Source organism: Chrysemys picta, chromosome 14 (genome assembly GCF_011386835.1).
Source record: "Chrysemys picta bellii isolate R12L10 chromosome 14, ASM1138683v2, whole genome shotgun sequence".
Taxonomy (NCBI): domain Eukaryota; kingdom Metazoa; phylum Chordata; order Testudines; family Emydidae; genus Chrysemys; species Chrysemys picta.
The window spans coordinates 32,069,194-32,130,141 of record NC_088804.1 but is presented as its reverse complement, the minus strand read 5'-3'; the positions used below and the strand labels follow the sequence as shown (position 1 = coordinate 32,130,141).

The 60,948-nt window shown below is 42.3% G+C and overlaps 2 protein-coding genes across 6 annotated transcripts; one reads left to right on the top strand and one right to left on the bottom strand.

Annotated features, from left to right (window-relative positions):
- Window positions 1-7,537: 7,537 nt before the first annotated feature.
- NUDT7 (nudix hydrolase 7) lies at window positions 7,538-15,430 on the bottom strand. 5 transcript variants are annotated; one of them, XM_005300571.4, is made up of 4 exons: window positions 15,310-15,430; window positions 11,690-11,843; window positions 10,199-10,357; window positions 7,538-8,073 (listed from the first exon to the last, which is right to left on the bottom strand). In XM_005300571.4, the coding sequence occupies exons 1-4, from the start codon at window positions 15,345-15,347 to the stop codon at window positions 7,690-7,692; spliced, it is 735 nt and encodes a 244-aa protein (XP_005300628.1). In that variant the 5' UTR covers window positions 15,348-15,430; the 3' UTR covers window positions 7,538-7,689. The 5 variants fall into 5 exon arrangements, with proteins under 5 accessions (XP_005300628.1, XP_023962932.1, XP_065423335.1 ...); XM_024107164.3 differs by having other exon boundaries at window positions 11,690-11,840; window positions 15,310-15,400; XM_065567263.1 differs by having other exon boundaries at window positions 15,282-15,380.
- Window positions 15,431-57,480: 42,050 nt separating this feature from the next.
- LOC135975632 (uncharacterized) lies at window positions 57,481-59,241 on the top strand. The gene is made up of 2 exons (XM_065567261.1): window positions 57,481-58,021; window positions 58,617-59,241. The coding sequence occupies exons 1-2, from the start codon at window positions 57,481-57,483 to the stop codon at window positions 59,117-59,119; spliced, it is 1,044 nt and encodes a 347-aa protein (XP_065423333.1). The 3' UTR covers window positions 59,120-59,241.
- Window positions 59,242-60,948: the final 1,707 nt, after the last annotated feature.

Sequence of the window (60,948 nt, the reverse complement as noted above, 5' to 3'; positions counted from 1 at the left end):
ACACAAATCAGACATCAAGAACTGAAGTGCTCTCCTACTAGTTTTTGAATGTTACAATCTTCCCGGACACTCAATAACAGACTTAAAAGTGGCAATTCTTCATCAAAAAACTTCAAAAACAGACTTCCAACAAGAAACTGCAGAACTGGAAGCAATTTGCAAACTGGACACCATCAAATTAGGCCTGAATAAAGACTGGAAGTGGATGGGTCACTACAAAAAATAATTTTCCCTCTGCTGACACACACACCTTCTTGTCAACTGTTGGAAATGGGCAACGTCCATCTTGATTGCATTGGCCTCGTTAGCACCAACAGTAATCAACTGTTGAGAATAGGTCACTTCCACCTTAATTGAATTGGCTTTGTTAGCACTGACCCCTCCCACATGGTAAGGCAACTCCCATCTTTTAATATATATATACTGCTTACTGTATTTTTCACTCCATGCATCTGATGAAGTGGGTTTTAGCCCACAAAAGCTTATGCCCAAATAAATTTGTTAGTCTCTAAGGTGCCACAAGGACTCCTTGTTGTTTTTGCTGATACAGACTAACACGGCTACCACTCTGAAACCTGTCACCCAAATATGTGCAGCATTGGGTTCTTAGTGACGTACCTTTAAAAATACCGTCTCGATCTCGTGCAAATGTACAGCATCTCTCTGACTTTGCTGACCTTGCTAGAAAATATTAAGATTTGCTTGTATTCATCAGATGCCAATGGCAACCTATACACTGTAGCAGTTTAGTGAAGCAGTTGTCATGACAACTCAATTAACTAAATAAACATAGCTGTGTGCAGTAGCAGACCCAGTCCTGTGCATCATTTCCACCTCAGCCCAAGAGCTCTGAATAGCTGTGCACAGGAATCTGCACATTTTGCTTTGGGCAGCAGGGATACTGATGTATCATATAATGTTGCCCACTGTGAGCAAACTTGAGTCTGTTTCCCCTGACATCATTAACGGGACCATAGCCAGAGTTCATCTTTGGAGGCACTGAAACCCAGCTCAGGTTATTTTCATCTTCCCGATTGCTTCCCCAAATCTGTCCTATTAACTTCAATGGGAGTTTTGCCTTAGCAAAGAGGAGTGGGCAAACTATCAGCGTCCTCTTCCTGCTGCTAGTTCAGAGTTTGTAGGACAAGACTTCGCACTAGTGGGTAGTCAGTGGGAAATGCAAGCACGGCCTATTGCTTCACACCAAAGAAAGGAATATCAGCATTATTTTAACACCGTTTGCATTACTACAGTTAAGATGGCATCTTCTTTTCCATTATAACTGTTTTTAGTTCAAGGGACTCTAATATGCCTGTAAAAATTATCTGAGGCTGAAATCTGACATGTACTACAAGGACTCATCCTAGGAAAATGTTTTCCTCCAATAGTTGTATATGTGTACAAATACTGGCCCTGCTCCTCTTTCCACTGAAGTCAATGGCCAAACTTCAGTGAGAGCAGGACCAGGATCAGATACACACAAGGCCAAGATTTTTTTTAAAAAACAAGAGTTTAGACTCTTGAACTCAACTTTGGCACCTAAATAAGTGGCCTGATTTTCAGAAAGTCCCAACAGTTCTTGTGGACTTTAAATAACTGCTCACCAGGATGAATAAGGCATTCACAATGTGATCTTAAATAATGCTAATGCTGTGGTGCCTGATAACAAAGCCTGTAAGCAAGGTCAAAGGCCCTCAATCTTGTAGTTGGATTCTGCAGATCCTGGTACCCACGCAGAACCCAGGAACCATCAGAAGGGATCCAATTGCTTAACAGACTCAATGCCTTTTTGTTTGAAGGATTTGACTCTTGATTCTTCTTTAATCATTGTCTGAGCTTTTTTTAAACATACAAATTATGGATTTATAGGTCCCTTTAAGGAAAGAAGGACATTGTGGTTAAAACACTGAACTGCGAGTCAGAAAATCTGGGCTTAATTTATGGTTCTGCCAGGGGCTTCCTGCATTGCCTTGGGCAAGCCATTCAACCTCTCTCTCTCTCAATTTCCCATCTGAGAAATGAGGATAATACTTCACTTCTCCCACATTTTGTCTTCTTTTCCATTTAGATTGTAAGCTCTTTTCAGCCAAGATTGTCTCTATGTGTTTGTACAGTGCCAAGTACAATGGGATCCAATCTCAGCATGGGCCTCTGGGTGCTAGCTTAATAAATAATAGTAAATTACACTGGCAAATTAAGTATCTTCTATTGTTGTTTGAAGTGTTGGTGTAGCCGTATTAGTCCCAGGATATCAGACAAACAAGGTGGGTGCAAATTAATGCACTTACCAGTTTGCCCTCACAAATCTAACACCTGTGCACCCCTAGGGGCATGGGTGTTGTACAACTAACTGCCTTGTGCCATATGAAATTTGGTGTTTGTGCAGATCTTGCACGCTCAAATGTAAAAGCCAGTTTGAGGCTGGCTGAAAATTTGGCCTGGACTATTCAGGAGAGTCTTCTGAGAATACATAACACAGCAACCTAAAGTACTGAGTATGTGGCTGTGTCTATTACTTTGGGGATTATGCACCTTTGGAGAGTGGAGTTGAATTGATGTTTAGGTCACAGCTGGAAAAAAGTCTTAGTTGACAGGAGGCTTCACAAAGTGAATGCAATATTTCTCCATAAACATCAAAACACTGAGGAGAAAGGATGGACAAAAAAGAAAAAAAAGGAAGGCAAATTACTAAGCAGAAAGCTGTTATGGATATTCCAGTGGGAGGGTTAAGTGCCACATAAAGAAGTGAGACAACATCCACTCTATCACTTGTCATGAATGGCCTTTTATTGAATTCAGAATATCCATTTTCATGTTTTCCAAACTTCAGCTACTGTACATTTATCTGTCGAAGAAAATTACTGTTTTAGACTTAACAATAGCAAACAGATCCAAAATGAGTTGGGCACACAAAAGGACAGAAATGAAAGGTCAAACAAACTCCTTATACATTGGGATGATACTAGCTCATCTATAGACGGCACTGGACTGCACCATCAAAAGAGACTTAGGCTTGGTCTACACTCACCCCCCAAATCGAACTAAGGTACGCAACTTCAGCTACGTGAATAACGTAGCTGAAGTTCGAAGTACCTTAGTTCGATCTTACCTTGGTCCACACGCGGCAGGCAGGCTCCCCCGTCGACTCCGCGGTCCTCCTCTCGTCTAGCTGGAGTACCGCAGTCGACGGCAAGCACTTCCGGGTTTGACTTATCGCGTCCAGACAAGACGCGATAAGTCGAACCCAGAACTTCGATTGCCAGCCGCCGAACTAGCGGCTGGGTGTAGACATACCCTTAGAATACTTTAGATCCAGGGGGTCTCTTCCTATTAGTTTTGCTATTAACTTCTTGGAAGCAGGAACTTCCTCTTTGTGAAATTTATGCCAGTGCAGAAGGTCCATGTTCTGCTGAATGCCTTGTTTAAATTTTAACATAGGGTCTAAGTGGGCCTCCCTTGGTGCACAGGACCTTGGGCAGAACAGCTGCACTGAGATGATTTTCACTCCTGTTAGATCTGGAAGCACATCTATTTTGTGGTTTATGAGATAGGGAAATACTTTAAGATGCTACAGAGTACCTATCTAGGTCCTGACTCAGGAAAGCACGTACAGATGTGCTTCAGTACCAATGGCTTCAATGGGACTTAAGCTGTACTTAATTTTAAGCACATGCTTATATGCTTTTGTTTTGAATAGGAATGCTTTCTTGAATATGGATCCCAGTGCTTCACCATGTAAGGCTAACACAGAGAGTAAGAGTGGCATACCTCCAGTTAGGTGTATGTAGCTTTCTTTTTATTATTAAAAGAAAATATTTTTAATGTTCAATATTTTTTCCTGCTTTAAAAAGCACGCAAATGAAGTTAAATGTTAGAAGAAGAATACTCAAAAAATATTTTTCAAGAGGGAAGATAGGATAACTCAGGGGATTGGACAATGGGATAAGGTTACTGGTTCAAATCCAGCCCAGGTCACAGTTCTCCTAAAGTAGTTGGCATTTATTTGATGATTCTCCCAGAGAGGCATGGAAATACCTTAGACCTTGGAACAAAGAAGGTTTCATGCTTTGAATGAAACTGGAACTTGTTGTGCCTCTTTTTTGATGGGCAAAAGAAAATAGGGAAAGAACCCTCAACAGCAGTGGCGCTGTGCTGATTTACATCAGCTGTAGATCTGACTGACAGTGCTCCATCGTGACTAAAACATCTCTGTATACCAGCCTGATCGCCAAATGCAACACAGCATCAGGAATCACAAGGAAGCTCAATAAGAAAATGTGAGCCAGCTGTTTATCCTGCTTAACAAAGAGAAGAACTTTAATGTTTAATAGGCAAATAAAATATTTAGGGTTTACAAAAATTTGGGTGCAGGCTGAGTAGCTGCCAAGTACAAAATAGAATGCCTAAAACTACATTTGTACCTTTCTAACCCATGTGCAGAACTCTCCAGAATTCTTAAGTTTATAAGATTTTGGGACCAGAGAGAGTGTCGTCATATGTATTTGTACAGCATATAGCTTAACAGGTCTCTGATCCCGAATGGGGCCTGTAATATAACTATTACTATAAACTATATAACTATAAAATAATAATAGGGAGATCAATGACTGAGCTCCTGAGAAACAACATTGTTCTCTCTCTCACTGCTCGTTTCTCTCTCTTCGTCAGTTCCAGGTTTGCTTTTAATCTTCCACATGACAGTCATGGTAATTTCTGGTAAAATAATATCTGTTTTCACTTAAGGCTTTCATTTTTGAGTAATCATTTGAGATATGTAACATGCAACCTCAAGGCTGCTTGGTAGCAGACAGTTTTCTTTTTCTGTGCTTCAAAATTTAGAAGGTGTCCAAACATTGCATGTGTTTTGATACCACTCCAATCATTAATTTTCATTTACATGATGGATTTCTGACTCAAAGCTAAATTAAACATATTTCAAGTCATCACCAAACAGACTGCCCTCCTACTTTAATCACACCAGAATGATTTATTCTTATCAAATTCAATAGAGAAGTCTCCATGGAGAGGGTACTTCCTATTGAACTATGATTTATATACTACAGCACTGTAAGAGTAATGTGCAACCTTGTTTAACTCCTTGGAAACTGTGGATAGATGGATATAGAAAGACAGGCCAGTCCCCCAATGGTTGTAAACAGACACGGCTCCATTGAGTTAAACGAAGCTACACTGGTTTGCAACACCTGAGAACCTGACTCAGATGTAAATCTATTTAAAAGGAACTGGTTATGTTTAGTTTGGACATGAGGAGATTAAGGAGGGAGTATGATAACTGTCTTCTGATACTTGAAAGGTTGCCACAAAAAAGATGGAGAAAGTTTCTCTCTCTTGCCACAGAGGGCCGGACAAGAAGCAATGGGTTCAAACTACAGCATAGCAGATTTAGTTTAAATCTCAGGGGAAAACTTCCTAACTGTAAGAACAGTAAGACAATGGAACAAGACTGCCTCGGGAGGTTGTGGAAGCTCCTTCGCTGGAGGTTTTCAAAAGGAGGCTAGATTAGCCATCTGTCATAGATGATTTAGACACAACAAATCTTGCATCTTGGAAGGGGTTTAGCCTAGATGGCCCTTGTGGTCCCTTCTAACTCTATGATTTTGTGTGTTATTGTGGCATTATATACACTTCTATGGGAAGGGTAAATAGGAGAACATGGGGTGACTAGACAAATTCACTCAGCTTGCAACATCTCCAAAGAAACCATCCCCAGAAAGGTATGCATATGCTAGTTCAAACCAGTTTCTCCAGGGACCAAGAGACAAATGTTTTTTGCAAAAATAGCCTGGTTTTCAAATAGCTCATGGGCTTCTTCCTGATCCAGTAAATAGACAGGGCCCATGGTCTAGACGAACACAATCCTTAGGGTAGAATTAGAAGGACTGAACCTGCCAGAAGCCATGTTAGGGCTAGGGTTAATTCTGGTAAACTTATTAGCATGCATGTGGTTATTTTATTGTTTCTAATATGTTTTCTCTTTAATGCTTTTTACCCTAAAAATAAAGTAGGCTTGCCTAGGAAGTGCTGAGTGGTAATTTATAACTGTAGACCAGGGTCGGCAACATTCGGCATGCGGCTCGCCAGGGTAAGCACCCTAGCGGGCCGGACTAGTTTATTTACCTGCTGACGCGGCAGGTTCGGCCGATCGTGGCCCCCACTCGCCGCGGTTTGCCGTCCCGGGCCAATGGGGGCGGCCAGCACATTCCTCAGCCTGCACCGCTTCCCGCCGCCCCCATTAGCCCGGGACGGCGAACCGCGGTGACTGGGGGCCGCGGTTGGCCGAACCTGCCGCGTCAGCAGGTAAATAAACTGGCCTGGCCCGCTAGGGTGCTTACCCTGGCTAGCCGCGTGACGAACGTTGCCAACCCCTGCTGTAGACAGTCACTGTGTTATCATCACTGGGGAGAAAGCAAGCAGACGTCCTTGGGCAACTTGTCTGGGCTGGGAAACAGAGTGAAGGCAGGGAACCAGCCAGTCTGGAAATACTCCTGTCAGAAGGTAGAGACCTCCTATCAGAAAGGCAATGGCTGGGGAGCTGGAAGCTGAGAATGGATGCCCTTGCTGAACCACTGAGGGGAAACACAGGTGTAGTTGCCCTGAGCTGTGACAGCAGTGACCTCGGGTCTTACTCAATTCTTGTTCAGTAGGGCATGACTAAACACTCTTGTACAGGAGAGAGGCCAGCTGTCCACAGCACATGTTCACCCAGTATATTAGAAGACGTTGTTCAGAAGAAATCTAGCACTATGCTAGTGAACAGAGGGGCTCGATCCTAAATGCCCTCAACTCCCACTGCACGTTGGAGGAAACTGGCTGGCTCTGAAGACTGATAAATTCACTTCTAAATTGCAAGTTCAAATCCAACCTAAATTAATAGTGCCTTTAAAAGCTTTAGCCATCTGACAACTATTTACTGAAATGAACTGGTGGTCTCAGTCCAGTTGCTAGTGGACAGGCTATAACATCACAAAAACCAGCAATACTATATCTGGCACTACCTGGAACCTTTATCAGTTATTTCAGTAGAGATAAAAAATGACTGAACCCTAGAGGGCGATCCCTCCAGAAGAGAACATTGTAGAGAATATTTCAGTGTCACTGCTAGGTTTTGAGGAATGTCATTCTGAGCACAAGCTCCAATATCCACAAACTAAAACAAAAAACAAGTTGTTAAAGCACTGCCACCTTATTACAATAGTGTCCAGGGACCCCAATCACTATTAGAGGCCCATCATGCTAGGTCCTGTACAAAACATAGTAAGATACATGCTCTGCCCTGAACTGTTTATATTCTAAATCAAAGAAACAAAGGTTAGGAAGAATTTTATCCACATTTTACAGAGAGGAACTGAAGCACAGAGGGTAAGTAACTTATCCGAGATCACAGAGGAAATCCATGACAGAGCCTGAAACTGAACCTCAGTCTTCTGAGTCCCAGTCCAATGCCTTAACCACAAAGACCATGAAAAATACTGTATAATGAACCTTTAAATACATGTAAAATAAATACAGAAATTAGTCTATTTAGGGCTGATTAATCTATCAGCACTTTATTTTTTGTAATCCAATAAAGGCATTAAAACGGGACAATTTCTGATTCAGAAAATCAAATAGTAAAGTTTGAAAAATAATTTAAACCAACTGTTTACACTTATGTGCCAGTCCCACAGCTCATAGTTTGCTGCTTCTTCCCTCGTATAGCGACATATACTGCTCCATGAAATTCTTCTCAGAGGATGAAATTAAGTTGTCAAGATCATACTGAATGTCAAATGTAGGTTTCTTTTCAAAAATTACAAGAGCAAGAAATACCGCAAAGTGCGCAGTGAGTCCCCATATCCTAAGTGATGTTTTACGCTCAGGGTCATCATATACAAAACTGTGCAGCCAACTTGCAACACCATCTGTTCTTTTATAAGGCAAGGTCATGTACTTTAATGGATCGATAAAGTACTCCAGCGGCACCAAAAACACATCACTCACTTCATCTGGATTAGGTCTGGCCTGGAATGTGTCCTCTATAAATCCTACAACTGGTGTTACCAACGACCCTACCTGAAAGGAAGAAAAAACATCAACTTGTTTGAAATACTTAAAAAGAAAGTCCTGTATTTTTCAAATGTTTTAGAAATAATCTATCTACAGTATTACAAAATCAACACTATTGATAACCTATGAAACAATCATACTTGTGAAGCACTTTCAGGCCCTAATTCAGCAATTACCTACCTAAGCATGTATGTACTTTTTAGCATTGATATCAATGGAACTACTTAGGTGTTTCAACTTATGCAGGTGCTTATGCATCTTGCTCATTTGGGACACACATCAGTGTTTACATTCTATGCATGCTGCTACCTATACAGGGCAACAATCACACACGAGTGAGTTGGATATTCCATACAGTAGAGGTCACTGATAAACTGTAAGGCATTCACAAAGAGCTTATTCATACAGATTATAAATATGAAAACCCGACACATTCTGTTACAATGAAAGCCAACCATCATCACCTGTAGAGTCAGCAAGAAAATGTCACTGTTCCAAAAACAAGGGTCACAATTCGCTCTCAGTTACTCTAATGTAAATGTGGATAGAGCATTTAAATATCAAGGTAACAGAGCAGAATAAGACAGATAAGGGTGTTTGTAGACCAAGATCCATCAGGTAACTAAATATATTTTTATTCAGTTGATTACATTACACACCCTTAAGAATTCTCAAAATGAAATTGACTGTGAGACACTACAAAAGTAGATAGTGCTGTAACAGAGAGCATTAAAAGTTAACATTTTTGGTATACTCAAATGTATATTTCAAATTATTATAATGCATAATGATATACTGAATGATGCACTTAGCAGAACAATATTTAAGAAAACTGTCATAACAGCTAGATTTGTCCTTTCTATGAATTTTGGTGCTTTAAAGCTACCTTTACCTGAATACTTTAAGTTTCAAAATATTAGATAATGCATGTTTCCACTGTACTCCTAGGAGATATTACTTCAGGGGTGGGCAAACTTTTTGGGCCGAGGGCCACATCTGGGTGGGGAAATTGTATGCAGGGCCGGGGGTTGGGAGGGAGTGCGGAGTGCAGGAAGGGGCTCAGGGCAAGGGATTGGGGCAGAGGAGGGGTGCGGGGTGTATGAGGGGGCTCAGGGAAGGGGACTGGGGTGGAGGAGGGGTGCAGAGTGCAGGAGGGGGCTCAGGACAGGGGTGCAGGAGGGGTGCAGACTGCGGGAGGGGGCTCAGGGCAGGGGGTTGGGGTACGAGGTGTACGAGGGGGCTCAGGGCAGGGAACTGGGGTGCAGGTGGGGTTCGGGCTCTAGCCCTGAGCCGCTTACCTAAAGCAGCTCTGGGGTGGCAGCGGCACACACCGGTACCAGGGCAGGCTCCCTGCATGCTTGCCCTGTCCCCGGCCTCATGCCGCTCCAGGAAGCGCTGCAGACCCTGGGGGAAGGGGTGCGGAGGGCTCCGCGTGTGCTGTCCTTGCCGCGCCTCCAGGTACCTCCCCCGAAGCTCCCATTGGCCGCGGTTCCTCGTTCCCGGCCAATGGGAGCTGCCGGGACGGTACCTAGAGGCAAGGACAACACACAGAGCCCTCTGCCCCCCTGCCCGGGGGCCACAGGGACATGGTGCTGGCCGCTTCTGAGAGCGGCGCGGGGCCCACGGCGCCACGGGGGGGGCAATCCCGCAGGCCGGATCCAAAGCCCTTAGGGGTCAGATCTGGCCCGCGGGCCGTAGTTTGCCCACCCCTGTACTAGTTTTATCCTACCAGATAAGAAAATGAAAGTAACAGTAAGGAGATTAATATATAAATACACAAACAAAAATTAGAGCATTAATACAAGAGAATTGTTATCTATAAATAAAAATATGAAAAAACTTGCTTGGAAAATGTAGCACTTTATATCTTTTCTCCAATATGTGAAAACAGTTCCCATGAGAGATATAGCTAGAGCCTAGAAGCTTGAAAACTTAACACTGATTTACACCTCAAAAAACATCTCCAGAACAGAGGAAGTATACTGGCTGCATTCCTGTTACAAAGTAAAAGGTCACTCATTGCTTCAGGTTTGAAATGTCAGTGATAAGCTTATAGAAGTGAAATGCAATTTTCAGCTTGTTTCCTAAAAATATTCAGATTTGGTTGATTTTTTTTTTTGGTACACCTTACTTTATCAATTCCAGGTACAAGCCTACAGATGACTTCCACCTGCTCTGGACAGAGTCCCACTTCTTCCTTGGCTTCCCGGAGAGCAGTGGCTATTTCATCTCTATCTGTTGGCTCACTTTTACCTCCTGGAAAGCACACTTCCCCTGGTGATCTTCTCAACTGAAAAATAAAGGAGTATTATTAAGTATCATGAGTTTGCTGATTTCATCTTAAATCCTTGTGTCCACAAAATTACTCCAAATTATTGTAGATTCTTCTAATCAACAAGGCTGAGAACTGGAACAAGAGCTCTACAAGTGAGAAGGGAAATGCATAGTCAGAGCTGTATGAGGAAGCTCTCTCAACATCTGAACATGGAGTCTATATCTACCCAGTCTAGGTCCCTCATTTTCAGCATCACACAAAAGAAGAGGCATTTTTATAGTAACGAGTTACTTTTATCATCACATGCTTTATATTGTATACTTTCCTTTAAAATTTATATGCACATTTGAAAGGCCTTTTGCCATTTCTCGCTCATGTAAGCGATTGAACAAGCTCTTTGGAACTATCTCTGTCACTAAAATGGTTACTTTTGCATGGTCAAACAAAAGAATTAAATATGCAAGGTACAGAATTCATTATAAAAACCAAAATCAACAGTCGAAAAACATCTCTGAATAAGTAATATCTCTATATTTATTTGAAGTTTCACTTTAATAATAGAGAATTCTATGAACCAATCATAGCCTTTGTTAAAAAGCTCATTTACCATCAGTGTGTCCACTCAGTTATTGTAAGCGCAATTATTACAGTGTCTCAAGATTTTTAAGTAGGAACATTATTATTGCATCTTTCAAGAGATGCTGCATCTCTCAGAAGTAGAAAAAGCACCCAGGTAAATTACTCATCAAAGAGTACAGACAGTAGACCTAAGTACAATATGTAACAATAATAGTTTTAGAAAGATACCACTGGCACAAAATGGAGAGGAAGGTAGATTTGTTCTCTCACATCTAGAAGTGAAGAAAGAGACTGGAAAAGTAATGTTAGATACAAACTTAGGAATCAAATTGGTAAAAACTTTATTGCACAGGTCAATTTTTTTTAAATTAAATTCTGTAGGAAACTGATCAATAATCCCCTTTATTCTGACCTGGAAACTTGTATCAGACTTTACAGAAATATCCACATTATTGTTGTGTATCTGGAAAGTAAATATCAGTGATCAATGTTTACATGATCAATACCTGTTTACATGTGCAAATAAAGGTGTGTGTATGGACATTTTGGTTGCATACATGTGTGAAGACTAGACTCCAAAACCATGCAGTAACAATTAAGATTTGTACATAGAGACTAATACTTGGATAAGAATATAGGTAAATGTGACTATCAGCTGAGTGCTTTCCTTCCTTCTCTTTTTCTTTTCACACAGCTCAATCTTGCAACACATTTTCTCATTTTACTTTTGATGTTATGCAGTTGGCTTTGACCTTATGGTTCACATACCTTCATTGATCTGACAGTAAATAGCACATACAGCTTTCCATCTTTAACCATTAGAGGCATAAGAACAGATGCTTTGGCTAGTGGCAAATGGGAGAATTTGTTTCCAACATCATATTTTCTTAAACTGATCTTGGCCTTATCTTTTATACTTCTGCTAAAAAAACAAAAACAAAAATGCTCCATAACTAAACAGAATGGTTATCCGATTACTTAAGAATACAGGAAATATTATAATTTAGGATTTACAAATACCAGAGCTCTCAAAAATATTATGTCCTGTTTTTCAAAATTATCAGGTAAACATAACTATATATTGTGCCCGTACAAGCTTGAAATTATTTTGAATCTAACCTACTGATCATCATCTCATTCCCAAAGCAACGTGGACTGAATTTTTCTGATTCATATAAAAGCAATCAGTTCTTATTAATTGAATTTACACATTATACCAGATATATAATATTATAAACAAGCTACATACACAGAGCAACATTAGCAAATATAACACTGGCATAGTGTGTTTTTAGATTATGGCATTTAAAAAAAACCTCCTAAATATTAATTAAAAAGTGGATACAGTGAGAATAAACTTCCCATCCCCCACTGAAAATTCTAAATTGCATATGATTGTGCACTTACAGAATTAAATCTTTTTGGACTCAAGATAAGACTCCACCCAGCTAATTGTGTTTATGGGAACAATATTGCTCAACATATTCGACACAAAAAGAACAGGAGTACTTGTGGCACCTTAGAGACTAACAAATTTATTAGAGCATAAGCTTTCGTGGGCTACAACCCACTTCTTGCATCCGAAGAAGTGGGTTGTAGCCCACGAAAGCTTATGCTCTAATAAATTTGTTAGTCTCTAAGTGCCACAAGTACTCCTGTTCTTTTTGAGGATACAGACGAACACGGCTGCTACTCTGAAACCTGTCAATATTCGACTCAGTTAATGAAATAGTAGTTACCAAAGAAAAATCTTAAAGGTGCATGACTGGAAGAGGAGTCTGTTCTGCCACACTGACAGCCCCATTTAGAAGGTAGAATAGTTCTGTGAATAGGCTATTTGATTGGGACTCAGGGGATCTGGGTTCATTTCCCAGCTCTGCCATAACTATCCTATGACATCTTCATCTAGTCACTTAATCTCTCTGCCTCAGGTTCCCATCTGTAAAATACTTCATTTAGGGGGCAGCATGGTTCAGTGGAAAGGATACTAGACTTGGAGCCAGGAGAATTGGATTCCATTCCTGGTTCTGTCATTGATGTTGGACAAGTACTTCACATCTCTTTTTCAGTTTTGCCATATGCAAAATGGGAATAATGCCACCTCATGAGGGTTAGGTATATTAGGGAATAGGCCTGATCCTGACTGCCACTGAAATAAATGCCAAAACCAGGATTGGGCACACTGTACTGCACTTAATGCCTACAATCTCAAGGCAACTTGACAGTCATGGAGAATGCACCTTGAATTAAGAAGAATAATTTATGATGCTTATGTTTTGTTAATTGTCAGCTAGGGAGATGTCTTATAAAGCACAGTACAAAAGAAAGCAAGCCCCAATCCTGAAAACTCCCACAAGAAACTTTACACACCTGAGAAGTCAATGGGATTACTTGCAAGCACAAAGTTACTCACAAACACAATCTTGCCTCTCAGTCAATATGTAATATCAAAGGACTGCAGAGCAGTCTATTCCAAAGAACTTACTACTCTTGTACAAAAATACAATACTATTAGTATACTATGAAGTATTTTAAATAATTTAAACTAGACTGCTCAAACTAGTCAAATACATTTTGAGTAACAAGGTTTTACTTTAGACCCTCCTCCCTTGTATTAAGAAAGGATGACACTTAAAGCTGATTGCCCCAAAAAACGTTACTTAGAATTTTAAAAAAATTCTATTTACATGCGTCACATAAATTCTGTGAATATTTTGACCTGCTACAATACAGGCATTTACTATATTTATCTTTATGGAAAAAGTTGGTGACACCGTACACTTTTTATATTAGCCTGAAGAGAGATAGTCCCTACACCAAGGCGCATACAATAGACCAGGGGTAATCAATAGGCAGACTGTGGGTCAAATCCAGACCGGCAGACATTTTTGAATGGACACACAAATCTTTTTATTTACTTATCATTATAGGTTTTTTATTATTATTTTCTTCTCTGGAGTCTGGACCTTAACTATAACTTGATAAAGAAATTTGGACCTTGACAAAAAACAACTGACTACGCCTGGTCCATGGACAGTCCAGTGGCTAAGACGCTAGGAATTGGGAAAACTGGCTTCAAGTCCTTGCTCTGCCACAGACTTTTTATGTGGTCTTAGATAAGATTTAGACAACAAATCCTACATCTTGGCAGGGGGTTAAGACCAGATGACCTCTGCAGTCCTTCTAACCCTATAATTCTAAGTCACTTAGGGTATGCCTACACTGAGGGGAGAACTGTGATTTCCAGCTGGCATAGATGTACATAAGCCAGCTTGCTAAAAATAGCAATGTCGCCATGACAGCGCAGGTGGTGCCCAAGTACGTACCTAAGTCTTGGACAGGTTTGTACTGAGGTGGCTAGTCCACTGATATTTTTAGCATTTTAGCCTGCTCAAAGCTAGTGCATGTATACCTACCTGAGCTGGAAATTGCACTTCTACTTGCAACACAGATGCACCCTTAGGCCAGGGTATGTCTATGCTGCAATCAGCTGACTCTGGCTCTCAGTGATCAGGCTAAGGGGCTGTTTAATTGCAGTTTAAACTTCCAGGCTCAGGCTGGAGCCCAAGCCTAAGGACCCTGCGAGTCCCAGGTGCCTGAGTCAGCTGGCACGGGCCAGCTGTGGGTTTGTCTTTGCAATGTAGACATACCCATAGTCTTTCTGTACCTCTGATCGCCATCTGTAAAATGGGGATAACACTTCCCGACCTCACAGGGGTGAGGATAAATACATTAAACGACTGACAGGGGGAGGGGAGCATACAAGGAGATCTACCATCACAAAGGAACATGCTTCAAGTGCCCTAATTCGGCAGGGACAGGTGCTACAAGTGCCATAGAGAAGGGGCATGCAGGGATAACCCTGTATGCTTGTGCACTCAGAAACTGGGATCAGAGTCACTAACTCAGTTGTGCGGTTCACGTCTTGAGTTATTGGAGTTGAAGGATGTGTGTGAGTGATAAAAATCTACGTAGGTCAGCAGAAAACGAGGCACCCCATAAACGGCCGCACCCCGACTTGCGCTGGAACGAGCGAGAGTGTGATGTCCGAGCCAGCCGCGATTTCGCAAGCCCGCGAAGTGCCTCTGGGAGTTAGGCACCTGAGTCCCTTTAAAATCCTGCCCCCAAGGCCTGACCTACGCTACACTTAGGCTGACCCCAGTACATCGCGGTGTCACCCCCGGGGGCAGACGGCGCTGCGCGGGCGGGAGGTCGCTGAACTACATCGCGAGACAAGCCCTCCGCCGCCAGGCTCCGCGCTGCGACAGGCACTCCGGCGCCCCAGGGCCAGGCAGCGGGGGCGGAGAGCTCCTGCGCGGGGGATGGGGAACATCCTCATCGCTCCGGGCCGGTGCGGTACCTGGCGCCCTAACGGCGGGGCCTGTTACCTTCCCCGCTCATCCTCAGCGTCTCCCAAAGCCGCCATCTTTCCTACACAGCCCCCAGGGCCGGGGGGAGGGAAAACAGCGGGGGGAGGGGAGGAGGGGCAATTCCCCACCTTTGCCGCGCAATTCGTCCGCCTTCATTGGTTGGCAGCTGCATTTCCCCAATCAGCGAGCAGAGCTGCCAAGCGCTAGCTTCTTATTGGCTAGTGTCGCGGGGCGGGTGGGACGAGTCCATGAGCGGGAGGGGGAGGTAAATCCGTTCAATCCCAGGCTACGCCTCCCTGCGGGAAGAGCTTGGAATGGGCCTGGGTTCGGGGTCAGCCCCTTGCCCCACGGGAGGCTCGCTCGACCCTCTAGTGGCCTGGGCGAGGCTCTGCGGTTCCTGACCTGATCAGAGCCTGGGGTTGTGCCACACCGAACTCCCTAGCGAGCTTCCTCCCTCACTTTTAACCACCCCCCCCCCACCGGCTAGTGCCAGAAACTCCAGTGCAGTAGCCCCATGTGTGTGGAGTGGGGTTGCTTTAGGGTGACCAGATGTCCCTATTTTATAGGGACAGTCCCAATTTTTTTTTCTTATATAGGCACCTCTTACCCCCCACCCCGTCCAGATCTTTTCACACTTGCTGTCTGGTCACCCTAGGTTGGTTACAGGTTTTTACACTATTTTTGTGATCATCGAGTCTGGCTGCCTTTGCATGGTATTTCACCCAGTCACTCCTGCAGCTAATCCCACTGGTTAATCAATCCCCTCCTTTTAAATAAGGAGCACAGGCCATGTAAGCACTACAACCCACCCGCAGGTGAGGCACCTGGTGAGAACAAGTCAGCTAGGCACTATTGCTGCTACTCCGGTCAGCCTTGATATGGACTGGAGTCAGTGATAGTCTGTCACTAGTTTAGATGGGCCCTGCCCTTGAGTCAGCTCTGCTACTACTGGTCCGGTCCTATTAATACTGATCCAATCCTGCAGCTGTCCCCACACGGGGCATAGAAACTTCAGATAGGGAAGCCAAAGCAAAACAGGTCCCTTGGACAGATAAAGTTGGACTCCCTTAGATAGAGATTTGTGGCCAAAATCCATTATTTGTACAGTCAGGGTACCTCTCAACCGGGCATATCCTACACAATGCCTATGTCCTTTCACAAATACAGTAATGGCAATCTATTATCACATTGCCTTAAAAACCTCTAAGGATGGAGATTCCACCACCTCCCTAGGCAACACATTCCAGTGCTTCACCACCCTCCTAGTGAAATAGTTTTTCCTAATATCCATCCTAGACCTCCCTCACTGCAATTTGAGACCACTGCTTCTTGTTCTGACATCTGCAATCCAAATGACATCTCAGACAAATGTGAAACAATTCTCTGAAGACAAGAGTACAAATATACCTTTAACTAGCTTGCAGCGCACATTCTTTTACAATCTTGTTAAATAAATTAACATATCAGGCTCTGTTCTGTGTACTGTACACACTTTATAGAGTAGACTCAATTAACCTGCAGTCCCTACAATGCTTGCACAGACAATTAGTTGTTTAACAATGCATCACTGCAGTTTAAATAAAATGCACGTTACAGTGTAACTTCAATACGCTAGAAACCAAAATGGCATTTTTGAGTTATTTCTGTTACTTGCAACAAAATACAATACTGACATTATATTAAATGTTCCCACAGTTTTAAAGGAACTTGCACGGAAAGCATTTGCTTTTGTTGTAGAATATATACATTTTTAGACTGTTTATATAAAATAGGTTAACCATTTACTGTAGAAAAAACATACAGCAAAACAAATCTTTAAGAACATATTGCAGTTCTTTTAAGAAATCCGTATGAGAGATTGGTTCCTGGGTTGTCCATCCAAACACCTGAATGTGCTACTGGGTCATTATTGCAGATAGTGATGTTGTCAGACAGTATTTCTCTTTGGCTTTCTCAGAGTGCAGATGTTTTAGAAACAAACAAAAAATGTAATTATCATGCACCTTTGACCAATTTCTTACTTTAAAAATAATTTGGTTTGCATTATTTGTTTTTAAACAGAGAATCTGTTAATAGTGTTCTTAGGACTGGTGTACAAACCAAGCAACACACTTTGCTTTCCATATTCCTACAATAAAGCAAATGCTTCTGCAATTACTGTAGCTTTTTCTGTTGTGTTTTCTCAGGCCAGATCTGCAAGTACACATGGTCTGATCCCTGGGCCACCCTTTGCTTCCTTGAATGAAAGTAACCTGTGCCAGCCGACTACCTAGTACAAATAACTTCCCTCTCCATGCAAACACTTTGGCCCAGATCCTCAAAGGTGTATTTAGTGCCTACCTCCCATTAATTTCAGTGGCAGCGAGGTACCGAAATATCTTTGAGGATCTGGACCTTAATACCAAGCATAGTACTTACTATCATGAATAGTCTCATGGAAGAAGAAAGTAATACATTTGGGTAAAACCAACTCCTTCTGCATGCGTTCTCAGGAAGTTAGCGAGTATAAGGTGCGCCCACACTCCTTGTACTGGTTATCTGTATCACAAGCAACAGTGTGAGAGATTGAGTAGTCATGGGGCTCCTAACTCCCCCTCCTGCGGTAATGGGTTGTGTGTGGTTGAGCATTGGCTCTGCCCTATCATACTGGCCAGCTCATTCGAGGCATGCAGAGGGAAGTTATTTGTACGTGGTACTGGGTGCGCACAGCTTACTTTCATTCAGGGAGCAAAGGGAAACCAGGGACCAGATTGTGACACAGCTCCTGGGGCAAGGCAACTACTCCCTGCCCCTTATTCAGGGCTTGTGGCAAAGCTACAACTGAGTCGGGTGGTAGTAAGTACTTGCAGGATAGGATGGGTTTGTTCTGATGAATTTGGCAATTTGTCAAAAGTAGGTAAATACTAAATGGTCTGGATTGTTGCTAACATTATCACATTGTTCTTACTAGAAAACAGATAGCGAAAAGGATATTGCATAAAGGACTCCCTACATAAATATTCTGGAAGCAAAATTATGGGCTGTTTAGTGTCTTTATTTACATGTCCATATAGAGAATGTTTTTTAAAGATCACATTGATAATGGCAATAGAATAGATTGTCCTCAGCCAAAGCCTCAGAACCAAACAATCCAAACTATGTTGATTTTTGGATTTGACTTTTGCTTCTGGGCTCAATAATTTATAGCAAGGTTGAGTGTTGTGAAAACCAAACTGAAAAGGTCACTTTTGTCTGTTTCTCATGTCTTTCTCAACTTTATTTGTGGCCATGAAAGACCAATATCTGGCTCTCATGGAATAGGTTTGTCATGTTAGAAATAGATCTAAATAATGTAGAAACTAGGAAAAGAAAGACATGGACCTTTGTGTAAGTCTGATTTAATAAACTAACTGTGGGGACTGGGAAAGAGCAGGGTAAAATAGGCATGCACTGTTATATCTAGGTGGTTTTAATTCAAAGCCTTAGCTGTAGCATTTTTGCTTTTTTTAAATGGTTAATCAGCTTTTAAGTTTTAGTAATTTGTCAAAAATTCCTGAATATTATCTAGCTGTGTCTTTTATGCTTCATCTTTTTTGAAAAGTTTAAAATAGCAAACAATATATTTTAGCTAAATCTGTGCTATGACTGAAACATAATGATGTTTTATATATAAGCAAACATTCAATTATGCACTTACATTTAGATCCTGAAGTATTCATTATAGTCAAGATCATATCCCACCACAAAGTTATCTGGGATTTCAAACCCCATACCTGTAACAAAGTCTAATTCTTAATATTTCATATCTACACTATACACTTTAACTTGAAATACAAGAGGCTGCATTTACCACATGCTCCTGTGGTTTCTGAAAGATGCTGAGCATTGACTTTCAGGGGACTTATGGGTGCTTAGCACTTCTCAGAGTCAGGCCCTCGAATTGCTGAAATAGGTCACAGACATTTATTCCACCAATTAATGACTGATACCATTACTGGGGAAAAAAGTAGACTGTTTATACAAAAAAAGTTCAATTTTTCAACACATCTGTCTTCTTAAATTATTTATCTCACCAACATTTTAAATGAATATATTATTTAACTCACCATCATTTTAATTAAATACATATTTGTATTGTATGAGAACAAGAATATCTGGGTAAAAATGGAGGCAATCCATCCCAAGGATGCATAATCTCATTGTTTATTTTTTTGTATCTCTGTGCCATAGAGATGTGGATTTAATAGATGTGCTGAGATTCATGTTTTGAAATTGTATTAGGTACAGACTAGGGGATTGGGTTCAAGGCTATACCACGGATGTGGTTTGAGTTCTGATCTGATAGTGCTGGAATCAGAGTGGGACTAACAAGATGTTAGTTCCAATAGGCCACTTTTGAACCAAATCCAGAGAGAACACACTTTCTGATGATTAATCCAAACTTGTAAGGTACCTTTGGATATAATGACCAAAATTCAGCTGTCACGCTCCTCCAACTGTGTGAGCTTCCAGTATGGGACAATTTGTTGTTAGAATACAAGTTTTTTCTTCACATAAGGACAAATGCAAAATACTACACTTAGGAAGGAATAATCAATTGCACAAATACAAAATGGGAAAGGACTGCGTAGGAATGAGTACTACAAAAAAAGGAGCTCGGGATTACAGTGGATATATGAGTCAGCAACATAATACTGTTGCAAAACAAAAAATAAATAAAGCAAACATCATTCTGGATGTATTAGCAGGAACCTTGTAAGCAAAACACGAGAAGAAATTCTTCCACTTCACTCAGCACTGATAAGGCCTCAACTGGAGTACTATGTCCAGTTCTGAGCGCTGCACTTCAGGAAAGATGTGGAGAAAGTCCTGCCAAGAGTAACAAAAATGATTAAAGGTCTAGAAAACATGACCTATGAGGAAAGATTGAAAAAGTTGTATTTGTTTAGTCTGGAGAAGACAAGACTGAGGGGGACATGATAACAGTCTTCAAATACACAAAGGCTGTTATAAAGAGAAGAGTGATAAATTGTTCTCCTTATCCACTGAGGACAGGACAAGAAGCAGTGGGTTCAAATTGCAGTAAGGGAGATTTAGGTCAGGCATTAGGAAAAACTTCCTAATTGTGAGAGTAGTTAAGCATTGGAACAAATTACCTTGGGAGGCTATGGAATTTCCATCTGTGTCGGTGCTGCCCGTGGGAGCCAGCTGAGGTCACTCAATTAGGGTGAACTGCAAACAAAACGGGGCAGACAAACCCCCAAAATTGGTGGATATTCCAATACTTAGGTTTACCAAGCCAGCACAAAACAGCTCCTGTAGTACCTCACGGTTACTCAGAAGTCCAAACAACGCAGTTCCCTTAAAGTACCCAGCCTCAGGCCTCCGTCCAGACACACCTGTCAGATATGATGATGATTACTGAAAATCTTACTTCATCATATAAAAGAAAAGGTTCTTCCAATCCCAAAGGATCAGCCACATACCCAGGTCTAATTATAACTTAGATCTTACCCAAAATACACTCTAATAGCCAATTCTTATTAACTAAGCTAAAATTTATTAAACAAGAAAAGAGAGAGAGAGAGTTGGTTAAAAGATCAATATACATACACACTTGAATTCAATTCTTGAGGTTCAGATACATAGTAGAGGTGAGCTTGTACTTGCCAAAAGTCCTTTTAGATATAGTCCATAGGTTATAGTCCAATGTCCATATTCAGGGTGGCTCCAGTCAATGACTGGGGATCTCAATCCTTGTGGCTTAAGGTTTCCCCCTCTTGAAACCCAAAGCAGATCTGACATGCAGCAGGATCGTGTCCCAGTTCTCATACATTTCCAGCAGCCTTTCGGCCTGAGAAAACAATAGGCTTAATTCTCCTTCCAAACATCCTGGCAATTAGCACAGGGCAATTTATCCATTAAACAGTTCAGATACAGGTTACCACAACCTTCAAAGAGACATATAGACAATAATACTATTTCATTCAAGTATCATCATAAATGTTAATATTCCTTTTTTGATCTTTTAATTTAAAACTATAGCAATAGACAAGACTTGTTTGCTTACATCACAAGCCCTGAGCAAACATCTACCCTTTTACCTCTAACAATGCAGACTTGCATTTCAAAGCTCTATTCATTTACATATCTTTCTAACCAGTCCTTAAGGTTCACCCATGGGTCAGGTCAGTCTGAGTTAATTAACTCTTTCTGGCCCTGTCACCTTCCAATGAAATATTATACTACACTCATAACGTTACACCATCATTGGAGGTTTTTACAAACAGGTTAGACAAACACCTATCAGGAATGGTCTAGATAATACTTAGTCCTGCCTCAGTGCAGGGAACTGGACTAGATGACCTATTGAGGTCCCTTCCAGTACTACATTTCTACAGTTTTCTCCCCAGGCCCCTTTCCTTTGGGCCTCATACCCCACTACATGCCAGTAGCACCTGTAGGTAGATTTGTCAAGATTTTATTTTAGAGCATGTTTTTTTTTTGGATGACATGGACATTACAGAAGTGCTATACTTACAGTCTGATCTGTATCCTGAATTTTGAGGTGTCCTTTTAAATAGCAGACTGTACGTTTAAAATAAAATAAATAAATAAATGAACCATCAATTAGAATTTGGAGCAATTGGTTATAAAAGGTGCATCTGAGTAAAGAAAAGGAATTCTAGATAAAAGAACCCAAGACATGTCCCTGACTCCACTGCTGCCAGTTCTCATGCTTTTATTGTGACATTCACTAGGTGTGGGATTATTTTTAAGACCTCGCTCTTACGGTTATGTGTATATGTAAGACTCAGGTGGTGGTGTTTTTATTAAATAGCTGAAAAGAGTTTTTTTATTTCTGATGGTTGCAAAGAAAAGCTTGAAAATGTGCCTCAGGAGCACCTTAACAGCTCAAAAACCAGAAAGCAAATAAAAACCCTATTTTTTTTTTAGTCTCTTTACTTTTTAGCCAGTCTCATGATGTTGAAGGGAATGGCTCGTAATTTTTGAATGCATGGCGTTGGCATTGCTGCTGCCACGCAGAGGAAGGCCGGCTACTTCCTATACAGCTCTAGAAGCAGAGATAACTGGTTGGATCTTCAGTGGCAAAGCTTAACATGAATCTTGAGCCAACAAGCGTGTCTGCCTCCAAAGCAGCAAGGCCATGGAGATACATTTAGAATCTGTGAACCTGCCTGAGAAAGAGAATATTAAGAGACACTAATGTATGTGAAAACACACAGTCTTTTTTGCTTTATGGAGAAATATTCTGTCTGTATATTTAGATGTTTTTAAAGCATCTATCGCTCTTGTAACTGAACGTAATCAAAAAGGATATTAGGGAATCCAGAAAATTATAGGGTTACATTCGGCTCTCACATAGGCAGACATGGTTCTTATAGATGTGAATGTGAGTTGTACCTGATTTTGTTGGGGCCCAATTTGGTCCACACTAAAGCCCAATTTAGTGGTTTCAAAGAGATTTCATTCAAAATTTTTGGTTGATAATAATAATCTTTTATCTGCAGATCTCAAAGAACTTGAGAGTAAACAGCACCGATCACATTGCCAGTTCATAAAAAACAATAGTAAAAACAGTGATGAGCTGGAATATATGTGTTATTTTAATGTTGGGTCTTTTGTAAAATGAGCATCGCCAAAAAAGGCATAGAAAAGCAGGGCATCCCCCAGAATTAAATGATTTATATGAAAAACACCTTTGTTTATCCAGGGAACTGAAAATAGTAATACATATATTAACTTCTCATTTCTGTTCATATCAGAATTTGCCATCCATTGGGATAAATATTGATGTCTGCTTTCCTCTGGGCAATAATCTTAATATTCACTTAAACAGAAGCCATTATCTTCTTATTGAATTGCTGCCATACTACCTTTACCATCTTTGACTTGTAAACCTTTAATTTTGAAAGCAGTGTCTGCATTGTTCTACCAGTCTCAATAATGTCCTGAAAGAAAGGCAAGAAATAAGTTATTCAACAGATCTGAAAATAGTCAGTACAGTTTACAAGGTGATCAGTGGTACCAAGAGCACATTATTATGATAATATGACACATACACACTTTAGCTGGGAGACACATGGAAGTATAGTCTCTCGGTACAATTTAAGTGATAAAAACAAATATGCTTAATTCTGATATGCAAAACAATGCTTCTGCATATAGTCATATCAATAAATCACATACCTCAACTAAGACATTTTGTATTGCAGTGTTCATCATGTAGCAAAGAAGCACACAAAATTATCTTGGAAATATTTACAATGTACCTGTATATAGTTATTTTCACCACAAAATTCAATTAATGCTATTGATGTACGAGAGACATATTTTCACTGAAAATTTCAATTACAGGCAAGTAAGGTGGAGAAAAGGCAGAAAAGTGTGGGGTTTTGACATAGATTTTCTTAAGAGTTCAGCACCCAGCACCTCCCATTGTTCTCATTGCTCTTCTGGCCAAAAAAGTATGATAATGCTATCAAACAAAAATTGCAAGAGGACCGCTGATTTCAGGTCTTATGGAATGTTGTTTATTATGCATAAAGCAGAATGGTGACTTTTTCACCCATTTTGCTTAATTGTAATTCCACAAAGTGCAAGGCAGCGTAGAATGGGGCCCTAATGGTTTCATTTCCAATAGCCAACAACTGAAATAGTTTAGCTTGAACTTCGCTGAGAAAAGTTAAAAACTGCTCTTTCCAGCTAATGCCGAAGAAGCTGGTTCATACCTTTCCATTTAATGCAGGCGGTTCTTCTTCCACAGTATTGACTTTTTCTGTAGCTGAACCATTCTAGGAGGAGATTAAGAAAACCTGACCCCACATGCTTGCATTTAGTATGAATTTTGTGCTTTCTGTTACTGTTTCAAATGGCAAATTCAGCTTTAAACAGCCATCAGTCAGAGAAATAAGCATCTAGATTGTGGGATTTAGGAAAAAAGATCTTAGTTTTCAATAGCCTAGACAGGCATTTGAATTGATGTATTTCTGGAGTACAAATCATGGCTTCCAGTCAGCTCTGTTATATGTAGGTAGTGCAACGGAGTGGGTGTGGTTTTGAACCGTACGATGCATTTGCAGGTGAGTGTGAATGACTATATTTAATTCCTTATGGGACAATTTCTGACTCATGCACAGAGCTGAGGGTTTTCATGTGGGGAAACAGGAACATAAGACAGAATCTTCCCTCTACAAGTCACAGAGCTGCTTTATGGCAACTAGTGCGATCTTAGGGTTGCAATGGTTTCCAGTGCCCCTTCTCACCTCACTCAGTGGGGGATTATATCCAGTAGATCCATGTGGCATGTCAGAGATTTTCAAATAAAACATTCTTAAAGTAAACCTCTCAATATAGTTTACAAGAACCAAACCTTCAGGAGGATAGTCAATACCCACAATCAATGGACACAGACCATATGTAATCCATAACCTAGAATTCCTACCTCCTCAGCTTCTATAATGGTAATAGCACTTATGCAGGAGTTTAAAGCAAGTGAGTGGGAGTCAAGAGACCTGGATTCTATTCCCTGATACAGTTCTTTAATATTCTCTCATGTACTCACACTGTTCATTATATAATATGCTTCTGTTCCTTTGGGCAAGTCAGTAAATCAGTTGCTTTTCAATGCATCATAAATTAAGTTGTTGTTTTAAAACAAGACATTTGCGTAAATTCAATGTTTTCTTCCTTTTCTTGAGTGCCAACAACATGTAAACTAATAGGTCTCAGAATTTAAATATATGGAGTCAATTTGCATGAAAGAGAAAACAACTTACACAGTAGCTTTTTAGTCTAACAACATTCACAGTAATAGGTACAGATTTATCAGTAAAAAAAACAGGAGTACTTGTGGCACCTTAGAGACTAACAAATTTATTAGAGCATAAGCTTTTGTGGACTACAGCCCACTTCTTCGGATGCATATAGAATGGAACATATATCGAGGAGATATATATACACACATACAGAGAGCATGAACAGGTGGGAGTTGTCTTACCAACTCTGAGAGGCCAATTAAGTAAGAGAAAAAAAACTTTTGAAGTGATAATCAAGCTAGCCCAGTACAGACAGGTTGATAAGAAGTGTGAGAATACTTACAAGGGGAGATAGATTCAATGTTTGTAATGGCTCAGCCATTCCCAGTCCTTATTCAATCCTTTGTTGATTGTGTCTAGTTTGCATATCAATTCCAGCTCAGCAGTCTCTCGTTGGAGTCTGTTTTTGAAGTTTTTCTGTTGTAATATAGCCACCCGCAGGTCTGTCACTGAATGACCAGACAGGTTAAAGTGTTCTCCCACTGGTTTTTGAGTATTATGATTCCTGATGTCAGATTTGTGTCCATTAATTCTTTTGCGTAGAGACTGTCCGGTTTGGCCAATGTACATGGCAGAGGGGCATTGCTGGCACATGATGGCATATATCACATTGGTAGATGTGCAGGTGAACGAGCCCCTGATGGTATGGCTGATGTGATTAGGTCCTATGATGATGTCACTTGAATAGATATGTGGACAGAGTTGGCATCGGGGTTTGTTACAAGGATAGGTTCCTGGGTTAGTGGTTTTGTTCAGTGATGTGTGGTTGCTGGTGAGTATTTGCTTTAGGTTGGGGGGTTGTCTGTAAGCGAGGACAGGTCTGTCTCCCAAGATCTGTGAGAGTAAAGGATCATCTTTCAGGATAGGTTATAGATCTCTGATGGTGCGCTGGAGAGGTTTTAGTTGGGGCTGAAGGTGACAACTAGTGGTGTTCTGTTATTTTCTTTGTTGGGCCTGTCTTGTAGGAGGTGACTTCTGGGTACTCGTCTGGCTCTGTCAATCTGTTTTTGCACTTCAGCAGGTGGGTATTGTAGTTTTAAGAATGCTTGATAGAGATCTTGTAGGTGCTTGTCTCTATCTGAGGGATTGGAGCAAATGCGGTTATATCTTAGAGCTTGGCTGTAGACAATGGATCGTGTGGTGTGTCCTGGATGGAAGCTGGAGGCATGTAGGTAAGTGTAGCGGTCAGTAGGTTTCCGGTATAGGGTGGTATTTATGTGACCATCGCTTATTAGCACAGTAGTGTCCAGGAAATGGACCGCTTGTGTGGATTGATCTAGGCTGAGGTTGATGGTGGGATGGAAATTATTGAAATCATGGTGAAATTCCTCAAGGGCTTCTTTTCCATGGGTCCAGATGATGAAGATGTCATCAATATAGCGCAAGTAGAGTAGGGGCGTTAGGGGACGAGAGCTAAGGAAGCGTTGTTCTAAGTCAGCCATAAAAATGTTGGCATATTGTGGTGCCATGCGGGTACCCATAGCAGTGCCGCTGACTTGAAGGTATATATTGTCCCCAAATGTGAAATAGTTGTGGGTGAGGACAAAATCACAAAGTTCAGCCACCAGGTTAGCTGTGACATTATCAGGGATACTGTTCCTGATAGCTTGTAGTCCATTTATCAGTGTTTCAATTTAGTGCTTTTTACGTTTCAGCAAATCAGCAAAGAATTTATAGCCCCCTTTAAGGACACAGAGCACAACAATATGGTCATCTCCTATATCTTACACGATGTCTCTAGTCAAATGTTCTGCCCTACAAGGGGGTGGGAGGGACACAAAAAACCCCAAACACTGATGTGCATGTGTTTTATTTTATTTGTTTGTTGGCACATTTGTAGAAATATTTAGAATGAATGAATCACCTGCTGGATTTAGAAGCTAAGGCCATGTTCCTGCTGCCGGCTTTGCATGGATTGAATCCTGTCTTCCATGTGGAGACCCATTGAAGTCAATGGCCCAGTTGAAGATTGGGGCCTAATTGTGCAAGTTGACACCAGTTCCATTTGACATAGTTCTTCCCTTAAGCAAAAATGGGTTTGCTACAATTCCCTAGATCCAGACACCCCAGAATGTTTTATGGGAGTTAAGGGTATAAGAATCCTGCAGACCCAAGTCAGGAATCCATGGCTGGAGACTTTCTCTGCAATGGGCCACGCCAGTCACCTGGATCCAAGGCCGATGGAGCTAGATGGCAGAGTGAGTTAGTGCAGCATATCTTCCCTTTTGTAATTATGTAGCTTCAAATCCTGCATAGGTGGCAGTGAAATAAAATGGTCTGATCCTAGATCTTGACAAACAAACACCCACGTAATGAAACCACTCAGTCCTGCCTCATGCTAAAATTGACCTGCTAACAATGCCATCATTTGGCTTGACTGCTGTTGCCCCTAAATTTATCATCTTCATACCTATCCCAGAGGAGACCATGAGGAATAAAGACTCTTTCTAGGTCTTCCTCATAATGTTTAGGGATGCAAAATAGGTTTTTATTGTAGCCACTCTCTTCATCTTTTACCTGTAAGAGATGGGATTGCATTAATGAAATAACTCAGGTTGCTCTGCAAGGGCCTCATCTCCAGGGAGATCCAGTACAGAAAGAAGGCCAAGCCCAGTTTGCCGGTGAAAACTTGACTTTGACAGATTTGTGCTTTCTGGATTCTGGGATGCATTGAGGGTCAGCTTCCTCACAGCCACTAATGGAATGTTCCAGGGTCTAAAATAGCTGGAGCACAGAACATTTGAGCTCTTTTCTTAACCACCCACTCCTCCTCTAGCCTTCACTGCCCCCAGCCACTTCCCCTGCATGCCTCTACACCAAGGGTTGAGGGGGATGAGTGGTATAGAGCAGTAGTTCTCAAACTAGGGCTGCCGCTTTTTCAGGGAAGGCCCCTGGCGGGCCGCTCCAGTTTGTTTACCTGCTGCGTCCGCAGGTTCGGCCAATCACGGCTCCCCTGGCTGCAGTTTGCTGCTCCAGGCCAATGGAGGCTGCAGGAAGGGCGGCCAGCACATCCCTCGGCCCGCGCCGCTTCCAGCAGCCCCCCATTGGCCTGGAGCAGCAAACCGCAGCCAGGGAGCCGTGATTGGCCGAACCTGCGGACGCAGCAAGTAAACAAACTGGCCCGGCTCGCCAGGGGCTTTCCCTGAACAAGAGGTGGCCCTAGATTGAGAACCACTGGTATAGAGTCATCTACACAGGCCTTACTGTACTTCTTCGTTGGAGGCCCATTACAGCGCCATTCTGCTCCTTTACAATGCTAGAGGGGTGTAAATGGGCCTGGGCAAGGGATTGAATCAGTCTCTTGGTCTGTAAAATAAAACAGTGTTAAGGAGAACAAGTTGAAAAATTTCCAGTGGAACAATTTTCCATTGAAATGTGCTTATCTGACAAAATCGAAACGTTTCACAGTAACAATCACAGTATTAATTTATTCAAAATTTTTGATGGGAAACAAACAAAACATTGTGTTTCGATAAGGTCAAAATGTTTCATTTTGATGTTATCATTTACACTTGTACGTTTACAATATAACATTCAGAACAATAGTCAAAATTAAATGCTTTGATCTTATAAACATGAAACTTTTCTATAAGGTTATTCTGATGTTTCCAAAACTAACTATTTCAGCATTTTTGTTTCATGGTAATTTCGACTTTTTGTTTCATTTGGGCCAAAAGGAAATTTCAAAATGTCAGAATTCCTTATGGAATGGAAAGTCCGAGTTTTGACTAACTTTAGTGTTAAATACAGCAGTGAAGAAACCTTTTGCAGTGCTAGCTAAAAAAGTTACAATTACTAGCACTGAATAGCCACTTACATGCCTGACAGAATGCACATAAAGCAGCTGATTAATGTGGATTCAACATGTGGCAATGGAAATAGACAAGTGACCAGTGAGGAAAGCTCAACTATTAAAAGAGGAATGCATTTAACTGAATAACTTAAAATTGCATTCATTGCCTGAGGGCAGCAGAGATTTCTATGTTATCTTAACTTCAACATCTTCTAGTGTGTGACAGATATGACAGGAGAATTAATTGACTAAATTACTTCGGAACACTGGGTTGAATATTTTTCTTATAAGCCTTTACATTAACCTTGAACGCTAAAGGTTTTTCATGGCTACTGCTTCCACCCCAGCTACCCATTTCTCTATTTTCATTATGCAAGTGGTGTTACTATTCTGCAAAGGGTAGCGCCTCTCAGGAACTATGAGATGCTGTGGGTGAATGCAATGACTTTGTGGGCTGTATTATGTTGAGAAAGATGTGCTGGTTGTTCCTGACTTCCTCATATTAGCTGAGAGAAGTTCAGAGGCAGGAAGCTTGAGAGGCCGGTGAATATTCCCTCTCTCAACTCTTTCATTTACCTTCGTTTTCTTTATCATCAGGGTAGATCCCCCAACAAGATTAGGGCTCCATTGTGCTAGGTGCTGTACAAACACATTCTAAGAGCCACTGCTCTAAAGATCGAAATGGGTGGCCTGGAGAAAGTGTGGAAGAAAGGACAGATTATTATTTTCATTTTACAGATGTGGAACTGAGGCCCAAAGAGATTAAGTAAATTTACCTAAGGTCACACAGAAAGTGTGTGGCTGAGCTCAGATCTCCTGAGTCCCTATCCAGTGCCTTAACCATCCTTCCTCTCAATTTATGACACTTCATCATCCATCTGATGCACTTCCTCCCCCAGACTACCCTCCCTCCTTCCCATATACATGCTCTCTTTTAGCAAAACATAAAGTCCATCTGAATTTTACTCGATTATTATTATTACACTGGTACTCATGCAGCTAACGCTCACATTGCACTCTAGTCAGGGCCGGTGCTACCATTTAGGCAAACTAGGCAGTAGCCTAGGGCGGCAAATTTTGGGGTGCCAAAAGGTGGTGCCCCCAATTTTTTTTTACAGTGTTCCTTTGCCCCCTCCCCAAGCGTGCGGTTGCCGCTCCACTTCTTCTGCCTCCCAGGCTTGCGGCGCCAATCAGCTGTTTGGCGCCGCAAGCCTGGGGGGGGAGGAGAATTAGACCAGGGGCGGCGTGCTCGGGGAGAAGGCGGAGCAGAGGTGAGCTGGAGTGGGGAGCTGCCGCACCGCTCCCCGGGGTGGGGTGGGGGAGCTGCCACGGAGGGGTGCCTTAGGGTGGGGAGCTGCTGCAGGGCTGGCGGGGGTGTGTGTGTGCGCAAGGTGGGAATTTCTCCTAGGGCGCGAAACTTCCTTGCACCGGCCCTGACTCTAGTAATGCAGCACGGTGAATCGGCATTATAGTCTGATCCATAGGTGCAGGATGCAGGGGCTGTGGCAGCACCCCCAGGTTTTACACCGGGCTCTGCTCCCAGCCCCGTGCCTGGGGTCCCAGCTGCTGGCCCTGCACCCAGGGCCCTGGCTGCCAGCCCCGTGCTGGGGCTCTGCACCCACCCCAAGCTGTGGCCCCAGCCTCAGCCCCCTTACCCATGTCTGCATCCCCCCCTCCCGGAGCCACGGCCCTGTTCCCAGCCCAAGCTCTAGGGGGTAGCAGGGGGCCCAGAAAGGGCTAAAGGGGGGCACAGCACCCTGCTATAAAAAGTGTTCTAGCGCTACTAGTCTCATCACTGTTAAAAGCAAGTTTGAGTTTGAACAAGTGAAACTAACCAAAACCAAACAAATCATAGCTCTGTTCGAACTGATCCCAGCCAACAGAACATTTTGCTCAAAGGCAGCAAAAGGTGTTTCAAAGAGTGTATGACATTTCTTTGCTGAAATAATTTCCTAAACCTCCCTCCCTTTCATAAAAAGCCAAGAAACAGCAATACATTCAGTGGAAGTAAGAGTAATGTTGATTCTAATCTTACTTTACTACCCATACTAGCTGGCTCAGGCCTGCCATAGACCAAAGCACTGTATTTAATTAAGGAGCTCAGCATCTTCACCTTCTATTAAATTGATTCTTCCACAAGCGTTCCAATGGAAATTGACAACACTAAGCCCTTCTCAGGAGGCGTGCAGTACCCTGTGGGATTGGACCCTTAGAAACAGGTGCAGCATGTAGAAACTATATGCTGCACATCTGTAAACAGTTTTGGTATGTTTATGCAGCAGAGGTAGATTTCTGATACCTATTTGACATCAGGAGCAATATCAAAAGGGTTAATGTCCTTACAAATTTTAAAAATCCAGCATTATTCTGTTACCCCATTTCTTTTTCTTTGTCTGCGTCAGTGAAACAATGGCTTAATTCTCTCCACTGAAGCAGCAGGAGTGGATTTACATGGTATGGCCCTTGACAAGCAACCTCACCTGCAGATAATTAATAATCTCTCAACAAGCACAATAGGAGTTTTTAAAATAAACTTTATTTAACTGGACATAAAATATGTGTAGTAAGCCATTAATCACAGGCACATGATTTTGCATTAGCATGCCGTTCTGGTCGCCTCATTTCAAAAAAGATATATTAAAATTGGAAAAGGTATAGAGAAGGGCAACAACAATGAATAGGGGTATGGAACAGCTTCTATAGGAGGAGAGATTAAAAAGCCTGGGACTGTTCAGTTTCGAAAAGAGATGACTAAGGGTGGGGGGGGGGTGAGAGATCTGATAGAGGTCTACAAAATCATGAATGGTGTGGAGAAAGTGAGTGTTCTTTACCCCTTCACAGAACACACTGTGACGAGTTGGACCCCTTCTGGGATGCCATCTGTTGTACTGGGATGTCACTGAGCCTCTCCTGCTCCACCGGCCTGGGTTCCCACTCCCTGTTTTGCTGAATTAGGCTCTCTGGCCTCTTGCAGTACACACACACACACACACACACACACACACACGGCTAGGGCCACACCCAGCTGCAGCCACAGACTGAAATCAGCTCTGTGTGAGAGGACTCCCCCAGCACTCATGTGCACACCCCTTTTGGGAGATAAACCCAAAATAATACTATCTTGCACTGCATAGAAAAATCTGCACAGCTCAAGCTCAAAAATCCGCCCTCTTCCTCAATGTGAAGAGAGATGTGCATGATTTCTTGCCCCCCCCCCCGTTAGAAATTACATAAACTGGGTTTAATAAACTTATTTTGTTTATTATTAACTACAAAAGGTAGATTTTAAGTGGTTAAAGGGATAGCAAACAGAACAAAGCAAATTACCTTAGTAAATAAACAAAAGCTGCAAATTTAGCTTAACATACTAGATTGGTAGGATACAAATTAGTTAATCCTCACCCTGAGTGATAAACAGGATGGCAGATTGTTAAGACATAAATTGCCTTGGCTTTCCCAGGTTTTCTTACACAGGCTAAAAATCCTTCCAGCCTGGGACCATCACTGCCCACAGTTCAGTCTTTGTTACACAGGTGTTTTCAGGTGTGTTGCTGTAGGGAGAGTGAGGGCCCCTCATGTTGTCATTGTCCCTCTTTTATATCTTCCCCCCCCCACTTGCTGGAAAGCTTTTTTGCTATGACCTAGGTGAAACAGTTCCCATTGTGTAGAGCTATCTGGCCTGGGTCAAACAGTTCCCATTGTGTAGAGCTATCTCTGAGAGGTTTCTATTGCACACAGTTCCTGGGGTTATCCTTATGCTTGTGTGTATTTCTTCAATAAGCCAGTAACATTATTTGGCCTCATCCAACGTAGCACATTTGAAATACAGAGACATGGTCAATATTCCCAGCTTCAGATACAAAAATGATACATCCATACAAATTGGATAAACGCATTCAGTAAATCATAACCTTTCCAACGATACCTTACATGAGCCATCTTACATAAACTATATCTCATTCATATCATAGCCATATTTCCATGAAAAATATGGGGTGTAACATCACACATAACACAGGAACCAGGGGTCACCCAATGAAATTAATAGGCAGCAGGTTTAAAACAAACTAAGGAAGTACTTCTTTACACAATGCACAGTCAACCTGTGGAACTCATTGGCAGGGATGTTGTGAAGGCCAAAAGTATAACTGGATTCAAAAAAGAATTAGAGACGTTCATCAATGGCTATTAGCCAGGATGGGCAGGGATGCAACCCCATGCTCTGAGTCTGGTTGTCCCTAAGCCTCTGACTACCAGAAGCTGGGACTGGACAACTGGAGATGTATCAGTTGAAATTGCCTTGTTCTGTTCACTCCCTTTAAAGCATATGGCATTGGTCACTGGCAGAAGACAGGATACTGGGCTAGATGGGCCATTGGCCTGACTCAGTATGGCTGTTCTTACATTTTCCCTTCCTTCAAGGTCAACAGGAAAAACAGTAATTAATATATTGGCAGGTATCATTTGATCACGTTTTATAGCAATTTCCCAAACCCTTTAAATCTTTGAGTAATTGCCACAGACATGCGTAAAAATTCCCACTTCACATTGGGCCAAATCGTGGTTGAAGTCAATGACAAAACTTCCATTGGATCAGATTTTGGCCAAAAGTCTCCAGCATTGGCCAAATGCATTTTTTCTTAATCATGGGGAATATCAGAAGCCATATCACATATATTAGCACATGTACGTCTTCCAGCCCCTTCTTACATTTTGTGCCATTGCTTCACAGGCACAGGAGATTTTTAAAGCAGCAAGCAAAATATTATGAGCAATGGACATTTAGAGTACAGTTGTAAACTATAGGCTTGGCGCATGAATGGAGTTTACATGCAATTTAAAGTGTGCATGTTAAATTTGCCACTAAGAGTTAGAATTCTCTTTAAATTGTTCAGTGGGCAGTTCTGCCTTCCTTTAATAAAGGCCCAACATAAAATGGAACAGATCTTCAGCTGGTGGAAATGGGTTTAACTCTACTGAAGTCACATTTAACATAAGTCATTGCGGTTAGGGTTATGTCAGTGTTGCCAACTCATGATTTTGTCACAAGTCTCATGATAATTATTGTTTTCCTTAAAGCTTTAGCTCCTGGAGTCAGGTGGATATGTGATGATTTCAGCCTTCATTCTTAAACAACAAGTAAGAATCTAGCCAATGTGGCTGTGGAGAAAGCTTCAAAATCTGACTCCAGTGCATGCTAAAGGCTCAAAAAAGCACAAGGTAAATAGAAAGAACACCAAATCTATTATTTTTACGTAATCTCATGATTTGTGGGGAGTCTGACCTGTGATTTTTGAACATTTCAGGTTTATGTAACAAAGTTCTTGAAATTTACTTTTGGAAAAACCTGCTTAATATTCTGTAGTTTGTTTGTTTTTCTTCGGTGGATATCAGTGCCCTTTGCAGAAGCAATAGGAATACACAGCTAACTATCCAAGGTGGACAAGTACAGAGCAGCGTATGTTCCTAATATTGAATAGTTTGCTTATTCAAAAACAAAGCAGGTGACTACCGTCGCGGAAGACAAAGTTTCAGTGGTATGTTTGCTCTCAGCAGCTTGCTGTGATTCGAACTCTTTTCCCTCGGAGTTGGCATGTGTAACACTCTCCTACAAACTGTGAAACATCCTTTGTTTTCACTAAATAGTCACAGGAACCAAACATTTGGTGGCTGAATAACTGTCAGCTTGGAACTGGCAGAGCTAGAGTGCTCAGCACATTGTGTGTAAACAGATTAACACCTGCAAACTCTTTAGATAGGATTGTTTGTAGTCTGCTTTTTGGCAGTTGGAGAGCTGAGTGTTTAAGAGGAAGGAAAAGTAAACCTTAGGGAACTGGAATAGGATATTACTCGCAAAACAAGCAGCAGCCACAGAATAAAGTAATCAATTAGCAGGTTTTATTTTAAGTTGTCTGCAAATGGACCTTACTTCCTCTAAGGCTAGAGCTATACCACAAGGTGTTAAGTATTTTTTTTCAAAATCAACACTTTGATGTGAAATAGAACCACTAGTACCCCATTTATTCTTATTCTGTGCAAGTACCCACGTTCAAACCAACAGGACTGTTGGTGCAGTAGAGTACTACTCAATGTGTGAAAGGGTGGCACATTTTAGTTTCCATATTTTATTAGCAGTTGCTTTCTTAGTAGCTGAAGATATAGTCTAGGATGAAACAAAACTGGCTTCACCTTAAGTTTAAATTTGCTCTATCCAAATCTTAGAAGAGACTGTGGAAGTGTCTAGCCTGTCTGATATGAGCTGTACATATGGGGCCTGAGCATTAATCGGTGCAAATCCACATAGCTCTGTTGACTTCAAAGGAGCTACACTGATTTCTACCTGCTGAAAATGTGATCCATGATTTTGCTATACTAACCCGGTACATGCATGTGAACTGGGATATTTCTTTGAGCATGAGCTTCATGAGGGTGAAGGCATACACACTTTTCTATGCATGTCCTGTTCCTTTTTTACCTTATGCACTTGCAGGTGAGGGAACAAGAGCACATAGAACAGCAGTGTTACTACTCAGCATTGAGGACTGCTGGACCTTTCTGGCACTCATGAATGGGCTGTGCTCACATATGCAGAGGAATCAAAGAACCTTGAGCACTGTGCTGAACACCATGCAAAGCCTTCTTTGTTTCAATGTCTGCAGGTGCACAAGTCCCAGGTTTGAATAAAAAGAACAGAAAAATATACAGGGTGAAATCCTGGCTCCTTTGAAGGCAATGATGAAACTCCCATTAACTTCAGTGGGGCCAAGATTTTACTCACAAAAAGTTTAAGATCCTTATGGTACTTTAAAATTTTGTCTGAGCAAATTCTCTGTAGCTTGTGCAGTTTTCTCATGATGCCATTGGTCCAAAGAATGACATTTTGGCTGAATGTGCTTAAATCTTTAAAATTTACTTTTGCAATTATAATGCTGGGTTTAACTGGAGTCAAATGGAACCGTCAAGTTAAAATGTAGCCTTGTTGTAAACGGGTATAATACAATTGACTAATGAACTGCAATAGAGTTGATTCTGCTTAAATCAGGGTTGAATTTTGGCCATATTCATTAACAAGAATGTTATATTGCTGCAATTAGAACAGTATTTTCAGGTAAAAGTTCTGAAGTCCTGACACCAGATGCAGGACTACATATAAATACAGTCATTACTGCTTATGCAGACCAGCTATAGCTTTATGTTACATTATTTGAGCAACAAACTATACTCATGCTAATTCAGAATATTGTATGTACATACAACCCATTTGTTCTCTGGTCAACTACAGGTTTTGTGCACATAGTACATAAAGGCAGGCCTGGAAATGTTATGCAGTGAGAGTCAGCAGACAGTTGTATTCAAAGCTACTTCAGCGGCTTTTAATCAGCTTTTTTGCATACACATCACTAGGACATAGTCATAATATTCTTGGCCTCTTTTTTGAGATGTGGGGATTTTGCAAGCCTTTAGAGCCAAGCTGTGATGAACAAAATACAGCCATTCACATAAATAGCTTTTTTAAAAAAATCCTCTCTGCTATATAAACATCCTGTCTGCTACCTGATGATAAAATTCAAAGCATTGTTAAATGTACTAGAAGAAGAGCTCTGTGTAAGCTCGAAAGCTCTTTCACCAACAGAAGTTGGTCCAATAATAGATATTACCTCAACCACCTTGTCTGTCTAATATCCTGGGGCCAACACGGCTACAACTACACTCTAAAGTAAAAGAGACAGAAACAGAACCCCAAGGAGCAGGGCCGGCTCCAGGCACCAGCTTGGCAAGCAGGTGCTTGGGGCGGCCACTCCGGAGAGGGATGGCACGTCCAACTATTTGGTGGCAATTCGGCGGACGGTCCCTCACTCCCGCTCGGAGCGAAGGACCTCCCGCGATCTGCGGCGGCAATTCAGCGATCGCGGCTTTTTTTTTTTTTTTGGGCTGCCTGAGGCAGCAAAACCCCTGGAGCCGGCCCTGCCAAGGAGCATGTCAGTTTAAGTACTACATCACCATAGCGACCCACTGCATATACCTTACAGACCCATAAAAGCCTTTGCAGGATGGCAAATGCTAAATAATACAGGAACCCATTACCATAAAGCAATCTACTAAATCACCACTGCACAGACCTATTAAAGATTTAAAATCACAAGCTTATGACTTTAGGAATCAGTTGCTAAATTTGGATTCACTTCATCTGCTGCTAATTTATTGAAGCTGGTTTCTTAAAAAATAAAGAACTGATGCATATTAAATAGAGTTATAGTGAGATCTGCAATGTTGTATGTATACAAATCAAGAGGAATTGAAAACATGTATTTTAAAGTCTTCAACACAGTATACTATTTATCGTAAGTGGTACAGACCCTTGTTTCTTTAAGACAATTATGCTTTTAAAACTGATTTCTCCTCTTTCAGTAAGCACAAGAAACAAATTTGAATAGCAAATCTTTCTACAGTTTGATCATTTATTCTTTCCACTAAAACGAGATAAAATCTGATGATGGCAAATAGTTTATTATTAACCGCAGGCCACAAGCCATCACCCTACTCCAAACTATATTGGCTGAGAATAACTCTGCACTATTGATACAGTTTGTCTTACTCTGTTTTCATCTGGAAATCAGCCTGTGCCCTACTTTTAACAGGTCTATTCTGCCATCCTCCCTGCAACAGGCGTTGCTTCTCTTTACTAGTACATTGACATCACAATTCCATGTTATTAATTAGTCAGATTAATCATAAAATGAAATAGGCATTGGCTCTGCTGCAGCCAATCAGCATAATGAACACAGCTAAAGGAGGAGATATAGAAAGGAAGTATGTGAATTAAATTAAAAGCAATTGATGGGATAGCAGGGTCACTATTGCTTTACCCCTGCAAGCACAAATTAGGTATTTGTTTGTGCAGGTAGAGGCAGGATACTGTTAAACTGACAGATTCAGAGGCATTGCTTGCCACTTGGTGTTTGTGCACATCAGTTCGATACACTATTTGTACATGCATGTGTGTGTGCGTTAAATTCTATTCCTTTTTGAAATTCAGGCTCTAAATTGCAATTTAGAATCATTACTGGGACTAATTAAACTGGAGTTTTTAAACCATCATTAGACAAATAAGATTGCAGTTATTGAAACATTTAAATTCTGTGTCACCCGATTCCACGACACCTTATTATTTAAATAGAGCTGTAAAAATTACAGTAATATAACTCTACATTTAATGATCATTCACTATCAAATGGTATTTGCATATACATTTAAGTGTTCCAAACAATAATATTATCTAGGCCAGGGGTCGGCAATGTTTGGCACGCGGCTCACCAGGGTAAGCACCCTGGCAGGCCGGGCCAGTTTATTTACCTGCTGACGCGGCAGGTTCGGCCAATCGCGGCCCCCACTTGCCGCGGTTCGCCGTCCCGGGCCAATGGGGGCATGGGAAGCCACGGCCAGCACATCCCTCGCCCGCGCTGCTTCCCCCGCCCCCATTGGACCGGGACGGTGAACCGCGGGGGCCGCGATCGGCCAAACCTGCCAGGTCAGCAGGTAAATAAACTGGCCCGGCCCACTAGGGTGCTTACCCTGGCGAGCCGCGTGCCAAACATTGCTGACCCCTGATCTAGGCTTTGTTTTAGACTATTTAAAGAAAAATAAATCCTCCCTAAAGTGAATTAAAGGCACTTCACATGCAACATGTTACAAAAAGTTGATATTAGAAGTGGGCAAGTTTATTTACAAATAACTATTTGTTTGACTATTTTTTATTGGTGGGGAGGGGTGGAAAGGGAGACGGGTCAAACTATTTTCCTGAATTAGTTTGTTTTTCCTCAGTCATTCATCAAATCACTGCTGATGCCACTTGGGAAGATGTGGAAAGAAAAAAGACACCCTAATAATTGGATTAATGGACCAGGCCACAACTTTCATTGAAATGCAATCACTTAAATTGCACCTGGAAGCTCAGAGAGCCTGCATTATTAAATAGTTATAAAACTTTGTAATAGACCACCCTTGCTAGGCAGCCTCTGGTCTGTATCCCCAAATGTACTGAGAATAATGTTGTTCCACCTTTATTAGAAGGCCACTTCTGTTATCTAAATTATTTTTGTAGGACCCTGGTGTGGTTACTTAAGACAGGTTTGACTGTATATTACTCTCACATTTAGAGATTACGCATTGCTCGCTGCATGTCTGTGTTCGTTTTAGGCATTGTATTGTTTTGGATCCGATCTGAATTGGACCCAGTCCTAAAGTCCTTGTTTAATCCTGTTTCAGGCAAAACTCACACGGATTTTAATGATTTCTGAGCTTTGACTGCAATGGGAATATTGTCTGAACTAGGACTGAGTATGGATTTGAGGACTGGATTCCATGTTAGGAAAGAGCAGAATGCCAGTCAGAAATATATATAGAGATTATTATGCAAAAGCTAAGTATTATTATTTTATTATAATTCTGGATCGTAGATATTATAGAAGTGTCTGTGTGGGCAGTTGTAGGAGTGAGAAGTTGATTTAGTCTTCGTACTTACCACACATTGTCAGTCTCCCCGAAGAGAAGCCAATGAAAGAGGCTATTGTGGTGGCATTGGTTTGTGATGCGGACATCTGCCCAACAGGAAATGACATTCATCCAGTTAGGCTTGGGGAACTAGCCCAGGCTTGGTGAAATTCCTGAAGAAAAATGTGGGAATGGTTACTATGTGAACCCCAGAATCTCCAAAGGGTGTGTCTACACTGCAATTAAACCCCTGTTTAATTGTGGTGTTGACGTTTGGGCTCAGGCTGGAGCCTGGGCTCTAGGACCCTGGAAGGGTCCCAGATCTTGGGCTGCAGCCGCAATCATACAGTCCCTTAGCCTGAGCCCTGTGAGTCTGAGTCAGCTGTCATGGACCAGCCATGGGTATCTAATTGCAGATTAGACATACCCTAAAAGGCTTTAGGAGAGTACAGAAGCAGGGTCAGGTCACCACACCTCATGAAAAATATAGCAGTAAACACAGGAAACCTTGGGGATTGTGGGAGGAAAAATTTAGTACATGTGCTGGGGAAGTATGACTGTCCAAAATTCATTAACCCAGGTCCTCCAAACTTCCATTGATGCAGATATTCATAGTCCCCTTTCAAATCTCTGACCACCTTTGTTTGGATGAAACCGGGATCTTTCATACAGCCCTAGCTAACAGTGACCTCAAGTCATCACCTGATGGCTGTTTGGTAGTCTAGGTGGAATGGGTTGGCGGTCTCAGTTCCTATTGGATGGCGGTTTGCACCATAAAATCAAAATGGTCACTTTTATTGTCAATCGCTGAAGGGGAACATCAACATTTGACAGGTAAAGAGGCAGGGAAGTAGCCCACATTAGGCAGCCACCCTGAATAAGGAAGACAGGGAGGAAAGTGGCTACTTGGAATCTTCTGGACATGCTACTTGGGGCAGTCATGCTACCACCCCCAGAAAATAAAAAGGAAATTAAGTGTGTGTAGGTCCTGTGACAGAGTGTTTCTTATAACACCTTGGGCCGGGTGTTGGGTTTTCTTAATGGTAAAGGTTCTAAAGAACCTAGAGCACCAAGCAAACCAGCAGAAGTTAGTCTGTTGCCATCACCTGCAAAATTGGACCCTAATGGATCTGGAAAATGTAAAATATATAAACAGATATAAATAAGATACAGTAAGATTTGCTCAGCCCTAATAACTACCAACTGGGGCCAGAGAGTGACTAGTCACCCCAGAGATGTGAGGCTCCTCTCCCTGTAGCCGTTCTCTGAACCAGCCAATCCCCCACTAGTTTTCAAATTCACTGGTTACTCAAGTACCCACCTTGAAGTTATTCACTCCATTAGCTGTTTTTGCAGTTTCTCAGAGTTTGAAGCAACTAGTCTTAAGCCTGCTGCATAATATAAAACATCAGGAAGCATTTTAATAGGCACTTGATGCTACATCAACTCAAGCATCTCCTCCTAATGGTTTTGTTTTAAATTAAACCACAAACACCTAATGGGTTATAGAAAGCAACTCAAATGAGATTATTAGCTTTGAAAATAAATCAGAGCAAGTGTCCACTAGGGGGAAGCCTCCACCCAAGCTGACAATACTCACTGAAGGGAAATAAAACAAGCCTTCCTTATTATTAAACAAATGTTCTAGGCTGAGAATCACTGTTCATTTGAAGAAAAGTACACAGAGCTCTCACTGTAATTCAAATGCAATAGGGAAATTTAATACAAGCATCTTAAATACTATTGAGCTAGTTCCTGAGCTAACATAAACCAGTGTCGACTACAATAGAACTATGCAGATTTACATCAGCTGAGGGCTTGGCCTTTTGTCTGTGTATTCCAAATGATTTATAAAGTTTTGGGCTAAATATGAGCTCTGGGAGGAACATGCAGCTGTTCAGTGGATGATCTGTTACCAAAAAACCCCCCCCTGATCAATAGGCTGTGGAATGAGTTTGATTTCAATAATTCCCAGCACATCCTAAATCTGTTCTTCGTTTGGCATCAGAAATCACAGCTCAAACAAGCCCATTTGCGTATCCTAGGCAGTTTTTTTTTTAAAACCACAATCCCCTTCCTATCATAAATAATGCACATACACACTTTGGAAATTGCTTACTTGTTTTAATTAATATACTTTGAAACATGCAGGAAGTCAGTTTCAGAGTGTTAGGGCCCTATTGTCCCCTACACAGGCTACTCCTGCACAGGGAATGGAAAAACATCATGAGTTTACACCTATAGAATTTCCTTGCCTTTTTTAATTTGGGTGGGGGTGGGTGGGATGTGGTTTTCCTTCTGAAGGCGGAAGAGATTTGGGTCTGTGCAGATTTTGGGGCTCTTCAGAGGAACAGGGCCATCTCTGCAACAGCTCTTTGCTTCTGTACTCCCTCTCTCACCCCCACCATGCTCCAGCCCTAGGCACTAAGCATGGCACTTGCAAGAGTCCCACACTTAAATGTGATTTTATTTGCAACTGCATGTTCCATGGTAGCCTGTCCATAGATCTGAGTTAGATGCCAATTCTTTTTATAAGCAATTGGGTCAAAATGTTCAGTCTCACAGACATTTCTGTTGGAAACCTGAAACACAGGTACAGGGTTTTTGAATAAAGCTCGCAAAGTCAGAACTTAAGTGTTGGGAAAACTTGTACTACTTTTGCTCTTACAGCTACTTTGTAGATAAAGAGAGGACTTCATTCTCCTGGATTTTCAAGCCTGGATTCTCCTGTTGGGAAGATTGTGGGGTACAGTAGGTTAACGCAGGGGCTTAAGGCTTCTGGGGTCTACTCTCAGCTCTGATCTGCTGTGTGACTGTAGGCAAGTTGTCTCCCTGGATGCTCCTGTTATACCTCTGACCTCACCCCGTATCTACTTCTTTTAGTGCTCCCTTGTCATCAGCTGACCCTAGTTTTCCTCCCCTCCACTGCTGGGGAGTGTTGTTCTTGAGATGATAGTGGCAGAATTTCTGAAAGGGCACCATCATCAGCTAATGATCAAAGACACCAGGATTTTTTCCTAACCAAGAATTCGCTTAAACTTTAAAATAAAATTGTTACACAACTTAATGTAACAGTGAGCTACAGTATTAATTTCATTTCATAAATATTGTACAGTACACTGCATCTAGGCAACTTTCCTCCCACCAAACTCCCCAAAACTGAATGCACTGTTATACCCATAGAGCAATGGGTGGTCCAGAAACTGGTCTGCTCTGCTTTTTTGGAGAGCGGGACTCATCATCACCACAGAGATGTTTAATAAAACTATTTGTTGAACAATGGTTTTATCTCAGTATGTGATCACAGCTGTTTTACTTTAGCAATGTGGCCATGCAAGCAATTAAATCCATATTCCTCCTTGGCTATTTATTTTCATGGAGTAGTTCTCAGTGCATTGTCAAGAAAGAATTCTTTGTGAATTGTAAAGAAAAAGTTAAAATAGAATTGGATCTGTGTCTATATCTATTTGTAATTCCTTTTATTACCTTTACATTACACTGACATTTAGTGGGGAACTGAAAACAGTGTAAAAACAGACCCATTATTTGTATGATTGTATTTCAAATGATTTCATTCTATTGCTCTCAGCAGATTTTTCCAATCATCAAAAGCCATGTTCAATTGTTAGAAAAGTTAAGTGCTATCTTCCCCTTACATCGAAAGAAAAAAAAATGTAGAAAATGCATTTTGGTAAAATAAAATATAGTGTTTTTAGAGTACCATGCAATTACCTTGTTCAACTAAATAAATAGAACTAATCCTTAAATCTCATAATTTTATAAAACCAGCCATTTCAGCCTTCCTGCTGCCTTTCATTGAGCTGTTGTTTAATGAAACTGTCACTTCTGTATGCATTTGCTGAATCTGATTTTGCTGCTGCAGCTTGTATTTACTTGTATGCACCTCTGGTGTTCTGCAGCTTCACTAATGTGAAGGCTACTGCTGGAGTGTGTAAGCCATGTGGGCTTGCCACTAGCAGATAGTAAACTCAGAATCAGTGCTTGTCTCTGGCTGGCAGACGGGACAATAGAGAGCCCCCAGGAAAGCTAACAGTGATTCCAACTGTTCATGTTCTCTTCTTGAATCAGTATGGAGGTAAGTTCAATTGCTAGTTGCATCTGAATCTGGTGTGTATGCTATTGCAAATAGCACATTGATATGAAGCATGCATTGTTACTGAGTCAATGAAACTATAATGAAAGTGTTGCCATTTCAATAATATTGAAAGAAGCATATAGTATTTGTCGTCTTCCTGCACTCCTCCCTATTTACAATTACTGAGGTTTCACTCCTGCTTTCTTCCTCTAACCTTCCACCGGCCCCAGCAAATCTATTGTGACCTCCCTTGCCCTTATTCCCTGACTTCCTCACCTTGCCCTTTAAACTTTCACTCCCATCAGGTTCCTTCCCCTCATAATACAAACTAGTTATGGTCACCCACATCCAAATAATGCCACCCTTGTTGCCCTCTCCATTGCCAGCTAGTGCCCATCTCCTTCACCTCCAAATGTTGCCTTCAGTTCCTCTTGTAATGCTTTCCGGGAGTACCCAGGGTTGAGAGGGGATCTCACTATCACCTGTCCTTAGTGTGAGGAAGTATGTGCCTGCCAGGGGTCAGCTCCCCAACTCCACTAGCCATGGGCAACAAACACTCTCCTCTTGACTTTGCAGGACCTGCTGTCTCTCTGCAGGTTAGCAATAGTCACATTCCAACCCTTGAGCCCTCCGTCTCCCTGGAGTGTCAAGACCCTGGTCCACTGGACACAAGTATTCACAGATTCACTGCTTCCAAAGGAACAGTATACCCCAGCTTAACAGTTCCACCTCAGATCACCGGGCCGCTTAACACACAGCACTTAAATATGTTTAGTGTTAAATCAAGTACCAGTTTATTTAACAAAGTCAGGTTGGCTGGGATCCTCCTTTCATGAGATAGACATGCTGTCAGCTTGCCTCCTAGGTGAAGAATTCCGTGCGTTTCTTTGCCCACCAAGATAGGCCAGTTCCATCCTTTGTCTTTATTCATAAACATGACACCCCCTTCTGCTTGTTTCAACCTGTACATTTCCTCGATGTAGATTTCACAATCTCTCCTTTTGCCTATGGCTCAGTACAAAACCAGGCCTACATTGTGGGGCATACAATACACAGATGACCAAACAGGGGAATAAGTGTCTCCTACCTCCTGCCTGAAAGGAACATTTCCAAGGTATGTGACCTGCCTTAACTCCAAAACATTAAGAACATAATTTATTGAATATATACGTAACTTCTTAAATATTGTCTGTACATACATTTGGTAATGGTTATGATGATCAGCAGGCTACTGGCTTTCAGCAGAGACCTCATCCTTTGGTGAACTATTATGCAGCTTTGTTCCAGGGGATGCCTGTAAAACCCTATATACCCCTGTGTCCTCTGCCAGTTGGCACCAAGGGGTCCCTGTGTTACACCTCTCTTCAAATTCCACCTTGGATCCTATCCAATTTGGTGTCCAGCCTCCACTGAAACTGCTTTCATCAAGATCTGTAGTGACCTCCTCAGGGTTAAGTCTTGGGGCTTCTTATGTTCTACTCTATCTTCATTGTTCTTCACCTCCTGGCAGCTTTTGACTTGGCTGATCCTATCTCCCTGCTCGAAATCTCATCTTGCTTTCGCAAATCCATTATCTCCTGTTTCTCCTCCTCCTCCCTTCAGTGTTGCTTTTGGTAGGTCCTCCTCATCCCATCTCCCACTTTCTGTGGGGGGTAATTTGAATTAAAAAACGTGGAAAATATTTTTCTCGTTTTCCCCCAACTCCAATTCGATCCCCATTAAATTCAGTGAAAAGACAGCTATAATCTTCAATGGGAATTAGATCATGTGCATAATGCATAGTTTTCCACTCCTACAATAACAGTTGATTTAGTTGCTGTAGTGTATCTAATCTCGGATTTGGTTTCAGCAACCAATAACATGCAATACAACCTGCTGCAATTACATTATTCAGTTAGTTATAACAGTCCTTTGTAAAGACAAACCTCCCGTGACTCAGTAGTTCAGGATCATCACATCACTGCTCTGTATATGTGCTCTGATCCAGGTAATTGCTTTCCTTTAATCCTATATGACCCATATCACAAACGGGCAGCAGTTACAGTAGTGATTTTAAATAGAGAGATAGATAGATATTGCCAGCATAAAACTAAACAGGGATTGTTCGTTGTACTTAATTACTATTGAAACAAGACAGAAAGCTGTTATGCTGGAGGCTCCCTGTGTTTAGTTTTGGATTACTTTCAAGTAAATCCTTCAGTATTAATAAAAACAATGTAGATTTTCACAAAGCCCCCTTAGGCAATTTTTTTAAAAAAAGCAATAATTCCTGAGAAAGGGTAAGTTGTCAGCACCAATATTTCTGAAATTGTTTACTTTTGTGCCCTTTTAAATATTAGCAAAAGGTCGCCTAAACAAGCAAATAAATCAGTCAGTGTCAATGCAACAGGAACAATGTTCCCAGCCTGCTTTGTCTGTGTGTACAAAATTCCCACTGAATGCAATTCCCTACTGTCTGCTACTGTACAGGTATGAAACACTACTGGTAAAAACCTCCTGTCAGGGAGATTCACAAGCAAAATCTAATTTTTTTCTAAACTGAGCTGCAGATTTGCATACACTGCCAAATCCTGCTCACCTTACTCTTGCATGCAGCCCCATCGAATGCTATGGGACCAAGTTAGGAGTTTTAAAAGCAGTTAACAGGGAGCTAGGTATCCAACTCCCATTGACTCTGACCTCAATGGCTTCCAATGACACCTAACTTCTCCAGGCTTCTTTAAAAATCCAGCCTAGGCCTGTAACATTTGATGGGACTCTGTAGTAATAAGGTGAGCAGGATTTGGCCCTATATAAAACAGTCAGAGTTAGATACCCAACTCCCTCCCAGCCCCAGGTAGTAAGATGGGATTGTTCACATGTTGTATGTAGATCACTAGGACTTGCCCAATAAGTGTTAAATTTCCTGGCTGCTCAAATATTTACAGAAGAAGTTTCCTCCTGAAATGCATTGATTCAAAGGCTCCCTTATGCTATTTTAATCTCTTGAGGTCTATGAAATAATTAAGAGGTAAAGGCCTGATTCTCAGCTGTTGTAAATCAACAGAGCTCTGTTGAAGCCAGTTTACCCCAGTGGAAGATCTAGTTTATATATCAGATCATCAAACACTAGTACTGCACTGTACATTTCTGTTTCAAACGTATTGCTGTTGGTTTAATCTTCAATTAGATGTGAAAATATTAAAATTAATTGAATAATTAAAATGAAATTACATTTAAACTGTCATGCATTAATGACAAGCTTCTTTGCAACTTTTATTAAAACATCAGATTGTTAGGTGACAAACATTTGAAGATAAAACATGACATTTTGTGCATGTGGCTCCGATGCTGGCAGACTGTAGGACTGATTCTGCACTCCTCACACACTCCAAACTCTTATCGACAACATTTTCCTATTTGCTTTCAGTGACTTCGATGAGAATTTTGAGTGCATTAGCATGCAAGATAGAAGAACAATTTCATCTTTATCATTACTCTCCTAGAATCCCCTTGCCTAAAAGGGAAAAGCTTGCACATCAAAATAATCTTATAGCCAATTAAGAACAGCCTTGTGTACATTTTTATGGCACCATGGACACAACAAGAGTGTTTGTAACCATGTTAAATAGCTCACAAGAGTGTGTCAATGATATTAAAAACCATAACTAACTGTTACTAAAGGCTAAGGGCATGCTATTTTGCTCTTTAACTAGTCTTTGCTTTGTTTTACATGAGTCTATTTCAGGGGTCGGCAACATTTGGCACGCAGCTCGCCAGGGTAAGCACCTTAGTGGGCCGGGCCAGTTTATTTACCTGCTGACGCAGCAGGTTTGGCCAATCGCGGCCCCCACTGGCCGCGGTTCGCTGTCCTGGGCCAATGGGGGCAGCGGGAAGCCGCAGCCAGCACATCCCTCGCACGTGGCGCTTCCCGCTGCCCCCATTGGCCCGGGACAGTGAACCACGGCCAGTGGGGGCCGCGATCGGCTGAACCTGCCGCATCAGCAGGTAAATAAACTGGCCCGGCCCGTCAGGGTGCTTACCCTGGTGAGCCGCGTGCTAAACGTTGCTGACCCCTGGGCTATTCCAAAGGTGACATGAAACTGAGATGGAATTAGGAGAGCCATCCTATATGTTCTTGTGAGATGCCCTTGTGAGACATGTCAGTTTGCTTTTATTTTCCCTTTGATGCTGTTAACTTGGATTTTGAAAAGTGCCTACCAATATTTTCTGAAAAAGAGATGACATTGCAGAGCAAAGCAATGGCATAGTGGTAATCCAAAGAAACCGGAATGTGAGACTGTGGGCTCAGACACTGGCTGGAGATCACTCAGCCTAGCCACAAGTCTAACAATGCTCTGCTCCATGGTAATGCTGGAAAAATCTCTCCTAATGTCTTGGCTTTTACGAACAGAAAAGAAAAAGTTAAATCCATGGACAGCAACTGTGATAAGTAATTCATGATTTTGGTCATTTCCAGAGCTGTAAAATTTTCACTGTAGTGATTTGATTTTTTTAAGTTAAGTCTCTCCCCCCCAACAACCTCAATTTTAAAACAAATAAGTGCTAACATGGCTAAACATTTCTCATGCTTGGCTATTTAGAAATGATTCATTTTAATAGCAAGGGCCCTAGTTCAGGAAAGCACCTATAGCATGTGTTAAAGTCTATCCTTATTCAGGGAAGCACCTAAACATGGTTAACTTTAACCCCATGCTGAAGTCCCATTAACTTCAGTCCGGGCCTAATCTGGTTAAAATGGAGCAAGTCTAGGGCAAGCTTGAAGTGCTAAAGTCTGTGGGGGTCAACCAATGTTACTCTACTCTACTCTACTATGTGTGGGACCTAGGTTCCATGTCTGGTCTCTAGCTTCCCCAACTGGTAGCAATCTCAGCCTTTGAAGAAAGCAATGAGCATTGCTCTGCAGAGAGCCTTGTGTTAGGTTTACAGAGTAACCCTCATCCATTTCTCCTCAGCTAAGAATGAGGTTGTGATGCAGGGCCTTAAGGAAGGATGGAAGGGAATGTCTCCATTGTGCACTGAGGACCAAAAAAAAAAAAAAAAAAATCTCTACTGAATAACAAACTAACTAAGTAAATAAATATGTTATTGAAACATAATTTTTGTGGTGGGAAGTATTTGATTTGGCCTTAAATTTAACTAACATTCCCTATTTCCCATGGAGAAATGGATTTTTCATAAAATAGACAGATACACTGGGCCAAATCTTTAAGACCTTATTCAGTGTTTATTTGGTAAAACTCCCAATGAAGTCAGTGAAAGTTTTACCTGAGTACAGACCAAATAAAAACTGAAGGAATTCAGGTTCGGACCTAGTTTTTTTTAATCTGTGACCAATATAATCTTGCTCTAGTCTTTTTCACATTATTTAAAGGAAAGCTGTTTCCTGGGAATTTTGGGTATGAAAGGAATACAAGATCAGATCTATGCTTAATATACTGATTTGGCAACACTTATTCACTTTGTCATGTCATGGGAATTGAGAATGACTGTCAAGCCCAGCAAGACAGGTTCAGTTCAGTCTAGAAACTACTTTTATGACATATGAAAGAGGACTGGAAAAGGGCAAATATAGTGCCCATCTATAAAAATGGAAATAAGGACAACCCAGGGAATTACAGACCAGTCAGCTTAACTTCAGTACTCGGAAAGATAATGGAGCAAATAATTAAGCAATCAATTTGCAAACCCCGCCTAGACGATAATAAGGTGATAAGTAACAGTCAGCATGGATTTTTCAGGAACAAATCATGTCAAAACAACATAGTAGCTTTCTTTGTCAGGGTAACAAGCCTTGTGGATGGGGGGAAGCAGTAGATTTGGTATATCTTGACTTTAGTCAGGCTTTTGATACTGTCCCACATGACCATCTCATAAACAAACTAGGGAAATATAACCTAGATGGAGCTACTACAGCTTTTATTGTATAAGGTGGGTGCATAACTGGTTAGAAAACCATTCCCAGAGAGTACTTATCAGTGGTTCACAGTCAAGCTAGAAGGGCATACCAAGTGGGGTCCACACAGATCAGTTCTGGGTCTGGTTCTGTTCAATATCTTTGTCAATGATTTAGATAATGGCATAGAGAGAACACCTATAAAGCTTGCTGATGATACCAAGCTGGGAGGGGTTGCAAGTGTTTTGGAGGATAGGATTAAAATTCAATATGATCTGAGAAATGGTCTGAAGTAAACAGGATGAAATTCAATAAGGACAAATGCAAAGTGCTCCACTTAGGAAGGAACAATCAGTTGCACACATACAAAACGAGAAACGACTGCCTAGGAAGGAAGACTGCAGAAAGGGACCTGAGGGCCATAGTGGATTACAAGCTAAGTATGAGTCAGTAGTGTAACACTTTTGCAAAAAAAGCAAAAATCATTCTGGGCTTTATTAGCAGGAATGTTGTAAGCAAGACATGAGAAGTGATTCTTCTGCTCTACTCTGCGCTGATTAGTCCTCAACTGGAGTATTGTGTCCCGTTCTGGGTGCCACATTTCAGGAAAGATGTGGACAAATTGGAGAAAGTCCAGAGAAGAGCAACAAAAATGATTAAAGATCTAGAAAACATGACCTATGAGGGAAGATTGAAAACATTGGGTTTGTTTAGTCTGAAGAAGAGAAGATTGAGAGGGGACATAACAGTTTTCAAGTACATAAAAGGCTGTTACAAAGAGGAGGGAGAAAAATTGTTCTACTTAACCTCTGAGAATAGGACAAGCAGCAGCAAGGGTGGTTTAGGTTCATTAACAGGATATCAGATCTGCAACTTTGAAACTTATTAAATAGAAATAAAAACAGCTACTCTTTCTTATCCAACTTTTTCAGCTGTGGTTGTTCGGTTTTTCTTCTAGAACATTTGGTACTGTGACAGAGAACCATAAATATTAAGATGAGTGCAAGGAAATCCTGCTAAAGTGCTCACTTACATCAATAGGAGGCAGTGATGGAGAAGTGTCTCCCGAGTAAACGATGTAGGGGACCTAGTGAATCTGCCCAGAAATAAATTAGGCACTTTATTTTTTTTAAAGTTAAAATTTTGGTCAGCTAGAGGGTATAACAGCGTGCACTCACAGCTGTGTCAATGGGCTCAGAGCACAGCATTTCTGCATTAAGTTAAAATGATGATATGTTCTTATGCTTAAGCATATTAAAAAATCCATGATCTCAAGCTGTGCATTTTAGCTGGAAGCAGGGAAGAATGGAGGCACAGGCAGTGTGTGTCCATGGGGGAGCTAAGCTACAGGAAATTTTTGCTTTCTTAAAAAAAGTTCCTGCTAAGTCATGCTTAGAATAAACCTGAAGAGAGTCACAAATAAGACCCACCTGCAGTACTTTTTATTTAATATGTCTATGTTTGTAATGAGTATTTGGAACACAAGAACAGAAGGGCAAAGTGAGTGTTATTTATTCTAGCACAGTAGTTATAGGATCACACACAAACCATGCAAACCATAGAGGAAATACTCTTTCCAAAATCTCTCATGCTACATTAAAGATTCAGGTCTAGCTTGGAAACTTTGAGTCTCCTTACAGCAGCCTAATTCATTTCTATCTTACCCTGCCAGAGTCTGTATCTTGAGAGGAAAAAAACTGCCATCATGTGGAATAGGCCAATAGATCATCAGCACCATATCCATCTAAAGGGGCACTAGATTAGCTATACCTACAATAGATATATTTGTACTACCTGTCATGACAGCATCACTGGTTAAGACCCCTAACCTCTGGCTGAGTTACCAAAGTCCTCAAATCATGGTTTAAAGACTTCAAGTTACTGCAAATTCACCATTTACACTAGTTTAAACATGGAAGTGACCCATGCCCCATGCTGCAGAGGAAAGTGAAAACCCCTTAGGGTCTCTGCCAATCTGACCCAGGGGAAAATTCCTTCCTGACCCCAAATACGGCGATCCATTACCAGGGCCGGCTCTACTGTTTTTGCTGCCCCAAGCAGCGCACGGAATGGCCGCCATGGACGGCAGGGGCAGTCCATGTGCCGTTAGGGTGGCACACGCATTTCTGTGGCGGCGGCAATTCGGCGGCAGCTTCTGTCTTCAGCCAGAAATCAGAAGCCACCGAATTGCCACCGGGCGCAGCTGAACATAGAAGCTGCCGCCACCATGGAAACGTGTGTGCTGCCTTAACGGCACACGGACTGCCCCCGCCATCCGTAGCGACAATTCTGCGCGCTGCTTGGGGGGGCAAAAAACACACAGATTGCCGCCCCTTGCAGATTGCCACCCCAAGCACCTGCTTGGAATGCTGGTGCCTGGAGCCAGCCCTGTCTGTTACACGCTGAACATGTGGGCAAAGACCCTGAGCACGTGGGCTGAGAATGTGCATATCTGAATTGAAAGTGGTTGCCTCCCAGAAGTATAACACCTCTTAAGTACTTAACTATAATAATGTAAAAGACGGGTAGGAGCCAAACCCCCTGGAACTAGAATCTCTAATGTCAGCATTGGATGAAAAGTCTAAGGCTACATCTACACTGCCCTGCATTTTGTTCTAGGGGGGCGTGAATAGCAGTGTGCATCAAAGTGTTGCACTGTAAATCCCTGTGCGTGTGCTGTGGGTTTCTAGTTCACATTAATGTAGGAACCTTTTAATTGTTGCCTTCAATGTCTATATAGGGGAATTACAGGGTAGGACTTTGGTGCACACTACTAGTCATGCACCTGAAGTCTGAACTGCAGGGTAGCGTAGACAAGTCCTAAGAGTCTAAGCTGTGCTGCTAAAAAGTACAGGGTTTAAAGTAGTCACAAATAGATCCATTATCTTCATTCATAGTCCAACAAGAGTTGTTAACCTTTTGTTTATGTAATGGTGTAATTGTTAAAACTCTCTCATTTAATTCTTAAAGTAGATACAGATACAGTAGATAAAGTATGCATGCTAAGGTAATAATAAAAATAAGTCTGGGTGAAATTCTGACCCAGGACTTCACCCTCTATGTTCAGAGTACTATTGCTCTGTACCACCACTATCGTTAAAGGCCAATTCACACTATTATGTCTCTCCACTTTGAATACCTGCATAGTTACTTTACTGTTATTATTTAACGTTTGTATTGCAGTAATGCCTAAAGACCACAACTAAGTTGGTCCCATTGTGCTAGGTGCTGTACAAACATGTAATAAATGACAACCTGTGCCCCAAAGAGCTTACAGTTTAAAGGCACGACATAATAGGTGGATGAGACAAACAAGGAAACTGGGATGTGGTGGAATCACGATACTTATTCAAACGTAGCCTTTTTACAATAATTGATTACATTAGTAGGGGGGAAAGTGGTGGACATTAATTTAATGGTGAGGAGCATGAACAATTTTGCTTTTTTCACTGGAGAAAAGGCTGAATTACCTAACCTAGGGGGAAATTAAGCCCTGGAGAAAGCAGTTAAGAACCAGTGACTTCAATTTGTAGGGCTGAAAGGTTTACAGGGAGCTAAACTGCTTTGCAGCATCTTTAAAGGCTTTGAAGTGAGCGTGAAATTACACTGTAAACCGTTTACATGCACTAAACCATGCTAGTAATAGGCCGCCAATTTCTTCCATAATAAACTTTACTATATAAGACAAGTTTGAATAGTACAGTAAATATTCCACATAAAATAGGAACATAAAATGGAACATGTGCTAAAATATCATGAAGGTGCACTGACAAACCCCACAAAATAATGCATTTTTGAGCAGAGGCCTTAACTCTGCCCTATAAAGATGAAAACACTGAGGGAAATATTTATCTCCAAAAGCAGACATGTAACGATTCAGTACTAGCTCTGCCTACTACTATACTAGCAGTGTAGTATATTGACAGTGTGGCCCTGATCCAGCACTTTGATGGGACTTAAACGGGACCCGTTTAAGTCCCATCAAAGTGCTTTGCTGAGCATACCATTTGTTGTAGGTGATGTTGAGTTTGGATCAAAAGAACAGGAATATTTTTAGTTGGAGTCAATGAGCACGTGATGTATGCAATAGTGATGTCTAACTGAGAAAAGCAAATAGCAATTAGTACAAATTGATTTTTTTGGAGGTTTTTGCACACCAGACTGACCTGCTGTTTGCAGATTGAGATAATCTGCAGAAGTGCGTCCCACCTCCCCACAACCTTTCACACATACCCACCAGTTTAAGCCACAGAGGAAGGGACACTATTAACTGGGGAAGCATAGGCAGTCTATTTCAAACAATAGAAATTCTCTCTTTCTATTAAAAGTCTTTTTTCCCCTAACCCAGGAGAGCTCATGTTATCTTGTTTTCCGAGAAGGTGACAAAGGGAGTTGTGTTTGCTGGGTGTGAGTTGAAATGGTACAATTTCACCCCAAACTAGTTGGGAGGCATGGGACCAGAAAGACTGGGTCGGGGAAGAGACACAAATCTGCCTTGGTTGGGAGGAGGAAGGAGAGAGAGAGAGAAAGAAATGTGACGGATGACTAAACATAAAGAGCCAGACCCTCAACTGGAGTAAATCAGGGAAGCTCCAATAAAATCAGTGAAACTATATTGGTTTACATCAGCTGAGGATCTGGCCTTCAGACTCTCTCTGGCTTGTTTGAACTAAGCCAAGCAGTGAATCCATAAAAGTTTATGCCATCCCTAATTTGGTATGTCATAAGGGGGTGAATTTTGCTTTTTGTGGCTTTTAAGGACTATGATACCAAGAAACCACATTGATTTTGTTCAGCATTTTTAAGAGACTGATTGGTGTCAGTGGTAATGGGGTTTTTCCCTTGGAGTTTTACATTGCTTCACAGTTGTGGTTTTATTGGGAACAGTCTACTCTTTAACATAGTGCTACAGTGTCTACTTCTGGTGATGTTCCTGGGGGAGCATATATAAATTACTAGTCAAAAGGGTATGTCTGTAAGGAGCCCCCTCCCATCTAACGTTGATGGGTTGTAAGTAGGTTACCTAATTCCTACATAAATGACCCAAGTAGGAGGGGGAAAACTAAACAAACTAGAGCATAGATGTGAAAAATTATAAACCTGAATAGTCCATAAATCAAATGAAGAGACTCAATGAGAGGAGGAATTCCTGAACAGCAAGCATGGATATTTCCTAGCACTGTAAGAACCATCTTGGAAACATGCCACCTGCTAGAATCTGTGACCAAATCCACCTGTACTACTTGTTTCAGTCTTAAATGATGTGAAAGATTTTCCATCTACTGTGTTAGAAGCTGGATTAGAGAAATCAAAGAAAAAGGCTTAACTACTAAGGAAAATAAAAGGAAAGAGTTGCATTTTCAGACATTTCCTTTGCAGTGAATCAATTTTTGGCCTCCTCTTTGCATCCTCTCCTCCACACTACACTCCTGGGGGCAGAGGTAACCCATTCATTTCTCCTGCCCTTTTAATCTGGAATTCACTCACAGCATTTCTTGAAGACAATGAGTTGTTTCTTCCCATAGAAATATTTCCTTGGTCCCCACTGCAGCCCAATGTCCCAGTACTCCCCTCCTCCCAGAATGGGGAAAATTTGAGATCTGAGTCTGGATGCAAATTTTACTAGTAGGACTAATTTACTTAATAGACCTGAAGTGAAACTCTGAATCTGAACACTGTTGAACCTGAGAAATGTTCCAGGGGGAAGATCAAGGGGCATTGACTTCAGTGGAGTTATGATAATTTACACTGGGTGAAGATCTGCCTCCAGATCTTGAACTAAATGAATCTTTACTTGAAGCCTCTCTGTTCTCTTTAGCTTCATGACTGTTACTTTATAATACTGTATATAGAGGTTGCTGTAAATCATACCTTATAGTTCAGTGAAAGTGTGAACTCTACAATCATGCAAAATCCTGGACTAAGGCTGCTAATATAGACTTGAAGATATTGAGCATGACAGTATATTGCAAATTTGAAAAATGAAGGTCTCCACTCTTATAGAAAATTAATTGCCCTTGCAAATCAATTAATCAGTCACCTAAATAGGTGCAATTGTTGGTGCGATGGAGCATTTACAATATCAGAGGGTGAACTGAAGTTCACTTAAAAAACAGGGTCAAAATATCTAAGTTTAAGGTATTGATGATATGGACTAACATTTGCAAGTGGTTAGTATAGTTATCTCCTAGTCTAATCATAAGGGTTCTCACACATCACTGTATAGTAACTGGTCACAATTACTGATTTTAAAATGCAGTGTCCTCTCTCCTCCCCACTTCCCACCCTGGCTGTGAGTGTTGCTGTAACACAGTTGGCAGTGTCAGGAGCCATCTCCTGGCTGTAAGTCCCAGAGAAGCAGTTCCTCTCCTTCAAGGCCTGACCACAGTCCAAGATTTTTTTTTTTTAAAAAAAGAGGCAAGCAAAATTATCTTGCCGCCCACAAAACAGTCCAGGTTCACCTCACTGTTCCTCACCAGGTAAGAGATAAATACTTTCTGTGAAGGGGTCTGGGTTCCTAACCCCCAGGCTCAGCATCCTGGACTCTAATTAAAAGCAAATCAAAGTAAAATAAAGATAGTCCCTCTGCCTCTCTAGAGGGACCAGGCAGCAGAGACTCTTCAAAAGCTTTCTGGGTAAGCAGTTCCTGCTCTGTGAGACTAGGGGATCCTAGCTCTGTTCCCCTCTAAGTGCTGCCCTGTGCTGTGCTTGGAACCTCCCTTTTAAGGAGCCACCTCACAGGTACACTGGGCCAGAGCTGATTGAGGCCAGAGGAACTATTTTAACTCCTTCCTGAGTAGGGTGGGAACATATCCTACTACATCCCCTTTTATTAATGTAATGTCTGAACTGGGCTAAATACCAACTTTGCTGAAAGTCAGTGTTCCAGTGAACAGAATGGAGAAAACATAGCAGGCTCTGTGTGCCAAGATCAGTAGAAATGGAGTCAGAGGACACCAGCAAAACAGGGAATGTGAGGAATTGCGCTGGACAGAGCAGTGCACACGGTTTAATAAAGTTCCACTTGTTCAACTTATCCTGCATTCAGCTTCACGCTTTGCTAATGAAACACCTTGAATAGGATAGAGGCGATGGAGGGGGGAAGGTAATTATGGATACTCAGATACTTCTTCCATGCATTTATGGAGTGATAAGGAAAAAGACCATCTCCTAGGTACAAAGGGAAACTTCTTTCAGGGGAAATAGCATATCTTTCATGAGGAGATCAGGAAATAAAATGAGAGCCATTTCTCAGTGTCAATTAAAGGCCAATCATACAAATTCTTTTTCAGTGGAGTAATCCTATAGAAGTCAGAATAAGAACACATGCAAATAAAAGTTTGCATCACTAGGCCTCAAAAGTCAATTACTACTTTGCTTTGGGCAGCAAAATCCTAAAGACTCAGGTGCCTAACTACTGTGACAAAGTTCCTCCTCTATCTTGGTGGGTCCTGTGCTTATTGGTGTATTTCCTTGCCTCAGAGATTCACCATGTGGGTTGGGGAACAGCCCAGAGACCTTCCCCTCTGGAAGAACCCACAGTCCAGATCAGTTGGGAGGTTTGGGGGGAACCTGGGCCTGCCCTCTACTCCGGGTTCCAGCCCAGGGCCCTGTGGACTGCAGCTGTCTATAGTGCCTCCTGTAACAGCTGCATGACAGCTACAACTCCCTGGGCTACTTCCCCATGGCCTCCTCCAAACACCTTCCTTAGGCCTGGTCTACACTACGGGTTTAGGTCGACTTTAGCAGCGTTAAACCGAATTAAGCCTGGACACGTCCACACAACGAAGCCCTTTCTTTCGACTTAAAGGGTCCTTTAAACCGGTTTCTTTACACCACCTCTGACGAGGGGATTAGCGATAAAACCGGTCTTTGTGGGTCGGAATTGGGGTAGTGTGGACGGAATTCGACGTTATTGGCCTCCGGGAGCTATCCCACAGTGCTTCATTGTGACCGCTCTGGACAGCACTCTCAACTCAGATGCACTGACCAGGTAGACAGGAAAAGACCCGCGAAGGTTTGAATTTCATTTCCTGTTTGCCCAGCGTGGAGAGCACAGGTGACCCCGCAGAGCTCATCAGCACAGGTAACCGTGATGGAGTCCTCCCAGGATCGCAAAAGAGCTCCAGCATGGACCGAACGGGAGGTACGAGATCTGCTCGCCATATGGGGAGATGAAGCAGTGATAGCTGAACTCCGTAGCAGTAAAAGAAATGGAAAAGTATTAGAAAAGATCTCCAAGGCCATGAAGGACCGAGGCCATAACAGGGACACACAGCAGTGCCGCGTGAAAATTAAGGAGCTACGGCAAGCTTACCACAAAGCCAGAGAAGCAAACGGAAGGTCCGGGGCAGAGCCGCAAACTTGCCGCTACTACGCGGAGCTGCATGCGATCCTAGGGGGTGCAGCCACCACTACCCCAACCGTGTGCTATGACTCTCTCACTGGAGAAACACACAGGGAAGACGGTTCGGGGAACGAGGAAGATGACGATGGAGGTACTGTAGGTAGCTCACAGCAGCAAGGAAGCGGAGAAACCGGTTTCCCCAACAGCCAGGATATGTTTGTGACCCTGGACCTGGAACCAGTAACCCCCGAACTCACCCAAGACCCTCAGGGCACACAGGAGACCTCTGGTGAGTGTAACTTTGTAACTATTTGTAAACATTACAAAAAAAAAGCAAGCGTGTTTAATGATTACTTTGCCCTGGCAATCGCGGCCAGTACATCTACTGGAAAAGTCTGTTAACGTGTATGGGGATGGAGCGGAAATCCTCCAGGGACATCTCCAGAAAGCTCTCCTGGTTGAAATGGGGTGATTTTATTAAGGGGACATTCAGAGGCGCCCGTTCCTGCTCTTCTGACCAGAAATGTTCCCCGCTGTTAACCACGCGGTGGGGGGAGGGGTGAAGTGATCATCCCAGAGAATCGTGTGTGTGTGTGTGGGGGGGGGGTTTACTTGTGTTTGTGCCGCATGTTAACCGGGAAACCGCAGCCCCTCCTTTTACATTGAAACCCCATTTTAAATGGACAACCCAATTCATCCTTGATATGGGAAATGCGCTGCTGTTTGCAACCTTTCCCGCATGTTAAGAAGGTTAAAAAAGCCAAAACACTGTGGCCTACGATGGCTGCCTGCAAGCCGAAATATGCGACCTTGTAATGAAAGAGTGTACCCATTGTTCTCTAAAATGTGTCTTTTTTAACCACCTCTCCCTTCTCCTCCGCCAGCTGCAAATGTTTCTCCTTCGCAGAGGCTCGTGAACATTAGAAAGAGAAAACGTAGGACGAGGGACGAGATGTTCACGGAGCTGCAGATGTCCGCCCAGGCTGATAGAGCACAGCAGAATGCGTGGAGGCAGTCAATGACGGAGATGAGAAAAGCCCAATATGAACGAGAGGAGAGGTGGCGGGCTGAATCGCGGGAAGAACAGAGCAAGTGGCGGGCTGAAGACGATAGGTGGCGTCAGCTTGCAGACAGACGGCAAGAGGCAATGCTCCGTCTGCTGGAGCATCAAACTGATATGCTCGAGCGTATGGTTGAGTTGCAGGAAAGGCAGCAGGAGCAGAGACCGCCGCTACAGCCCCTGTGTAACCAACAGCCCTCCTCCCCAAGTTCCATAGCCTCCTCACCCAGACGCCCAAGAACACGGTGGGGGGGCCTCCGTCCACCCAGTCACTCCACCCCAGATGATCGCCCAAGCATCAGAAGGCTGGCCTTCAATAAGAGTTAAAGTTTTAAAATGCAGTGTGTCCTTTTCCATCCCTCCTCCCCCACCCATCCCAGGCTACCTTGGCAATTATCCCCCTACCTCTGTAAGGAACTAATAAAGAATGCATGAATGTTAAAAAAAAATGACTTTATTGCCTCTGCAAGCGGGAGGGGAGGGTGGGGTGGGGTGGTTGGTTTACAGGGAAGTAGAGTGAACCGGGTCGGTGGGGGGGGTTTGGAGGGTTCATCAAGGAGAAACAAACAGAAGTTTCACACAGTAGCCTGGCCAGTCACAAAACTCGTTTTCAAAGCTTCTCTGATGCGCACCGCGCCCTGCTGTGCTCCTCTAACCGCCCTGGTGTCTGGCTGCGCGTAATCAGCGGCCAGGCGAGTTGCCTCAACCTCCCACCCCGCCATAAAGGTCTCCCCCTTACTCTCACAGATATTGTGGAGCGCACAGCAAGTAGCAATAACAATGGGGATATTCTTTTCGCTGAGGTCTGAGCGAGTCAGTAAGCTGCGCCAGCGCGCTTTTAAACGTCCAAATGCACATTCCACCACCATTCGGCACTTGCTCAGCCTGTAGTTGAACAGGTCCTGACTCCTGTCCAGGCTGCCTGTGTACGGCTTCATGAGCCATGGCATTAAGGGGTAGGCTGGGTCCCCAAGGATCACGATAGGCATTTCAACATCCCCAATGGTCACTTTCTGGTCCGGGAAGAAAGTCCCTTCCTCCAGCTTTCGAAACAGAGCAGAGTTCCTGAAGACGCGAGCATCATGTACCTTTCCCGGCCATCCCACGTTGATGTTGGTGAAACGTCCCTTGTGATCCACCAGGGCTTGCAGCAGCATTGAAAAGTACCCCTTGCGGTTTATGTAGTCGGTGGCTTGGTGCTCCGGTGACAAGATAGGGATATGGGTTCCGTCTATGGCCCCGCCACAGTTTGGGAATCCCATTTCAGCAAAACCATCCACTATTGACTGCACGTTGCCCAGAGTCACTACCCTTGCTATCACCAGGTCTTTCATTGCCCTGGCAAATTGGATCACAGCAGCCCCCACCGTAGATTTGCCCACTCCAAATTGATTCCCGACTGACCGGTAGCTGTCTGGCGTTGCAAGCTTCCACAGGGCTATCGCCACTCGCTTCTCAACTGTGAGGGCTGCTCTCATCTTGGTATCCTGGCGTTTCAGGGCAGGGGACAGCAAGTCACAAAGTTCCATGAAAGTGCCCTTACGCATGCGAAAGTTTCGCAGCCACTGGGAATCGTCCCATACCTGCAGCACGATGCGGTCCCACCAGTCTGTGCTTGTTTCCCGGGCCCAGAATCGGCGTTCCACGGCATCAACCTGCCCCAGTGACACCATGATTTCCACATTGCTGGTGCCTGTGCCTTGTGAGAGGTCTATGTCCATGTCAATTTCCTCATCACTCTCGTCGCCGCGCTGCAATCGCCTCCTCGCCTGGTCCGGGTTTCGCCTTGGCATGTCCTGGCTCTGCATATACTCCAGGACAATGCGCGTGGTGTTCATAGTGCTCATAATTGCCGCGGTGATCTGAGCGGGCTCCATGATCCCAGTGCTAGCTATGGCGCCTGGTCAGAAAAAAGGCGCGAAAGTAGTATCTGATGGACCAGGAGAAGGAGGGAGGGCGGGAGGGAGGGAGGGCCGAGTGACGACATGGCGTACAGGTACAGGAACAGGGAGAAACACAAACAACTGTCACACAGAATGGTCCCCCCAAAGATTAAAATGAAAACCCTGGGCTTAGCAGGCCATTGATTTCACGGAGGAAGGGGAAGCATATGAATACAGAACAAATCTATTTTTTACATCTTAAGGTGGCAGCCG

What these genes read in the sequence shown, in the direction of transcription:
- NUDT7 (XM_065567265.1), bottom strand. Translation starts at nt 12,725, where the DNA reads ATGGGGCTGTCAGTGTGGCAGAACAGACTCCTCTTCCAGTCATGCACC. An exon ending in ACCTTTAAGATTTTTCTTTG is followed by an intron (nt 11,844 to 12,660) that starts GTAACTACTATT and finishes TTGTTTTTTTAG; the next exon opens with CAGAAGTATAAAAGATAAGG. An exon ending in TTACTGTCAGATCAATGAAG is followed by an intron (nt 10,358 to 11,689) that starts GTATGTGAACCA and finishes TTTATTTTTCAG; the next exon opens with TTGAGAAGATCACCAGGGGA.
- LOC135975632 (XM_065567261.1), top strand. Translation starts at nt 57,481, where the DNA reads ATGGAGTCCTCCCAGGATCGCAAAAGAGCTCCAGCATGGACCGAACGG. An exon ending in GGGCACACAGGAGACCTCTG is followed by an intron (nt 58,022 to 58,616) that starts GTGAGTGTAACT and finishes CTCCTCCGCCAG; the next exon opens with CTGCAAATGTTTCTCCTTCG.